The 71,669-nt window shown below is 34.6% G+C and overlaps 3 protein-coding genes across 5 annotated transcripts; 2 read left to right on the plus strand and 1 right to left on the minus strand.

Annotated features, from left to right (window-relative positions):
• Positions 1–8,995: 8,995 nt before the first annotated feature.
• On the plus strand, positions 8,996–21,795 carry LOC134846135 (sodium/glucose cotransporter 1-like). Its single transcript, XM_063863357.1, has 8 exons — positions 8,996–9,991; positions 10,504–10,659; positions 13,539–13,628; positions 15,526–15,681; positions 15,953–16,163; positions 16,455–16,614; positions 16,942–17,358; positions 21,111–21,795. The coding sequence occupies exons 1-8, from the start codon at positions 9,712–9,714 to the stop codon at positions 21,681–21,683; spliced, it is 2,043 nt and encodes a 680-aa protein (XP_063719427.1). The 5' UTR covers positions 8,996–9,711; the 3' UTR covers positions 21,684–21,795.
• Positions 21,796–28,254: 6,459 nt separating this feature from the next.
• LOC134846968 (mediator of RNA polymerase II transcription subunit 12-like) lies at positions 28,255–50,697 on the minus strand. 3 transcript variants are annotated; one of them, XM_063864430.1, is made up of 13 exons: positions 50,296–50,697; positions 38,996–39,221; positions 38,430–38,577; positions 37,940–38,030; positions 37,583–37,748; positions 37,220–37,403; positions 36,468–36,617; positions 35,682–35,714; positions 31,791–32,360; positions 30,407–31,567; positions 30,030–30,169; positions 29,647–29,821; positions 28,255–29,330 (listed from the first exon to the last, which is right to left on the minus strand). In XM_063864430.1, exons 1-13 carry the CDS (start codon positions 50,334–50,336, stop codon positions 28,432–28,434), a joined length of 3,984 nt encoding a protein of 1,327 aa, XP_063720500.1. In that variant the 5' UTR covers positions 50,337–50,697; the 3' UTR covers positions 28,255–28,431. The 3 variants fall into 3 exon arrangements, with proteins under 3 accessions (XP_063720500.1, XP_063720499.1, XP_063720501.1); XM_063864429.1 differs by having other exon boundaries at positions 30,030–30,172; XM_063864431.1 differs by lacking the exon at positions 35,682–35,714 and having other exon boundaries at positions 30,030–30,172.
• LOC134846969 (uncharacterized) lies at positions 39,638–58,463 on the plus strand. Its single transcript, XM_063864432.1, has 4 exons — positions 39,638–39,749; positions 54,707–55,173; positions 55,486–55,671; positions 56,578–58,463. The coding sequence occupies exons 1-4, from the start codon at positions 39,717–39,719 to the stop codon at positions 58,364–58,366; spliced, it is 2,475 nt and encodes an 824-aa protein (XP_063720502.1). The 5' UTR covers positions 39,638–39,716; the 3' UTR covers positions 58,367–58,463.
• Positions 58,464–71,669: the final 13,206 nt, after the last annotated feature.

The raw sequence follows: 71,669 nt of genomic DNA on the forward strand, positions 1-71,669 counted from the left end.
CTTTTGCTAGGTTTGGTTCACCTTTTTATTCACTTTTTGATTCACCCTTTGAATGATTCACATTTTGAATGATTTTTCTTTTGAATGATTCACATTTTTCTAGGGTAGATGAAGGTATTACCTTTTGGTTGTTCTTCTTTAATTACAGGTAATATAATTTCGTATTGTTCTTAAATATCAAGTAATCTATTTACCTTGTCGTGTAAGTGAATCGGTACTTTACTTGCTCTTTGCTTTTTGAAAACAGCGTCAGGTTTTAATAGAAGGTGTAGTGATAAACTAATTTTTCCCAACGTCAAATTTTGATGTTGCGTAGACTGTTGAATATTTTATCAGTTGTTTAGCAAATTTGTCAAATATACTTTGCGTTATTTGTGAATGTTGAAAATTAAACATTGTTAAAAATTTTTGTTGTTTTTTTTGTATAATTTGTTATATTAAATGTTGGTTTAAAATATGGTGTTTTTGCTTGTGAAGTAATCTGTTTTTCTTTTTTCATTACTTATTATATTATTTATGGATAATTCTTCGTCAAGAATTGTCTTTTTCGTTTTTGTATATTTATCTTTGATATAAATTTTACTATTTAAGATGTTTATTGTTGGCATATATTTAGTTATAAACGGTATGCCAATGATATTGTGTTTAATATCAGTAATATGAAATGTTTGTTTGAATGGCTCGTTCAAAATCTTGTTTTGTTCCATTGTTCTTGTGGGAACAAGGAATAGTTGGATTTTTCCATAATTTACTAATGTTGATCCTTGTGCTGTTGCTAATTTACTAGATGTTTCAAGAGGTGTTAAATTTGGATGCAGTGTTTTGATTTCATTCCATGTGGGAATAGTAATGATATTTGATTCTGCTCCTGAGTCGATTAAAAAATCAATTTCAAGATCTGGTGGTTGAAATTTTTTTACTTCTTGGGCTCTCTAAGAGAAATGGGATTTTCCAAATTTTTTCTCTCGGTTGTTCTTTTTTTATGTTTTGATAAATATGTTTTGTGTTTGAGCATTGTACTTCGTCTTTTTTATCAGGTTTTATTACAGTGTTAATTTCGTTTATTTCTTGTGTAGTTTGTGTATTATTATTAATGGGTCTAGTGTAATAATTATGAAGAAGTTTCAATTGATTTTCGTATATGTGTCAACAAAAAGGTTGTTCATATATGATAGGTGCATAGTCGTTTTTGACTGTTATCATATTTACTGAGATGGTTTTATCTGTATCACTTTCAGTATCTATTGATTCACAATTAATGTGGTTTAATTGTAATTCATTATTTTCTGTGTTATCAATACCTGGGGGGTCTGAAGTTGTTTCTTCATTTGTTTGTACTTGATTGATTTGTCTTTGATGCTATGGTGTGTTACTTCTGTATCGATGTTTGGAATCGGGGTAACGGTTATTATTCCTATGGGGTGACTGGGAATAGTTTCTGTATCTATTGTTGTAGCTCAAATTTCGTTTTTGTGAATTATTTCGTGATCTGTTATGATAGTTATCGTTTGATCTTTGATTATTTGATCTATTATATGAGTTGTTCCTTGATCTGTTGTTTGGATAGTTCTGATTTCGATTGTTGGAATAACTTCTATTCCTATTGTTTGAATAGTTTCTATTTCTGTTGTTTGATGAATTTCGTGATCTATTGTTGGAATAGTGTCTATTCCTTGGGTTGGAATGCGAACTGGATGCAGAAATAAATTCTGTTGTGTTTGAATTCGATCGTGAATAGTTATTTCCATTTTGGTTATTTTGGCTATTCGATCGACTATATCTATTTTGTGAGTGAATTTCGTGAACTTCTTTGTTCGGGCGATCTACCTCAATAACTAGAGTTATATGGTGATTGATTTCTTGAATAATTTGAGTTGCCTGGAAGTGGTTTTCCAGAGATATTTTTACTGTGTATATTCTTGTTTGGTAGGTTTTGATCTCTTCTCATATATTGATAGAATGACTTATTTGGTTCTTTGTGCTTTTGAGGTTTATTCTGATTGTCTTGTTGTTTTTGTCTACATTCGGCAATACTGTGTCCGTATCGTTGGCAATAATTACACCATTTCTTGAAAGATGGTTTACTCTTAAAGTTTGGGTTCTTTTCATAGATGTTTAATATTTCAGTGATTTTTTCAATCAGGTCTATAACTGATCATTGTATGTTATTTATATGTGTAGTATTTGTTTCGATCCGATTAACATACTGTAGTTTTAGATTTTCTGTTTCTTCAAGTCTCATTGTTATTTCTGCTTGTTCTAATTTATCTACTAATTTTCTAAAATCTAAATCTGGCTCTCGAATTGAGGAAGGATGAGATGCTCTCTTTTTATAGCTATTTTCCTTAATTGAGGTGTTAAGGTCATCATTAAAATTTCTGTCATTTTTGTATTTTTATAGTCATGTGTATTAAGTGAGTATGCTTTTCGAACAAGTGTTTTGATACGTACTGCTAATTGTTTAATTGTTTCAATTCGTAATCTGCGTATTTCGTTGCATAAAACTCTTTGATGTTGTTTGTTTCTTTCAGAGTCAAACATTTTTCAAAATTCCTGTGTGAATCTTTTCCAGTCTGATTTTATTTCTATGGGTAATACTGAAAACCATTTTTGAGCTGCGCCATCTAGTGTTGTTTGTATTAACGCTGTGCGTCTATGTATCCATTGTTTGTATTAACGCTGTGCGTCTATGATGTAGTGGCGTATTAGTTGGTTCAGGTCCTATATTTAAAATTAAATTTGCTGTTACTGCATTTAGGTAATCTTCTACAGAATATTCAGGACCTGTTTCTGTGAATACCATCAATGGTTTATTGGATATTATTGATGATCCAACCATGAGGTATGGATTCATTGTTATCTGTAGTGATTCTGCGGCATTTAGCATTTGTGAAAAATTTGAAAGTTGATTTTTTGTTACTTCGTGTTGCTGAAGGTAATATGGAAGCGGTATTTCATTTTGCATTTGAGTTGGTGAATAAGAATGCATTAACATTGGGTTTTGTGGTTGTATTGGTGGAAAAGATTGTGTGTTAAATGGGTTTTGTGTATGCTTTTGTTGTGGATTTTGTATATCTGTTGGATTTTATAGGTAAAATTTCATATTTTGGGATGGTTGAGATTATCGCGGTCTTTGTGTGCGATATTCTTGTGTATATGGTGCAAAAATGTCTGGTTGATGATAATCATCATCATCAGATGATAAGTAATTTGTGGAATAAGGTGTTTGTTGTTTCTTCCTATTTTGTTTTAAAAAAATGAGTAATTTTCACTATAATCCTGTGGAGGGTGAGGATTATCTTGGAAATTAACTGAATTGGTCGATGTATTTGGAAGATTCCAATAATGAGAACATACGTGATTTAGGTTTTGCATACTTTTTCGGGGGGGGGGGGGGGAGTTGATTTGTTTTTGACTGGTTTACATAATTATAGTTGTGTTCTGTAAAACTGTTTCTTGTGAACGTTTTTCGTGTTTTTGACGGTTTTGTCATTGTCCTTTGGTCTGATAGTCCCTATGTGAATATTTTGGAGCAACCGAAGGTTTAACGGTCGATTGTAAGGTTACTTGTGGTAGTGTTGTATTTTTATTTTTCGGTGTTGTGAGGTTTGGACGTATTGGTGAGATACTTTGTTGTGTGGTTGTTACTGTTGTTTGAACTATTTCTTCATTTATGAAGTGTGGTGGTGTTTGATTATCTTGTTGTGTAAGATTTCTAGTTCCATTGAGAGTTTCATGATGTATAACTGTTGACTTTTGGCTGTTGTTTTGTGTACCAGGTAAAAATGTATTATAATTTAAAGGTGTTGCATCAATTGTTAGTGGTATTATTTTTACAAAATCTTTGTGAAAAGGTATTGTACTTATTGCTTGACTTGAGATATCTGCTGGAAAAATTAAAAATGCTGGATGAGACCATTCAGGGTTCCAAACGCAATCTGATTGTTCTGCAATGACAGTGTCGTCATTGGTACTTTGGGGTCTAAAGGTTTTTCTTGCTTGTTCAATTAAGTCGATATTATGTGTAAAATAATCAATTGTAAACCATGCTAGTTTTTTTTGTAAATCATGTTTAAGGTTTGGTGAGACATCATTTTGGTAAAATTTTCACGGATTGCGTTTGAAAATGTTGAAAATGCGACGATTTCGATTCTTACTTTTGTATGTTTTGATGTTTGGACTGGTGATGTACTTTGAGCTTCTGTTCTTTCTAATAGATAAATAACTACATATTATTGCAAGAACTTTGTTGGTGAATATTGAGTTTGCTCTCTGTGAGTTTTGATATTGTATGCTTTTGATATATTCTGTGAATACTTTTGAAAATTCTAAATCAATATCGTCTGTTTGGATAATATATTTACCATGAAGTGTTCTTGGTGTACTGATTTCTATGGTGTAGATTCCGTATATTTGCGTTAGGCTACATACGTCTTTCAAATAACGTTCTATAATTTGTCTTTTGATTTTTATATCTGGGAATTCTGATTTGCATGGACTGATTCCTGGTTCAAACAAGTTTACGAGTAAATTTTTGCAAAATCGTGTTTGTCCTCTATCACAGAGTGAATTTATAACAAAGGGAAAAACTGCTTCTTCGTCTGGACTTTCGTCACTTTGAGTGTTGCTCATTTTTTCGTTTGATGAGTGTTAATATATAATTATCAAAATGTCTAATTGGTTGATTCCAATTGTATAGATGTACTGGTTTGTGTTTATATATCTTTTTTATTCTTCTGTTTCTTCTTTTTGATGAGTTTGAAGTTGTTTCTGAATCGGCAAAATTTAACTGATCATGGATTGGGCAATTTTTATTTACTGATTCTTTCAATTTGTATAGTGCGTCTAGACTACTGACTTCTGATTCGGAGAATGCATTTCTATTTTTGAAAATCTTTTCCGTGTTATCTGTCTTTGTTTCCTTATAATTTTTCTTTTTATTGTTTGTCGTTTTGTTCGAATGTATCCAACTGTTTGTGTATGCGGGGTCATTAAAAGATCATATTTTTGGTTGTCTATTTCACAGGTGTGTAATACAATTTGTTTATTTCCTAAATTTTTCAATGACATAAGGTTTAGGATGAGGGATGCAAGAAGTTATTAGTGATTTTAATTTTCCTAGACTGTTAGTCCTTACGATTTTTTTTGGTTAGCTTAACCTGGGTCTTTTTGTTCAGGGTTGGAGAGAAAAGTATATCGATTCCGAAGAATGATTTTTACTTTCTCGTGGCTAGTCTAAGTTCAGGTGTTAACTTACTTAATCTGACTTAGGGGTAGTGATTGCGTTCAAGGGTTGGAGAATAGTAAATCGATCCACAAGGTTCAGGTATAATTAGAACGCAAGTAGTTCGTTAGATACCATTTTAAACTTACTAAGTTTAAGATTTAACCTGGGTCAGGTAAGAGGAGGGTTCAAGTGAAGGATGATTAACCGAAGTTCTTCACTGTTTAGCCTAATTTGAATGGTTAGCGTGATTAAAAAATTTCTATTAGTCCTGGGTCTTTTGAAAAGGTTGGGTAGTGAATCGACGTTTGAGGTCGTTAGACACTTGATAAGTGGGTGGGGGAGAACAAAATTGTTTTGTTTTGATCCAAGGATAAGCCTTGATGATCAGAATTTAAAATTTTAAATAGATAGAAAATTGATTTAGAACCAAGGAAAGTTTTGATGATCTGGTTCAAGATTAAAATAGAATTAAGTTTAAAATAATTTAAACTTATTTGATAAAAGGTTTTAGTTTTTGATGACATTAGTTGATTTATGATTGCTGTTATGTTTAGGTGATGAAGCTGGAACAACAGGATGATTTATATATACTGACATATTTTTGTCATGCTACTAATTTTTATTTTTGTTTTCAATAAATGTTTTTTCAAATATGTTTTATATAAGACTGCAGAATTTAAGAAAACGATCTGAGATGTTTTTATCAATCGTTATTGTACAATAGTAATTTTATCTAGCGCCTGAAATAATCATTGAAGATTTCCTTCAAGGATTTTATGTTTGCAAATGAAAATCTAAATTCATTGCTTGTAGGATTCTAAATATAAAAGTTTGTGTTGGCTTTTGCCGTACGACCATGAAACTAAATGGTAATTTTCTACTTAATCATATGTCATCTCTTGTCCGAGGTCTTTTTCGAATACCGGGTAGTTCTCGTATTGTGCGGAATAGCGGCTCTGATCTATTGAGTCGTAGAGACATTTCAATTAAGTTATTGTCGTGTAACATTTTGAAAATGTTTTATCTATTTTCTAATCTATTTTTGGTTAATTCTAAGCTATTTCGTTTTTTAAGTTCTTTATTCGAGAGTTATGGTCGCACCAGATGAGTTATGGTTTATGGGTATAACTCATAGAGTAATTTCGGATAGGGTACACCGTCTGCTCGTCACGCTATCTTATTTTCGGCCGGATAGATTCGTGCAACTTCTTAGTCTAATACCGATCCTAATCTTACTCTTATATCTACTAGTCTCAAGGTGTTTAACTAATCTCTGCTAGGCTCAATAGATCTAGAGTATACTGACTTATTGCGACTGCTGAAGTTCTCTTGGAGAGGTAACTAATTTCTAAGTTAAATTCAAATCTCTCTGGTGCTGAAATTACAAGTAATTTCAGCACTTACAAATAAGTGGGTTGTTAGTTAGATGGTATATGATTGGTTAAAATTAAATATTTTATAGTGATAAAATATCTAATTTATCCAATAATAAAATGTAGTTTAGATCAGGTTCCAAATTGGAAAGAGTCCGAGGCTATTTTCCAATACACCCCACTTTTCAAATTTCTGATGCCTATAATTTTACGAGCAATTATGGCAAAACGCATATTGTTTCGATATAAAGTGTAAAAACAAATATGTTCCCAATTTTTAGTTTAATCACCATGCCAAGTTGGATTGGATTATGACAATTTAGAAATAATTTTGCGAAATTGAAACTCAAAGGTGGTTGAAGGGGAATGGAAAGGAGCCGAGTCCGATTTTAATTTGTGTGTCAGGTTTATTCGCATTAAGTGCGCGTTAAAACATAGTGGGGCGTCCAACAGTGCCGATGTCTAGGAGTGCCGAATTGAAAAGTGTTCAACAAAGCCAATAACGGATGGTTTTTGACACTGTTCAACAACAATTTTATTTTTGGCACTGCTTTACTGCTCTCAGAGGGGCGTTCAATAAAGCCGAAGTACAACAGTGCCGAAAAAAGTGTCATTCAACTGTGCCAAAAATGATCAATTTTTTGCACTGTTGAACACTTTTTTGTCACTGTCTTACTTCGGCACTGTTGTATCTCCCAATGAATGTGCACAACTCATTAGTGCACTTGAGTACTATTAACAAGCCCTAACAATAATTTATAACTTTTTTTTGAGTTTTTTTAAATTTGCCAACGAAGGAGCAAAGTAATTTAGAAAATGAATCTTACGTTGCGCTATGACTCGCCCTATGTGAGGATATATCATAATAATAAAAAACTGTTTCCAAGTAAAGTCATTACACGTACAGAATTACAAATCATTTAAAACGATTTCAATATCAATCAAATAGCTCTGATAAGGAGACAGTTTCTATTGCGCTTACAAAGAGTTTTTTTCTTTTTTGTTTATATTTCCTTGGTACAGCCCAATTTTGCAAACGGTACCGAAAATGTCAAAAAAATCTGCTCGATCTCTTTTTCTATTGCGCTCGACATCTAAAACTATATATATTTTTTCAAACTGAATCTCCTAATTTTGCTTTTTTTTCTTGACAAATCTGGACTGAAACGGTTGATGGGAAATCTGACATACGAAGAGTGTTCAATCTAATTTACTTTTTCTTGCCGGAGGAATCCTGGGATTTCCAAAACTTATAGGGTTCCCTCCGAAAATTTTAGTTTTGCTGCAAGCAAATGTCCTCAATTGTTTGTTGTGGGTTGCAAAACTCTGATGGAGGTCTTTTCAGAGCAAATTTTTTGGCTCAATTTCCAACTGAAATTAAAGGCCTGAAAACAAAATTAAATAAATATTTTAAATTTTTGAAAAAATTATTTTGTGCTCGACTTGTGTTTCGACTTTCATGACATATTTTTCGAGTTTATTGAAAAAAAATTGGGTATGTTTCGACTTGTACTCGACTTAAAACTGTTTCTTGATCACGGAACATCATTCGACTCAGGTAGTAGTGCGAAGACTTGAGTTTTCATACAAAATCAGATGCCTGGTTGAAACTTAGAAAAAATATATATGCAAGTGTACAAAATTATTGAAGTTTTTGATTGCTGCATCTGTGCTATCAATTCGAATTTGGCCAACTGTTGTCGTGTCTACCATGATTATTATCATATTAGTAATCAACTATACCCATGAACTCGATGTTATGTATGTCGAAAACATTTTGGCAAAATTTTACCAAAAACGAGAAATTTTGATTAAAATGCCGTAATTACTTTTTGAATAATATTTTCACATAAAAACCGGCAGAAATTGAGACATTGATCTCTTCGAAATCATCAGGTGGCATAGGTTGATTGTAATACGGATTAGTAGTTGCGAATACCCAACAATGATTCAGAGCGAATATTTGGAAAACTAGGGGGTTTCATAACGTATCATAACTTATGATCCTACTCATAGGGTCTCTGATCCTAATAAAAGTTTTTGTATTGAAAAAACATCGAATTTTGTAAAAAAAAACTTGTCCCTCGGCCCTAAGCACCCAGTTGTTGGCAATTTTACGGACATTCATTTCTGGGCGGACATGGATCGGTTGCTGTATGCCCTCACAAAAGCTGATAATAAAAAAGAATGAACACTTTAATTGCAAAATGATAATTAATATTATTAAGCAAGTGTAAATCGCACAACTTTTTTTGGTTATATGTTTATTTACAATATAATAAAATAATGGTTAGAGTTTTAACATCATATAAATTTAAATTGTTTCGATGTTGTTTTTCCATAGGTAGCCATAGAAGGATCTTCACAAAAAAAGTATTCAAGAAACATTGAAATATCGAACTTGGGTTGACCTATGATATTAATTCTGTTCCATAGAGTAATTTGATATTCATCAATATTTAGTACTGCTTTTTTGCTATAAATCTGATGTGCGTCTAGATTTTGATTCTGGCTCCACGTGAACAGACTCTGAATCAGCAGGACCTATACACTTTTTAGAGGATCTATTGTAAAATTCGCATTCATTATTGGATAAATAAATGCAAAACACTTCAGCACGCTCATTTTGCGGCCAACAATTTTTATTTTTTGTGCCACAAAATCGACTCTTCTATTGGTGGCAAACTTTAGAGCTCAAAAGTGAAGCTGAAACAGAAAACTATTCAATTGTGCAGTCACTTACGTTTTGTACCATATAGCTGGTCTTACGTTTTCTAAAACACCAATCACCATTAATTGCCAAAAGCAACATCGCGAAGTACTGAACAAATCATGAAAACATAGCTCAATTACTGTGAGTCATTAAATTCATTCAATTTGTCCTTTTATATGAAGTACCAGATCTTAAAAAACGTTATCAAAACTTTTTGTTTTGCAACTCCTTGAAAAAAAATCTGTACTGATTTTTCCTGGCAATTTTTTCTGAGCAGATCATTTAGCCAAAGATAATTATCCATGAAATAAAAAATCATCCGGCTAAAAACTGGCTCTTATTCTTCTTCCGATTACTTGAAAATTTGCAAATTAAGACATAATTTGTAATAAAGTAGCATGGCAGTGTTAAACATAGTAGACATAGTCGTGTTATGTCTCCACTTCGTAGTAATAATAGCGGTCGGTCTCTGGTCCGTCTTCCGACCGGGCAACAGGGGCAGCTCCAAGGGCTACTTTCTGGCGGGCAGGGACATGCCCTTTTGGGCTGTGGGGGGTTCCCTGTTCGCAAGTAATATTGGCAGTGAGCATTTCACTGGACTGGCTGGGAGTGGAGTAGTGTCCGGCATTGCGTATTCCAGCTATGAGATCAATGCAGTCTGGGTGCTGTTACTATTGGGTGAGCAAATTTACAACTTCACGTTTTTTTTTTCAACTTCATTAACACTTAAAATAAAAAAAACTACTAAAGGTAAAATTCCAGAACATCAAGGAGTGGATGTGGCGTCGTTCAATAATAAAAAAACTCCTTAGCTTGTTTTCTGCCAATTCTGTGTTTTTTACTCAATCAATTGATATTTTTGATCCTTTCGGTTAACATAACAATTTCAAAAAATTGACCAGTGATGATACTTACTTTTTAAAATTTATACACTTATTTGCCTGTTTTTGGGCGGCAGACTCCTCAAATTAAATCTAAATTGAAAATAAAAAACTATGATTTTGTAATTTTACCGGGGATTAATTAGCTAATATTGGCCTATTATGAACAAATTGAATAAAGGGGGACCTTCATTTAATCTCCCGATCTTCATTTAATTAAAAATATCCCCAACTTTCAGCTATTCGAATTTGTTAATTGGTTTCTTAGTGAGCAATTTAAAATAAAATGTGTCTCAAACTTGTTTACAGGGTGGGTGTTTCTGCCAGTGTACATGGCCTCTGGAGTGTACACTATGCCAGAGTACATGAAGAGACGCTTCGGAGGCAGGCGGATCCAACTGTTCCTGGCCACCATCTCCATGTTCGGATATGTGTTCACAAAGATATCCGTCAGTCTTGTTGCAGGTTGAAATATTCAAACATCATTAATAACTGATACTTAATAACCAGATGAACAAGTTGCTGTGCAAAAGTGCAGATTTGGTGAATCCTTTTTCAGAAAACATGTTGCTGAGAAATGAAATTTAAAAAACCTTGTGTTTGTTGGGAAACCATATCAAAAAGAAAATGCCTTTTATTTTTTGATTTTGTCTAGCCTTTTTTCCAATTTTTTTTGTGGACAAGTTTGAGGATTTAAATTTAGCGAACAGAAAACAATCAATATATCAACAACAACAATCAAATCGGTGAAGCACTTCTTCTGTCTAGTTCATCAATCTAGATTATAAATCAATCTGAGCAGCAAAAACGTTCCGACCAGGTTTTATAAACACTGTGAGATTTGCTTATTTACAATACAAGGTTTATTTTTCGAAAAATTCTTTTGCCATATCACGCTGGACAAACTATGAGCTCGTTTTGAGGTAATCAAAAAATTGTAGCGAAAAAAACAACCTTAGGCCACAGTTTCTTATTCGATAAGTGTTCGTAACAAAAAACCTATCGACAAAAATAGTTTTGATATGAGAAATATCAGCTTAACATCATTCCAGCTTAAAATTTTGTCGGGACATAACAAAATATGCATAAATCATTACGACATTCGAAAGTCTCGACCAAATTTCCATATGTTTCAACTTTTTCGACCAAATTTTGGCATATTTCGACATTCTCGACCAAATTTTGGTATGTTTCGACTTTCTTGACCTAAAAAAAGTAATCGCTCTGTTTTGACCCAGTTCAGATATGTTTGGACTCTCTCGACCAAAATTTGATATGTTTCGACTGTCTCGACCAACTTTTTTCAAAAATTTTATTTGTTCAAACCCGCATAGATGTGTTTTGTTTTTTGCGACCAAAAATGAGTATGTTTCGACTGTCTCCACTTTCTTGACAAACAAAAATATGTCCCGCTTTTTTGCCGGCTGTGGTTGCTCCAAAAAACTTCAAAATTTATTAGTAGTCTCTCAGTGAAAACACATCTGAAAACATACATTTTTATTTCAAATTTAATTTTTTTTAATTTATAGTTTTTAATATCAATCAAATAGCTCAGATAGTAAGACAATTTCTATTGCGCTTTTATCAAATTTTTCTGTTTTTGTTGTTAATATTACTTTGCTAAAATCCATTTGTGAAAACGGTACTAAAATGCCAAAAAAATCTGCTGTATTTATATTTCGATTGTGCTCGACGAATGTTTCGACAGTGCTCGACCTATGTTTCGACCTTCTGGATCAAAAAAGTTCATGTTTGGACTGTCCTCGACATATGTTTTGATTTTCTTGACTTTCTCGACTATCAAACGACACGAGTAACTTGACAGAAATGTAAAATATATGCCTTTCAGTTGATTTTTTAATAATGATAACTACCTGTAAAATGCAAAAAACTCTGTCGAACTTTTTTTTCAAGTTGAAACTCTGAACCTTGCTTTTATAATCTTTACAAATCTGGACTGAAACCTTTAATGTAAAAACTGATTTTTGAAGAACTTTTGGTAGAATTTACTTTTTCTGGCCGCAGGCATCCTTAGATTTCGAAAGCTTAAAGAGTCCCGCCAGGAACTTCTAGTTAAGCAAGTTTCGTCAAATGATTGTTTTCAGTTGCAGTTTTTTGACGCAAGTCCTTTCCGAGCAAATTTGTTGGCTCTTTTTTCAGTTTTAGTTGAATTAACTCTTGAAAAAAGTTAAGCCTTTGAAAAAAATAGGTTGTGCTCAACCTATGTTTCGACTGTGCTAGACCTATGTTTCGACTTCTTTGACCCATGTTTCGACTTTCTGGACTAAACTTGGGTATGTTTAAACTCTCTCGACGGAAATCGGGCATGTTTCGATTTTGTGTTCGACTTAAAACTGCTTCATGACCGCGGAATTTCAGTCGGAAAACTGCACTCGCTCGACTTTCTAAGTCGAAACAAGTCAAGCACCTCGACCCGTGTAGTATGGTGGTAGTTTTCATACAAATTCAAACAATTAGTGAAACTTAAAGATGCTACTGAAAAAATATGCTTAGTGAAAAAATATGCTAGTGTAAATAATATGGTACAACAAGCTGTTAGAATCAAATTGAAAGGGCTTCAATATGATATATCTTTTGTGACATTCCGATGATTGTTTGTGGTATCCGATATAGCGTGGGAAACTAGAGCAGAAGACAAAATTCCCCATCCCGATCTGATATGAATCTAAATTTTATTCAAAGAATGTTAACCATCTAAAATTACTACTGAGGCTCAAAAAACTTTAGACCATTTTGAATTTACAGAAAATCTGAAAAATATTTTTGGATAACATAAATTATAGACACTTTGAATGCAATTTTTAATCAAATTCAGCTACTTCGGGTCGAGTCTAACACAGTCGGAAACCTTTGTCTTTGGCCGCGTCTACTGTTGATACACATTTTGTTCGAAAACAGTCGATCACAGTCGGTTAAAACATATGTCGAACACCTCGACCCGGGAAGCAACGGACGTCCCACAGCTTTTGCCAGCTATTTGAAAGCTGTGAAAGTTATCTTATGACGTCGAAAACTTATGCCAACATGTGTTGACTCATATATTTATAATGCTGTAGTTAATTAGTTAAATAATCGATTAACTTTAAGGCTTCTGTCGTTCATTTTTGACGAGCATACAACAGAAAAAAATATATTTGATTAATTGAATCAATAATTGAGCAGTAGAAGTAGAAAAATGAAACAAAAATACAGAGACAACGTCGATATTATTGAGAAGATTCAAGACTAAGCTTACACCTTGAGCCTCTTGTTAATGTATATTAAATGGATTATTCTGAATATAGAAGGTGACTCGGTTTCCTGAATTGGTTTCTTTGTTTCAGGTGCCACCTTCATCCAACAGGTGTTCGGCTGGAATATTTATCTGTCCATTCTGGCACTTCTCGCTGTAACAGCGTTGTTCACCATAGCAGGTTAGCCGAAGTTGATTCACTTAAGTAATTAGCTGAAGTAATAACCAGCAGAAAATACGAGTCTTCACTACTAATCAAACAAAATTAAAAAAAAAACAAGAAATTTCTCTGAAATTAAGAGACGCCTCGAATCTGAATCAATCTGAATTTTCTCATTGTTCTTCTACTTCAGCTCTTTCAAAAATGTTAACGGCAATCGACTAGAAACATGGCTGGCCAAAGTTTTAATCAGGACTCGAAGGAGGTGCGATACCAGCATCTGCAAAATTTTCACTTTGGTTATTTTTTATACGTGTCAGATAGTCAAATTTTTAATAGGAGTTCGGATTTAGATCTGATTTTGAAGTGTTTTTTTTTCAGACCAGTTTCAAATTTTAAGACTGAAGTTTTTCAGACTAGTTTCGACCTTTTTGACAAAATATTTTTTTTCTACATCTGAAAGACATTGATGCCCTGAGGTCAAAGGTTAAAATAGAGCTCACCTGTGACCATTTTTTTTTCTAAAATTATGAGCTTTCAAAAGTGCCAACTTAGAATAAATAATGCAAAAAAAGTTACATTTTTTTTAATCATTCGTAGCAAATGGGGTAAATTAATCAGGCTCAGAAATCATTCCAAATTAAAATGAGGCGTTTAATTGATCCAAAAAATTTTATCGGAATTTCTAGCCAAAATTTCAGAAGACAGTAGCAAAGGACTGTCACTTGCAGGACAGTAGCAAAATTCAGAAGTTTGCAATTATTTGAACAGTCTTGTTTTCTTTTGACCGTTTTCAGAAGCGCATCCAGGATTTTCTTGATTTGTGGGATTTTAATTTTTTTATTTTTAGGTCGACCAAATTGATCGATCAAAAGATTAAGAGCTTCGAGAACACTAAAAAGACCCTAATTTGCGAAGTTTTTGAAAATATTGGTCAAAACTGCCCTTTTCACCATAAACTCGCGCTCTTTTTTGCGTGCGCTCCCTTTTAAAATTAGTATATATTGCCGCCAGAGGCGCCTCTAAAAACATTTAGGGTTTGTCGCCGAAAATCGATGTCACAAAATAATAATACAGGGGGAACCTTTGGTTGGTGAGGGGTTCGAATCGCTGAAGGGGGTGGGAAGGGCTATTGCTCTCCCGCCCATCCCCTAAATCTGTCCCTGACCGTTGCTGAGAAATTTGTGCTAATATTTGAAAACCATAAGACCATCAGAAAATTTACGAAATAACAATAATAAATGCAGTACAGCGTTGTCTTGAATTATCAGGATAAAACGAACAAAATCTGAAGTTTTAAACTCGTTTCTCTCAAATTGGGTTGAGATTACACTTAAAACTATGTGAACAAAAATCAAAAGTGGGTCATTTTGGCTTCATTCAATGTAGTTAAAATTCAGCTAAAACTACCAAATTAATTGATGAAAAATTTATATCAAAAGTAGGCTATTGCTCAACCAAACAAAACCCGAGATGATTGAAATCGATTTTAAGCAAATATTTTTGATTTCCATGTAGCAAAAATGACGTTTTTTGGCTAGGAAGCAAAAATTCGTTCTCTTATACAGATTTTTGGAGATTTCGCTTTTCTGTAACATTATTTGGCTAAGTAAGAGACTTTTATGATATAACTATCCCATCAACTATCTCAGATGTTTTAAACTAATTTTTGCTGAAATGAAAGGAGCCGAATTGCCCCATTTTTGTGGTAAAGTTTTGTTTCCGAGTTTTGTTTAAATCAGCAGTGTATGTCATTTCATTTCTTGATCCTTTAAGCAGAAGAAAAGCTTTATTAGTCGGGATTTTTTTTGGGGGAATAAAGGTGCTTATTGGCCGACAAAGACAATACCTACCAGCCATTACAATTGAGGAATATCATGTTGAGATCGGGAGTCATGTTTTTGTTTCTTGCTTTTAGGTGGTTTAGCAGCCGTGATCTACACCGATACTGCGCAGGCTGTCATCATGTTACTGGGGGCGCTGACTCTGATGGTGTTCTCCATCCTAGAGGTGGGAGGGTGGGAAGACCTCAAGATGAAGTATGCCAACTCCATACCAACTAACACAACATTAAGTAAGTCATTTGATTTGAAACTCTCAATGAGGTATATAGTGACTTATATGAAGTTTACAGTCAAAATTGGCCCTTTTTCAATCTCGTTCAACTGCATTGTTTTTTTTTAAATTACTTGTTTGTAAATTATAAAACTATGTTGAATAGTTTAAACATTTCTTTCTCGTATAATTTTGAGTGGTTCTAATTGAAATTTTTTGTATGATTCTGTTGTATGATTGCAATTTCTTAAATTATAGTTAAGCTTAATCGTGGTTGTTCATTTGTGTAGTAGGCTGTGGCTACCCGAGGGAGGATGCGTTCAAGCTGTTCCGCAGTCCAGTGGACGGAGACCTGCCCTGGCCTGGAGTGTTCACTGGCATGGTGGTGACCAGTATATGGTACTGGTGCACAGACCAAGTCATAGTCCAGAGAACCCTGGCTGCCCGGAGTTTAACCAGTGGCAAGTTGGGAGCCATACTAGCTGGATGGCTCAAACTCACGTCAGTTTCATCGCAAAGACTATTCTTACTTTTTGCGGTAGTTATCAAAAAATAATTATCAATAATTATCTTTTTTTTTTCATTTAGAGCCGTAAAATTGGTTCAGTTTTTTTCTTCCATTTTTGTTTTCTCGACTGGGCTATTTTGCAACGCTCTTAAATAAGAATTCTAAATTTTACGCATGTAGATCAACGGTATGTTTTGTTTTGTTTCTATTTAAAAATAAAAAAGAGAGCTGGTTAGGTTGGTGGGTTTGAAAGTGCTCAAACACTTCGAATACAAACTTTTCAGTCCTATGTTCCTGATAATCATCCCTGGCATGGTCAGTCGTATCCTGTACACTGAAGAAGTAGCCTGCAACACCGCTAAGAAATGTGAAGAGTTCTGTGGCAGCTCCTCTGGCTGCTCAAACACAGCATACGCCAGACTAGTAGTGGGACTTCTTCCACAGGTAACACACTTTTTAACCAATTTCGACAAAAGAACTGGATAAAAGAAAGCGTTCTCATTGATTTCGTTTTTCATAATTCTGATCAATAAAAACTTCGGCAAAAAAACTGCATTTAGATTTAAAGGACGCCCTTCCCTCAGGGATTCGACCCCCTGCCTACCCAAAGGGTCCCTCCTTTGGTAGTTTTTAAGAAATCCATTTTTGGCCGACCGACACTATATTTTGGTCGACCTAAAAAAATGTCGACCTAATTAGTATCTAACAGGTCGACCTAATTAGTATCTAACATCATAACAAACTGAAAATAAATAGTATTAATTATTGCAGGGAATTCGAGGTCTGATGTTAGCCGTTATGCTGTCTGCACTCATGAGCTCTCTCACCTCAGTGTTTAACAGCGCTTCAACTGTATTCACAATGGACTTCTACAAACTAGTCCGGAAGAACGCTCCCGAAGCCGAACTCATGATCGTCGGCAGGGTCTTCGTTGCGATTCTGATCGGAGTGTCTGTTCTCTGGGTTCCGATCGTTATGGAGTCGAACTCCGGCGTCCTAATGGACTATTTGCAGTCAGTTCAAAGTGCAATGGGGGCGCCTATTGCGGCTGTTTTTATCTGTGCTGTAGCTTCCAGAAGGACAACTGAGCCCGGAGCTTCGGCTGGATTGCTAGTCGGCATGATAATCGGAGTGGCCCATTTTGTTCTAACCAACGCTATTTGGAAGGCACCAGCATGCGGGGAACCTGTAAGCTAATTGAATGTTTGAATTCACCACATTCATAAAAGTTACACCGTTCACTTTCATTACGCGTGTATACGCTTTCAAACAGCGACGTGATCTATATATGCTTGGGTAATCACACTTAGTACGAGAAAAAAATACTTGATTGTGGTGTTCAGCCACATAATGTTTTTGAGGGTAAAAAAAACTAGACGCAGGCTGATTTAAACTATCCAGACAAAAAAAAATAAAACTTGAAATTTAAATCGCGTTTTTCTCGAATTGGGTTGAATTTAGACGAAAAAAAATGGAGACAGAACTTGCTCAAAATTTGATCACAAATAATATGGTTGCTCCAAAAATTGAACAAAAACTATAAATTCAATTGATGACAAAATTCATTGTAAATAATTGTGAGCTACAAGTATAAGTTAAATTAGGGCAAAGAAAGTTTTGATGAAATTAATTTAGTTTGATTAAGCGGGTGGGTTGTTGTCGTTTCTGTAACACGCGGCATTATCATATCCTTCTAAAAAGTGTTCTTATTTTTCTTAAAACTCTTCGAAAAAAAATTCTGCAGAATACAAAAAGTTTCTGCAGAATACGAAAAGTTTCTGCGGAATACAAAAAGTTTCTGCAGAATACAAAGTTTCTGCAGAATACAAAAAGTTTTCTCGACTGTTAAAAATGCATTCTAGTTTTTTCAAAGAAGCTGCATTTTTTATTGCACAAGATCAAGTTAGACCCTGAAACTCGATTTCTAACTTAATTTTTTTGTACCAAAATTATTGCTTTTTGATTGTTTCCGAGCCTATATTTGGTCGCAGCAGATGTTGAGAAAATGATAAAGTGAAATCGCCCACAGTAATTTTAGTTATTTACAACAGTTTTTAGGCCAGTTTTTTATCATTTATCATCCGGTGCAAATGTCTTTAATTTATCCTAATGCCTTAAAAAATTTAAAAATGTCCTTTTTTGTTTGGTATGAAAAATGAGTATGGAACATCCATTTGGTCACATTAAAATAACATTTGCAAAAGTTTTGGAATTTTTGTGAAAATCTTTCCCTTATTTTGTAATAAAAATCAATTTTCGCGCCTGATTTGAAAAAATTTTACAGCATGTTTTTCATACTTTAGTGAATATGATTGGTTGGTATTCTGATTGATTAATAGACTTTCAATCAACTTTTTAGGATTTAAAAAGCGTATAGCTACGGAATTACATTGCAAAATCTTTCCCTTCTTTTGTAATAAAAATCAATTTTCGCGCCTGATTTGAAAAAATTTTACAGCATGTTTTTCATACTTAGTGAATATGATTGGTTGGTAGTCTGATTGATTAATAGACTTTCAATCAACTTTTTAGTATTTAAAAAGCGTATAGCTACGGAATTACATGTTGCAATGTGGCGATCCGTATACTCCAATTCTCAAATCTTCAACTTAAAACTACCGGGCAATGGTGCTCGACTTGTGATTCGACCAAGATGGTTGAGCGATGTCCATTGTTGCCTTTTTGAGCTACGACTGTTTTCGATTTTTTCTACTTTACCCGACATTGTTCAACTTAGCTCGACTCGGAATGTCTTCACCGGACGTCGCTTGACTCTTATGAACATAACCGGACAATTTTCGACTATGTGCAAATTCAACGAGCTTGAACATACTCGACTGTCCTACTTTACCCCAGATTGTTGTTCCGTCCATTGAAAATGGAGAGGAACTTTGTAGTCGCGTGTGTTTCAGTGTTCTTTTTTTGTTCCGACCATTGAAAATGGGGAGTAACTTTGTATTCGGGGGTTTTATTTTTTTTTGTTTTCCACGCAAAATCAGTTACCACAAATAATAATCGGAATGAATCGAGTAATATATCATTTTAAAGCTTTTTCAGTTGTGTTTCGAACATCATTTACAAAATTCGGAAATTTTTTTCACAGTGTCCAGAATAACCGGTTTGAAATTTTTGATTTTTGATCTAATTTCGAGATAATAAGGTGGTTGTGTATGCTTACCAGAGCTTATTTAAGCCTAATTTAAGCCATGAAATCTTAGTTTTAGGTTTTGGGGTTTTTTAGCGCATTTTTGGAAAATCAAAAAACTTCTGCATAAAAGATTGAAACAATTTTTGAAATTCTGCATAAAAATTTGAAACAATTTCTGCATAAAAATTTGAAACAATTTTTGAAACAATTTTTGTTTTTTTTATGCAGATTTTTTCATCACAACATGCAAAAAAATACGACACCAAATTGAAAAAAAAAAACTTTTTTTTTTGTATTTTTAAGACTGTGGTTGGAACATTAGGTGCTACTTGCACATTAACCGGCTATCCATGTTTTTTTTGCATTCCACGCATATCAGGTACCACAAATAATCATCGGGCTGGGTTGAATGATATTTTTTGTCAGTGTCGAGAAAAACCGGCTTGAAGCTTTTGATTTTTTGTCTCAATTCGAGCGACTGAAGCAAGCGAGCAGGCTTACAATAAAAGCAGGCTTAAAATACGCCTAAAATAAGACCTTTAAACTTAGTTGTAAGCAAGTAAAATTAGTTTTCGGAGTTTATAATTTGATTTTGTAAACCAAAAAAATCAAAAAAATTCAAAAATTTTCTGCAAAAAATTTTGAAATTTTTTTTATTGTGTTTTTTTGTCAATTTTCTACAAAACCTTTTCTCAATTTGCCTATGTTACTATGAATGTCTTATACACCTAAATTATTTATTATTAGTAGAAAAAACTACACTTATTTGAAAGAGCTCGGAACACCAAGCAGAAAAAACTACACTAATTTGGAAAAAAAAAATTTTTAAATCGTAAATTTCTAAAGTCTATGGTCGGAATATTCTGTGCTACTTGCACTGTAACCGGCTATTCTTGTTTGACTTTGTGGACATTGTTCGACTCTATTCTACTTTACCGAGCCTTGTTTAATTTCACTGGATTGAGTTCCTCACTCATGTCATAATTTTGCTGCAAATTTTGGCATTCACAGAAAAGATTGTAGGTAAAAAATGCTATTTGATAATCAGAAAAGGCCTGGCCAACCATAACTGGCACATTTTTTCTCTTCTGCTTGGAAGAACACATCAATAATGTAAGTTGTATAACGCAGACTTGGTTCGCTGTGCTTAAAATAACCCAGAAATGAGCAGAAAAACATTAAAAATAATACATTTTTGTAGTAGTCCCATTGCAAAAAAACGAAAGTTTTTAAAGGATCTCTATGAATGATTCAGAGAGATATTAGTTAAATATTTTTTTTTGATATGAAACGGGAGGGGTGGATTTAGGGGGGGACGGACGGACTGGGATTCGACCTCCTGCCGACCCAAGGGTCCCCTTTTTTGAGATATCCATTTTTGACTGACTGACCCTAAAATTTTTTTAAGGCGCCTTTGGCGCCATTAAATACTAATTTTGATGGGGAGCGTGGGCTGAAAAAAAAACGCGATTTTTTTGGTTATAGTTTTCCAAAAAGTGCCTCAAAACGCATTTTTTGGCATGTTTTTTGAAAATTTGGCCAAAACAAGGTCTTTTTAGTGCTTTGGCAGAGCTCGGAAAATCAGTTTCGTCTACATAAATATCAGTTTAGTCAAGTCCCCCCCCTCGAAAAAATCCTAGATCCGTCTCCTCTGTGAGACGACGGTACTATAAACAGAGGTTAAGCTGATACGTCTGTACTAACTTAATTATAAAGTGTAATAATTGATTGAATAGATATTAGTTGAGCCTTTAAAAATATTGCCAGTTTTTGATTCTTATTTTCCTTGCAGGACACGAGGCCGTCTTACATCAAACCCTTCCACTATCTCTACTTTGCAGCATTCAGTTTCATAGTATGTCTGGGAGTAACAGTAGTAGTCTCACTCTTAACCGACCCCATTCCCTCCAGATACCTGTACCGACTCACGTTCGCAACTCGCTTCTCCATCTGTCAGCGAGTGGACCTCGGCGAACCCGAAGATGAAGATTTAGAAACCGAAGAAGAACTCACGGCGCCCATAAGGACTATAGGTGGGGGGCTGTATCGCCATGACGTGTTAATGGAGACCGAGTTCGGTGTGAACCCTGTCTCGGGAAAAGGCCAGCGAGGTACCGCATCGCAAAGGTCAAGTTGGCTCTATCTAAGCGAAGACGAACAAAACAGCAAGAAGTGTTCAAACGTTGTGAAAAGATTCTGCGGGTTGACGACAGAAGGAGAAGAACGAGAGGCGAGACTCGAGAAGAAACGAATCCGCGAACTCGGATATGACGTCACCGAGTCGTTTCATTGGGCTCGATTTACCGATGCAAACGCGATTGTAATTGTCGGAGTTACTTTCGTAATTTGCGCACTATTTTTGTAAAGTTGGATTATCTTTGCTGTATTTATATTTTAACCCTTCTGACCCGAGGCTTAATTCATCTGATTTGTAATTGGCATCAATAATGTGAACTCATTTTTAATAAAATAATTAAGCACCTAAATTTTCTTTATAATCTTCTTATAAAATAGCATTAAAATTATTTTGAAACGTGTTAGGAAAAAACAGAGACATTTGAAGCCCGGCTGCAACAATTATAGTTAAGGCGTTCGCTTCTTATGAAACGAGACTGCTCGTATATGCGCGAAGCCCTGAATATTCCGACTACCTTTTAAGGTCTATGGAGCAGTAATAACATGAAAAAATCAAATGTAATAAAGAAAAAAGATTTTTTTATTTGAGGTATTTTATAAAATTCATCACCCCACAAACCATATGAAGCACAAAGTAATAGACTTCGCTCATAGTAAACAAATCAATTATGACAAATAAGCTTCTTTCAACCAATATCGAACGTATTCTAAGACGGATTACTTCTCCGCTTACTCGTTAATAGCGCGAAACATATAGCGCGTTAATTGTCTGAAAGTGGCCAAAACGGCAATTTTTAAACCCCCATAACTAAAAAATCACGGGTGAAATATCTTTTCAGTTTTAACCTCAGGACAAAAAAACTTTTTTAATGATATTAAAAAATTCCCTCATAAATGGCTAGTTAAAAAGTCGGCACAAAACTGCTCGTTTCGGGGCAAAGCCCTGAATGATCCGTCTGCACTTTAAGATCTATGGAGTGGTACTAACATGAAAAAATTAAAAGTTTTAAAATAAGATGATTTTTTTTAATTGAGATTTTTTGTAAAAATGATCACCCCACCCACCATGTAAAGTACAAAATCAAAGGTTTCGCTCCGAGTTGCTTAACCAATTTGGAATAACTTTTAATACGGGATAAATCTCCGCTTGCGCGTTAATGGAGCGAAATACATCGCGCGTTAATTTTCCAAAATTGGTGAAAGTGGCAATATTTAAACCCCCGTAATTTTACAAAAAATGATCACAGGTAAAAAAATCGTTTCAATGATAAACTCAGGACAAAAATACGTTTTAAATGATAAAAGAAATTTTTGTTAAAAACGGCTAGTTAAAAAGTCGAAATTTGTCTGAAGAAAAAACCATCCGAGCACGAATATTCCGTCACTTTTGTTTCAAAAATCGGAAGAAGACTGCTCGAAATAAGACGAAGCTCTAAATCTGATTGCAATTTATGTTCTATGGAGAGATAATTACATGAAAAAAAATAAAATTCAAAAACTAAAATTTTTTAAAACAGTTTAAGTTTTTTTTTTGTGAAAACCATCCTTCACGCGCCATATGAAGTACAAAGTAATATTTTTTGCTCCTAGTTACATATCAATTAAGACAAACAAGCTTCCTTCAACCAATTTGAAAAGTCTTCTTAATTAACAAGTCGAAAACTGACTGAATAAAAAAACCACCCCAATCATAAACACTCCTCTTTTTCTTCAAAAGTCGGAACAACAAGAATATTATCAGCCAAAACAAAGAACTAAAAAATTGAGTAAATTATGAAACGTTTTGAAGAAGTTAGAAGCAATCATTGTCATATTGAAAGTAAGATTGTATGTTTTGAGAACCCAGTGACCAACTTGATCTGAGTGAATAAATTTTTTTTTGGTCTTTTTTTCTTCAGGAAAAGTTTCGATTTTTCAACCAGCCATTTTTGCCCTAATTTTTTATATCATTCAAAGGATATTGTTGTCTTGAGCTCAAATTTGAAAGAAATGTTTCACCTGTGATTATTTTTTGTAGAGTTTTTGCGCTATTGACGCGTAAGAGGATATTTATTTCGGCTTAGAAATCGTTTCAAATTGGACGAAGAAAGCTTACTTGGCATTAATGATTTGTTACTAGCAGCTAAATCTATCACTTTGTACTTTATAAGGCGTGTGGGGTGATGACTTTCACAAAAACTTTCAATTTGAAATTTTTTCCTTTTTACGTTTTTATGTTTAATTGTTTCGTGTTATTACTGCTCTATTGACTTTAAAACGAACAGTCAAGACTTCGCCCTGATACGAGCAGTCTTGTTGTTTTCCACGCAGATTCAGAAACAACCAAAAATCATAGGAATGGCTCGAATGCTATATCAGGTTAAAACACTTCCAGTCGTAATTAGGCTGAAGTTCGATTTAGTCAAAATTTGAGCGCGTAAATCGAGCGAGTACGTGTTTAGCGTAATTTGGATAGAGAAAAGAGCGAGTCAAGGCTATAAGAAAACTTTTCTGTTGTGAAGCGAGCGAAAGAGCAAGTATGTGTTCAGTTGAGTGCAAAAAAATAAGTTTCACCGCAGAAAAATTGGTTACAAGTTTTCATAAATTTAAAATAATAAACTTTTCTCTAATCAAAAGTTTTATCCGATTTTTGTTTGTTGTTTTGGTCAATTTTTATGAAATTCACTAATGTTCTGCGTTCATATAGGTCTCGCATCCCATCGAAAGTTTTTTTTGAAAGTTTTTTTGAATGTGGTTGTAACATTTTTAATTTTTTGGACAGCGACCGGCTATCTTTTCATTTCTCTTCATTTTTAAACAAAATTTAGAGTTTTTATGACTGACACGACAAGAAATTGATATAAACATTTTGTTCCAGACTAGTGTCTACATTAATATGCTCTTACTTGTTCAGGTTTTATGAAAAAATAAAAAATAAAAATTTTACAAAGGATTGTTAAAAGCTTTCAAACTTTTTGATCAATTGTGCTTTCATTTTTTTTCGCATGATTAAATTCTTTTTTCAATCATTATGGTCGAAAAATGTGCATTTTCTTCCAACCAGCCCCTGTATAGTCCAAACTGTTTTGACTCCATCAGAGATATTTCAAGGTTCAATGTGCTATCATATTAAAACTCTTTCGTTACATCCCTGATTTAGAAACAAGTGCCTGATTTGAAAAAAAGTTATGTCAGTGCCGGGAAAAAATGATCTGATTTTTAAAAAGTTTTCTGACTGATTGAGAAAAAATTTACAATTGAGAGAACGAAAGGCTGTAATTTAACTCTATTACAATTTTTCCAAACTTTTTTTTGCTTTTCGTATTCTGCAGTTCTTAACCAAAATCAATCGCCGTATTTTGTCAATTTTGAATTAATTTGCCTTGATCAATGTTCTGTGTCTTGCTCGACAACAAATTTACATCTTTTGTAAATTTATAATAAACAAAGCTTGGAAGCTCTCAGAACGATTAAAAAGAATTATGCTAAAAAAGAGGCCCTGGTAAAAATGTGTCTAATTATTTTCACTTTTTTTTTCAAATTTTTTTTAAATAAAAACTTTAATGATGAATATCTAACGGTATGCTTTTGAATTTTCTTCTCTTGGGAAATGAAAAATTAAATGAATGGGGTTGTTTGGGACTGTCTTTGAGTTTAATATCAGACAAGTACACAAAAATAGGTGTTGCTTTCCATTGCTGCTTCGAAAACAAATGTTCTTTAGTACGAATTCTTTCAAACTTTCTTGCTGTCGGAATTGATATAAAAATTGAAGCAATTTTTCTTTACAAAAAATTTATAGTAGTGGAAGAGTATTATCATTTCTTTGGAGTGACAAGAAATTACACAGAAAGCAAATTGGACCTTATTAAAAAACGGAAAGGGGACGATTTACATATTGCTAAAAGTAACTTGCATTTTGGAAAATTTATTTGCATATTGCTAAAATTAAAGTTTCACAAACACTAAACGAGTAAATAATTTCATTGCATATCAAAAAATATAAGCTAAAAGTTTTATGAAGCGTTAATCTTATCATCGAACTTCCTAAGATCCAATTCTTTGTTGAAATTGTAAAAAGTATTTAGCCGTAAAGACGATTAATGGTTAAGCCTTTGCTTTTTCGAAATGTTTGAGAGTTCAATATTATGCGAAGGAACAAAAACTATTGGATTGTCACCTTAAGTTGAAAAATTAAGTGTCATAATTAGATCATTACCTTTTTTATTTTTTAGTTTTCTGTACACATAACTTTGGATACAAGAAATTGAGGCCCAGACAAAAAACTAGAAATTCTGCGAGCATGGCAAAGAAACTAAAACAGTAAATCATATTTTTAACAGCGTCAATTCTAATGAAAATCAATCCAATTTGAAACCGGAACTTTATTACTTTCGTTTTCATATCTTTTTTTTAACAGTTGTCATTTTCATTACGAGGCCAGTTGTCATATTCATTACTGTGTATTTTGTGAATTGTAAGCGGATTCCGCAATAAGGACGCTCCCTTTGTTCTTCTTTTGTTCTTTCATTTTCTTTGATCGTTCCGACAAAATTTTAACATGTTTAAAGACTTGTCTCTGAAATTCAGGAGCATAGAGACACACAGTTTGGCCTATCGTAATGTTGTTTACATTTTCTTACACTGATAACAAGTATTGCATATCCTTTAGCCCTAAAACTGAAAAGAGAACTGAGTGTGACTAAGTGCAAAACTAATTTAAAAGTTTTATTTTTCGAAATATAACAGTTTGATTTTTGTTATTTCAAAATTTGTCCAAAGATACAATGGATACTTCTGGTAAACTTTCAAGGTGATTTCCCCGCAAGTCATAGTGTGACGTTCAGGTGAGTTGAGGTGAGTTGAGGTATTAATTTAGGTGGCTTAAGGTAGTTTTACCTTCATATCTAAGGTAAGTTATTCAGGTAATTTTTGTGGTGACTTGAGGTAAGATTTAAAGTAGTTCCCCCACAAACTTTAAGCTAGACTTGAAGTGAGTTAAGGTAGTAGTTGCGGTGGTTAAGGTGAGCACTTTTTGCCCTAACTGTTGAGATAATTTAAGGTACATTTTAGGGTGAATTTACCTCACCTTTTTTTAGAGGTGAGCGAAATATTCTGCGACAGATTTGACAAAAATGTCCCTGTTTTGACTGACTGGACCCAATGAGACACAGTTTTGGCTTAACTGAGAGAAGAGCAAAATTAATCAACTGTGTTTGAGTCAAGGAAGCTCTGTTTTGCCAAAATGGTCCAAAGTGGCTATATTTTGAGCAATATGATCGAACAAAAATCTGCTCCAAAGTTTTTGATATATAAAAAATTAGGCTTCAATCAAATTAGGCTGTTTCTGACTGCAGAAATTTATGTGACTTCTCAAGCAGCTATCTTTAGGGCTGTGTTTGGCTTAAGCAACTTATATTTTGACTTTCTCGACTCAAAGTGGTTATATTTCGACGGACTCAACCCAGGCAAAATGTGTCCATTCATGTTTGATTTAATCAGGCTATGTTGCGACCAACTCAACCCAAAAAGCTTATTTCGACCAATTTTTTTCAGAGAATTTATCTATAATTGAGCAAACTTGAAGTTTTGTAAAATTTTAAATGTTTCTTTTTGTTCATTTTGATCTGGCATCAGTAGTTTTCTTTGAAAATGATACTTATTACGGGTTTGAATGTAAAAAGAAACATGCAGATGCACTGAAACTAATTTAAAAGTATTTGGGATCTAGGAAAAAATTTGGGGTGAGCAGCGTATTTAACTTTTTTTTAAATGAAAAATCACAAACTTCCGTTTCTAATCTATTAAAGCAGAATACTGAAATAATGGGAAAAAAGCAGAACTGGGAGTGAAGTACCGCACTAGCCGGATTTTGCAATATGTCTCACTGATGCTATTATACACTCTACCTGTATGGCCACGACTTGTCCTTAATGCTTGTTGCTAATTTAGAGCATTATGACCAAAAACAATTTAGTTTTTATTAGATAAAACAAATGTAATCTGTCAAGAAAAGACACTCGACAATTTTTAACGATTTTGTTACTATAACTTTGACGAAAATTTTTCTAACTAAATACAAAAAGTTCTTACAAAAGGTTCTGAGTGAAAAATGAATCATTATCACAATTAAAAAGTTTGCAAAATGCAGAATATCTTTGAAATACTTCCACAAATTCAGTGGGTTTCTTAATTGTGAAACTACATGGTTATTGTGTTGTCAGACAAAACACAAATTTATATTGCGAGTCTGTAGTATGATAACTTTTATTCAGACAATTTTCATGAATAAGAAAAATGAGCGATGAGTTTTGGATACTTAATGCAAACATTTCAATAACACGCAGGTCAAATAAGACCGATTATTCGCGAGAGCCTTCGAAGGCTTACTATAAAACTAACGTTCGAAAGTTCGACAATTTGGTTGCATCACTAATAAGTTTATGTCAACCCAGGTAGTTTGTGTTAACCCCTCAAAACAAACTCTTTTCAAAAGACCCGGACTCGAAACTCTATTTTTTGACACCGTGCGAAATTGAGGGGTCTAAACAGATCAAATTTGACATTTTTTTTCTTAAAATGTACTTTCTCGTACTTGCTATACTTGAAAATGTCAAAAAAGTATACATGATAAATACACGATGTATATTTACGCCACCAAAACTGTTATAATATCCCGGTGGCGTACTAAGGCAACAAAAAAAAGATTCTGACCTTCTTGATCATTTCTAGAGAAGAATATTCGAACGACATAATTTAATCACAAAAAGCCTTTGGAGCAAATATGTGCAAATTTTATGCGCTTGCCGATTTAAAAGAAATTAAGAATAAAATTTTGAAATTAATCGTTGAAATAGTATAGGTTATTTGCAGCATTGTCACATTATGAGAAGCACTGTTATTTATTTAGAAGTTTTTTGATTCAAGTTTATTTTCGCCCTGCTGAATTATTATCTTAGTGTTAAAAACTTGAATCGTTCTTTGTTGTCAAGAAAGGTTCAGAGATTCATCCCGTAGTAGTTCTGGTTGTTTCCCATTTGCATTTGCATTGGTTGATTCTGATACTGCATTCCCATTGGTTGATTTTGATGTTGCATTCCCATTGGTTGGTTCTGAAGTTGCATTCCCATTGGTTGATTTTGGGCCTGCGTTCCCATTGGTTGATTTATAGGCTGCTGCATTCTCATTGGCTGATTCTGATACTGCATTCCCATTGGCTGATTCATAGGCTGCTGCATCCTCATTGGCTGATTTTGATTTTGCATTCCCATTGGTTGGTGTTGATTCTGCATTCCCATTGGCTGATTTTGATTCTGCATTCCCATTGGTTGATTTTGATTCTGCATTCTCATTGGCTGATTTTGATTCTGCATTGCCATTGGCTGGTTTTGATTCTGCGCTCCCATTGGTTGATTTTGATTCTGCATACTCAATGGCTGATTCTGAATCTGCATTCCCATTGGTTGGCCCTGCTGTTGTAGTCCCATTGGTTCATTTTGTCCATAACTTGGCGTGGGTTGCTGTTTCGGGGGTGAGCCGTATGGGGGGTTGAGCCCTTGCTGCAAAGGTTTTTGTTGTTGCTGCGGTTGTGCTTGACTTGGATGCCCATATTGGGTCGGCGCTTGTGACACGTAATTATTCTGCGGCACTGGCTGTTGGTTTTGGTAACCGGGCTGCTGGCCGAACCCCCCTTGTTGCGGGATCATTTGAGGCTGACTAATTTGCTGTTGCTGAGGGTATTGCTGTTGCATGGGTGTCTGGTTGTACTGTTGGTTATCAACATACTGGTTCTGGTCCCCGTAGCCTCCTGACTGTCCTCCCATTTGAGGCTGGCCCATAGCAGTGTTGACAGGAGCGGCGTTGAATTGACCTGGAGGGTTGAACGGCTTGTTTTGCCCTGGATAACAAAAACAAATCTATTTTTTTTATCAGTGATACATTTGCATGTCAACTTGAAGCCTCAAGTTTCGTTCATAAAATTTCCAGTCAAAAAGCTGCTCCTTTTTTATTCACTTATCTCACATTGTATTTATCAATATATATTTTTCGGTTTCGCAACGTTTTCTTAAGAATCTTGCATTTTTTCTTGGCCATTTTGCTTACTTTGTCGGTATCTAAAGGAGCCTCTAATTCAATCTTCGCTTCAACTCAGTGCAATACAGTGCAATGCAATGCAATGCAATGCAATGTAATGCACTTCAATGCAATTGTACCTGGAGGTGGTTGGACAGTGATGCGTGCCTGACTGATGTCGGAGCCGGCATTGTTGCCGATTCTACATTCGTACAGTCCCGAGTCACTCACTCTGGCCCCGGAGATGACCACCTTCCTCTTGTTGCCAGACCCATCTATCTTCACCCGGTTCGTGGGCTTCAGCTGCGTCGAGTTCTGAAAAAAAAATAAAGCAACTGGTTTAGAACGGAAGTTATATCAAAAAGAATAAATGATCATTCAATTAACAAAATTTCATTGAATTTAAAAAATTACTAAAAACAGGTAAAACATTTGTTTTCAGATATATAATTTGAATGAACTTTTGTTTGATTGATTTAAGAAAGATTCAAACTGTTTCAGTCTTACAAAAAAGTTTACTTGCCATAAAGAAGGATATTTTGGGCGATGGGTTCCCGGCCACCTCCACGTCCAGAATCAGGAACTCCCCCACTTTCAAAGTCATATCTTTCAGACCCCGCACAAAGGAGGGTGTCATTGTAGCATTCGAACCATTCTTGCTCCCTGCTGCAAATAAAACTTCTCATAGCATGGTGAAGATACAAAACTGAATTATAATTGCTATACGAAAAGGCGTTCAATTAGCTACGTAGTACCACTGTTGACCATATTTACTATACACTCACGACCGAAAGAATAAACAAGTTCTTAATTTTTTCTTAGTATCTTTATATTTCTCTTTAGAACAAAAAATTTGTGTCAATTGCCATTCTAAGACCCTGTTCAATTTTGAAAACAAGCCTTGCTGTGGCTGTCCTGGATATCCTGGTGCCGATGAATTAGGCGCAACAGGACCGGGTGTTGCCTGCTGGAACCCTGGTTGACCGGGGACCGCTGTCTGTGCGCTGGGGTGCATACCAGCATTCGGCGGAGTATGATAAGGTCCAGATTGCTGAGGACCATTGGAGGCGTAACCCGGATGTTGATAATTCCCTTGGGGGTTCATCCCGGGATTATTGGGGGCAGCGGGTAGATTTTGCTGTAGGGGTTGTGACGGCAGACTGGCTTGGCTCTTAAACTGAACCGGAGCTGGTTCCGGAACTTGATGTTTATCAGGGTTACTTTGGTTAGTTTGGGGAGGCATGTATCCAGGGTAACCAGGTTGCGGACCTTGATATCCTTGTTGTGGGTTATTCTGGTAGTTTTGCTGATTACTAGGGTTATTTGGCTGGCTTCCAGGATAACCTTGTTGATTGCCCGGCATCCTAGTTTGATTACTTGGTAAGGATCTGTTTTGGGTTTGACTATTAGGCCCGTAGCTCGTTTGGTTTTTCGGCTGCTGTGATTGAGGTTGTTGACCATATTGGGGCTGCTTAGTATTTGAATTCGGTTGTGGTGGCTGGCTATAGTTTGCGTTCTGTGGCATGCCTGGTCCACCTTGTTGGTTATTTTGAGAAGGCATTGGCATGCTTGCAAAGTTTTGGTTCATTTGGTTGACAGGTTCATTAATAGTTCCATTTGCTTGAGGTTGTGAGTAAGTCGGGTCGTAATTTGGACCCGGAGCTTGGCTTGAAACTTGACCAGGAAATTGTTGTGGGCGTTGACTGGGCCTTTGACCAGGAACTTGACCGGGAATTTGACCAGGAGCTTGTCCGGACATTTGACCAGGATTTCGACCGGGCATTTGACCAAGAGCTTGTCCGGGCATTTGACCAGGAGCTTGTCCGGGCATTTGTCTAGGAGCCTGACCGGGAACTTGACCAGGAGCCTGACCGGGAATTTGACCACGAGCCTGACCGGGCATTTGACCAGGAGCTTGACCGGGTATTTGACCAGGAGCTTGGCCGGAAGTTTCAAATGCTGCGGGGTTTTGAGGAGGCATTTTGGCCCCGGGCGGTGGCAGATGAGAAGCAAAGTTGGGCGCTTGTGGTGGTTTTGCGGGCTGAGCGGTGCCACCTCTACCTAAAAAAATCAATTTTGTATTATCTTTTTATTTTCAATTAGATTCAAAGAATTTATGGCGCTTTTTTGCTCTCCAAAGTTTTTGTTGAGGAATTTACTCAACAAAAACGAATTTATTGAGTTCTTCTACTCTCTATTGCAAAGTTTTTGTTGAGGAATTTGCATCCAATTTTTCTTAAATACAAACAAGATACATAATTTACAAAATAAATTCAAATCTTACGTTGAACAGTTAGCCTCGCGTGCAAAGACTCATCTCCAAACTTGTTCTTCAATGCACACATATATCTGCCCGAGAAACTGGTCGTTGCCTTTTTCACAGTCAGAGTCAAGATGCCATTTTGGGCCGTAACCTGGAATCCCGGGGTGTTCTGTCGGATTTCCATGTTTTCTTTGAACCATCGCGCACTCATGGGTTCACTGCCAGTCACCTGGCACTGAAACGACGATGAGTCACCCTCGAAGCAACTTAAGTCTGAGAAGGGTTGCAGGAACTGCGGCTTGGTTCCGTCAGGCACCGGAGGTCCAGCACTTGAAGACCGGTTCCCGCGAGATCCTTCGTGAGACAACCCTTGTTGCGGTACAACATTACCCGACTGGTCGAACTGACCCTGCTGGGGATCGAAACCCGGTTGTCCTTGTCCTTGAATTGGCATACCGGTGCTGGGGTCGATCGGGGTTATTTCGGCGTAGTCTGGCATCATCGATACCTGTTGGCCAGTGTTTGTCGGATCCAATTTTCGCACTTCGCGCATTCGTGAAGCGTACTCGGGTACTTCCTCTCGGTTTTTCACTGAAAAATGCTCAAATTGTTCTCGATAAACGAGAAGCATTAACTTTTTGTACAGAAGTGGGAAAACAGTGACGAAGTCAAACAGAATGAGACATTTTGATTAACATCGATCTCAAAGCAATAATTACAGGGACGGATTTAGGGGGGGGGGGGGGGGGCTTACGCCTTTTTTTCTTCTCTCAGGGACTTGACCCCCTGCCGACCCAAAGGATTTGACCTATCTCCCTTTGTACTATTTTGAGATATCCATTTTTGGTGACGGATCCTAAAATTTTTCTAAAGTTGCGTTTGGCGCCAATATATACTAATTTTGAGGGGGGAGCGCGCGCCGAAAAAACGCGATTTTTTGGTAAAATTTTCCCAAAAAGTGCCTAAAAACGCTTTTTTGGCCTGTTTTTTCAAAATTTTGCCTGCGGCGCAGAAATTTTGGCCAAAACAGGGTCTATGTAGTGCTTTAAAAACAAAGGTCGACAAAATTTTTTTTGAAAATCCGCCCCCCCCCCCCCCCTCAAGAAAATCCTAGATCCGCCCCTGAATAATCATGAAGTACAATTCGATTTGGTGACCTCTGGTATTGCTTGGAGCGATATTCACCAATAGGTACACCCTTTAAATTTTCATTTAAATCGTGGTTATAAAGTGATATACTAAAAATGTGTGCAAGAGATTTGAAAAAAGTGGAATGGAAACCAAAATCGCATGAATAGCTGATAAGAGGACGTCAATAAAATTCCAAGGCATGTGACAGCAAAGCGGTGATGGATCATGAATTATTCCAATGGGAGAGGGTTCATTAAAGTTTTTCTGAAGTTTTTTCTTTTTTTTTTTAATGCTCAATGGCATTATTAAATACATATCCCAGAACAATCAAAACGTTTTAAGAAGTTTTCTTCTCCAGCCATTTCTGGCGCGTGATTGCCCTCAATTTTCCGTCAAGTTTTGCCAAAAAACTAGCTCATCAGAACTATTCCAACAGCCAATTATGGTAGTCAAAACTAGTACCACAGGTCCAATTTTATTTGTACTATGAAGGGATCTAAACGAAGGGACTTGACTGTATTATGAAGAGTTCTACGGGAGCTCATTGATGGGCGATGTAAGTTTGGCCCTCGGCATAAAATCGAGAGTCGCAACAAACTAGCCCATTGCTATTCAACGGGTCAGGGCTATCTAATCACGGTACTTTTTCAAGAAAACATTGCAATTTTTAAAAAAAAAAAATTATCTTAGATTTTGTTTCGTGAGAGATGATAGTGTTTGGGGGAAGAGGGATGTTTTATGTTATTGATATGCCTGTTAATGAATTTAACTTTCTTAACTTATTTAGGCTATGAAGATTTTATTTTCTGATAATGTAAAATGGTTATTGAAGTTTCATGTAGCGCTTCTCTGGCACTTAGAAATTGCGAAATTCCAAAAAAATATGTATAAAAAGATCCAAAAAAATGAATTGTTTTTGTTCCGACCATTTGAAAAATGGGTATGAACTTTGTTTTTGAATATCTTTCGAATCACGGTTAAAAGGCCTTTATTATGATATATCACTCAACCCAGTCCGATGATTATTTAAGGTAACTGATTTTGCATGAAAAAAAAAAAACTAAAACACGCACGAATACAAAGTTCATACCCATTTTCAATGGTCGGAGCAACAATGGTCGAAACCCAACTTCAACTGGAAGCTCCGGTACAGATTTTAGTGGTCAAAAATTTTAATATTTTGTTTTGATATCACGCTTTGAAAACTTTTAAAGCCTCTAACGACTTTTTTTCATCGCTTTCAAATCATTCAAAATAACCTAACAGTTCATTGAACGTTCGGTTCCTGTAATGATAGCTTTATATCCCTTTTGTATTTTGTTCATAATTTTTAAAATTATAGTTTTTTTTTGCTACAACTACCTTCACAGTGTTGAGAAAAAAGCGGTTTGAAACTTTTGATTTTTGATTTCGAGCTAATTAGTAAGGTAGTTAGTAATTGCAATAGTTTATTTAGGCTTAATTTGAGCTATGAAAACTTAGCTTACTCAAGTAAAATAGTTTTTGGAGTTTTTTAGCGCAGTTTTGGGAATCAAAATTTGAAAATTCAAAAAATTTTCGTAAAAAAGTTTGAAAAAAAAAGTGAATTTTTTTTCAATTTTTTTTCTCGTTTTTCTAGGCAATATTCTTCAAAAAATGTTTTTCAATTGACCTATTTTAGTATGACTCTCAAATATGCTTAATTTCTTTTATTTCATTTAGATTTTTTTATCACAACATGCAGAAAAAAACGACACCATTTTGAAAAAACATTTTTGTATTTTGTAAGATTGTGGTCGGAACATTCTAAGCTACTTGCACAGTGAACGGCTATCCTTTTTTTTGCCTTTTGTTTTCCACGCAAAATCAAGTGTGAAAAAGATTCAACGGTCTGGGTTGAGTGATTTATCATATTAAAGCACTTTCAGACATGATTTGAACCACATTTGAAAAAATCCAAAAGTTTTCCCAGACAACCGTTTTGAAAATTTTGGTTTTTCGTCTTAATTTGAACAAATAAAGCAAGCGAGCTGGCTTACAACAGCTGAATTATGCCTAATTGAAGACCTTAAAAATTTTCATTTTAAGCAAAAACAAACTAGTTTTTGGAGTTTTTAGCTTCATTTTGGGAACCAAAAACTTCAAAAATTCAAAATTTTTCTTTAAAAATTTTGAATTTTTTTTTTCAATTTTTTTAAAAGTTTTTCTAGTCATTTTTCTACAAACATTTTTTGTCCAATCTCCCATATTAATATGACTGTCTTATATGCATAAATTCGATTTTTACGTCAGGTCCTGTTATCACACCAAGCAGAAATAACTATACTAATTTGGAAAAAAAAACTTTCTAAACCATAGTTTTCTAAAGACTATGGTGGGAACATTCTGTGCTACTTGCACAGTAACCGGCTCTCCTTGTTTACAATTTAAAAAGCTTTGTTGTTAACTTTTGAAAAGCCATAAAATTTTAACCAATTAAGGCCATTGCTACTGTTTTAAGCTTTTTTAGCCCTCTCCCCACAAATCCGCTATTCTTTTTGAGTCATTCAAGTAGTCTCGTTTTTCGAAACGTCGCGTCTGCGTTTTCCGGACCTTCTGGAAAGGAATGAGCACGTTTTTAGCAGCTAGATCGAGTTCTTCTAACTGAAAGGCTTGAAAGCAAGTTTGAAATTCAACAAAATAGATGATACAGAAATAATGACGAGGGTGACAAGAAACAAATCAAGCGTATCATCAAATGAAAATGCTATAAGGACACTCGGGATTATCAGTGACGAGGGATACGAACGTCATACTACTCACGTGATAAGATTGCTTTCAGTTTTTCAAAGGGATCTAAAATGGCATAGTTACATATTGAATATCAAATTCTGGTTTGAAGCTAAGGTTACTTCAGGTCGTCAAAGAAAATGTAACAAAAATATTTAAATAACAAAATTGAACATAATATTTGCAGGTCTTAACTTGAGGGTCAACAGCGGTACATTATAAACAGGTCAAAAGTTATGTGTCGAACCCGTAGCTTGGGGGGGGGGGCGACAGGACGAAAAAACTCGGAAGATTATGAAAACGAATCAGTTCATTTGGCAGGCAGACTTTTAATTTTGCGATTTATTTTTCTTATTTTTTACACTATGGTTGGAACATTCTGTGCTACTTGCACAGTAACTGCGGCTATCCTTGTTTCGAGTTGTTTTTTGTTGCCAATTGTCGCATGACGGTGAGTTTATTACCCTTTGTAAACAAATTTGGTGAATAGAGATTTGCAAAAAGTTTGGACAGACAGAATTGATTAAAGGAACAACTTAACCGTTTTGGCAAGTTTTTGCATGCAATTTTGCTGATTCAGACAAAACCTGGAGACACAAATTCGGTCTGAAAAGTTAGTTACTGCCTGCTAAGTTTTTCTAAGTTTTTTTCTTGCTCTTTTAAATTAAATTTGTCTGTCCGAACTTTATTTAGTCTGTTCGTGATACTAATTACACAACCTTGTAAGCCCAATGGTAACAGCTTAAAATTGGTCTATCTATTAAAGCTGGAACAGCAGAAGACAGCATTGACAGCATAGCGAGTTCGTTGTATACTCACAGTCGATTGGTTTGTCGTCTAAGTGGTTGAGTCGGTGGTCGTCCGGTCTCTGGACTCTGGCTTTCCGGAATGCCTCCTTCAGCTCAGGAGTCTCCTCTTCAGTACTCGCTCGACCACTCTTCATCTTCTTCACCTCAGTGTCAGTGAAGGCTTCAAATAAACAGAAAAATAGTATAATAAGAAATAGTATAAAATCATAGAATTTCGAAATTTCGGGAGCAGTGGTGAAGTGGTTCCGTCTCCGCCTCTCAATCGAAAGGTCGGATGATCGAGGCTCACCATGAGCCGTTCTGGTTGCTTGAAGGTGAAGCAACATTACACAACCCAGAAAATAACCAAAAAAATTGCAGGTAGTTCTTAAACAGGGGGCACAACAGGATGTACAGCTCTTGTGTTGGTCGTCCTTTCCCCCGTGGATAAGTGGTCTTAATCGTTTTCAATATCAAAACGAAATAGGTTCAATTAAAATTGAGGTGAGGTTGGATTTAAACGCAAGCCCAAAATGCCGTTTTTGATCTCTTTTTGATAAATTTGACAAAAAATGCGTTTTGAGATTAGTATATATTGGCTTCAACTTCACGTGTAGGCAACTTTTGCAAAAATCGAATTTTCAAATTAAACTCCTCCCATTTTGGTTGGCGATGAGGGTTAAGTTCCTTTTGGATCTTTTTTAAACCTCGGAAGTTAATTCAATTGGTCGTTTTTTTTGTTTTCAAATTAACTTTTTGTTCAATTCGTTCGACCTCACTTACACCTCTGCACGTGTCTAAGGTTGGATGTGGCGTTGGGCTTCTCCCGCACAATCAGTTGGGTGTCGTGGCGTACCTCCCCATGCACATTGCGTGCTATGACAGTGATGTTTCCGCCATCGTAGAAGCGAGTTCTGGGGAACTCGAGATGATGGATTCCGTCAAACCAAACATTCACACGACGCGACTAGAACACAAATGTCTGTCCATTTTGCACCTTTAATCGTAAGCAATTCAGACCGATCGAAATTTTTTCAGTTCGAATATTTTTAATTTTATGAAAACCAGTTAAACGCTTATTTGATTTTATTATTATTTAGGTTGTAAGCAAGCAATTTTATGTTGTTGGATTGTTAGTCAAGCTACCTCCATGAGTATTTCGTCGTTCTTGTACCAGTGTAGTTTGGGGGTGGGATTGCCGTGGACTCTGCAGATGAACTTGGCCCCCTGTCCTTCCACCACGTCCACCACATCGGGCGCCTGCACTATTATAGGACGCTCCTGGTCCTCGTCATTGTCGTCAATGTCTTTCCTGAAGACAATCAAAACAAAATCAAGCAAAAAATTTAAAAAAAACTTAAATTTAGATGTACGATTTAAGACAATTTATCTACGAGGGAAACGATCGCTAAATCTTTGCCACTTTCGCTTCTGTGTCTGCTTACAAATAACACTGGTTCGCAAAACAGAATATTTTGACAGACAGGGTAGCTCTATACTTACATGCCCTTGAGAGTTTCGAAGTAGTACATCTCCTGATATCCCGCCTGCATGTCTTCCGGCAACTGGGATTCATTGTCAAGTTCAGTAGTTCCTGAAGATTCGCAAACTTTAAAGCATGTACTTGTGAGCCCATTGGTCTTTTTACACTCAAATAGTTTGCCGTGGAAACAATTTATTTAAAATAAACAGAACCTTGAGAGGTGAGGGGATCCCGTTTTTCACTTATGTTCCAGAAATTTTGTTTTCCTTTTTCTGAACCGACCAAATTGATTGTTAAGGCAAATGTTACAAACAAGCCAATTAACCTATCGCATCAAAAGTCGAAGTTTTTGATCAATCAAGATGCTCAAGTTCAAAGATTTTGTCCAACAATCCAGCTTCATTTTACCTTTTAAAAATTATTCAGTCAAAACTGCAAGGGAAAATTATTCAAAAAGGTAAGGCACTCGTTCTAATTAATTCTGTTTATTGGAACTGAGAGTCTCCTTACTCATGACACTGATAGAACACCCAATGGAGTCCACACCACAGCTGTTCGTGGCCTTGCAAGTGTACACTCCGGCATCTCGAGGCCATACATCTATGAACTCCAGCACGCAGAACCCGAACTCATTCAGCGCCAGTTTGATCCGAGAACCCTTGAAACACAATACCCTCGTATTTTTTCATAATTTGAAAAGGCCAAAGTAATCGACCCTTATCTTGTTTGGAAGCCACATCCATTAGCCAAAACAAAGACATATTTTACGCAGCAAAACTTCAAAAACAAAACTGGCTTAATCTGAATTAGCTTTTGAGGCGCTATCTTTTTTTTGAAATCACGACCATTTTATAAACTCAAGGCCCGTTCGTGGTTGTCCGGTTTGTGTAGAGTGATTTTTCTCAATTTTTTTCATCAATTAGAGAAGAAACCAAATTAAAGACACTCTTTTCACAAAAACTAGTTTGTCGCTTGATACCGCTTGTTGTTAACAGGAAAACAAAAAAAAGTGTTTGATACCGTTTTGTTTTCCTGTTTTTAATCTATAACAAAGTTCATTTCACAAGAGTATCAACCTGGAGTATCTCCACTCCGTCCTTGAACCATTCTATGACCATAGTGGGGTCATTCTGGGGTGTGACCGTGCACTCCAGCACAGCTTTGCTGCCCTCCACCAGCTGCAAATTCTTCAGTGGTTTGCAGAACTTGGGAGGGATGCGTGGCTTGTAGCTCTCCATGATTTCATCGTCCGAGCAGGAGTCGTGTCGCACATAACTCGGTTCCTCGGCAGCCGGACCGATTCTGGAACCAAAAGACTACTTTACTTTTTGTTTTAAGAGAGTTGAAAAAAATGAACAACTGACTCAAAACTAATTTTTTCATGACAAATACAAAAAAAACATGAACTGATTTTCATAAAAAGACAACAACTTAACAAAAGGTTTGAAATTTCGTAAATTTATCCGTCTCAAAAAATTTTTCCTTTGGTTACAGGTCTATTGAAAAAGCACTGGTTTTGTATGAGTTCAAAAAACAAGCATCAAAGATGCAAGTTAGGCAAAAATTCTATAAAGGATTTCTCGCTGAAAAAGATTACATGATCCGGCGCTCAAAGCGATATTTCTTTTTGTTGGAATTTTTTGCGCAGGTGTAACCATACTGTCAGGTCAGCAGTAACCAATTATTTGGCCATCAGTTTATAAAACACTTAAGATTATAAGCGTGACTACAGCAGTCAAAATATACTAGTTGGACTACTGAAATTATTCAATCTTACCGTTTATTTTCTTTTTAACAATGGGGGAATTATTGCTACACATTTTGCACCAGGTGAGTATGTTTCGAGGAAACAATTCAATAACTTATTAAAACTTATAAGTTTATAGCTAAAGACGTCCGCTCATGCCTACTATTTTTCAAAATTTAACCTTGAGCCTAAACTCATAATTACTAGATTTTTTGTTGCAAGATTTGTGAAATGGTATATGGCCCGGGCTGAGGTGCTTCATATGTGACTCGACTTTAGTTTGACAGTAGTTTTCATTCGACAGTCTCAGTTAGGTCGAAAATATGTTATCGCTCCACGTTATCATTAGTCGAACACCTCAGCCTTGGAACCCGTCAACTTAAAAAAGAAACGCTTGAAAACAACAAAAAAACTTAAATGTGAATACAGTTCTTGTGGATTTTTCTAAATAGTTTCAAATGACGTCTAAATGCATAGTGAAGCAAAAAAACTTGCCGCAAAAAGTTTTAATACTGCACATGAGTAATAAAAGCATTGAGGTCAAAAACTACTGCATGAAGTTTCGAGTGCAATCGCAACACAATTTATGTTTTTTGTTCTGGCAATCTTGTTGATTTGCATTAAAACAAAAAAATGACGCGTTTGCTTCGACACTTTACACAACGTAATTTTGGAAAAACTCATTTTTGGCAGGTTAAAAATGAGTTTTTCTAAAATAAGGTTGTGTAAATTGTAAAAGTATACTCGTCATTTTTGTTTTAATGCAAATCAACAAGATTGCCTGAACGAAAAACATACATTGTGTTGCGATTGCACTCAAATGCATATTATGTAATTTTTTGGTAAGCAAAAAGAATTAATAGATACTTGAGAAAAATTGTTTAGCAAACGCCCACACAATGCCAAGTAACTTGATCACGCAAAATGAAGTTTTTTTTTGTTCTAATATCAGAATTTGCTACGTATTTCTACCATTGAAACTGGTGAGCAATTTTGTATTCGGGTGTATTTTAGTTTTTTTATTCGTTTTTATTTTGTGTTTTGGCCTTTTTGTTCCAATCATTGAAAGTGGGGAGGTGAATTTGTGTTCGCGTGTATTTTACTTTTTTGTTTTATTTTATTTTCCACGGAAAATCAGGTTACACAAATAATGATTGGACTGGGTTGAGTGATATATCATATTAAAGTCCCTTCAGCCGGAACGTCAATAAAAACTTTCTAAAAAAAATTCCCAGTTTTGAGGAAAACCGGTTTAAAATTTTTTGTCAAGTTTCGACCAAACACAATGATAATAATTTGTTATATTGGCCATATAGGCTTAAAATTTCTTTCAGATGAAAACTAGTTTCGAAAAGTTCATTTGCCACTTCAATTTTTTGAAAGAATTGTGCAAAAAAATGGAATTTCATTTGTTTGTTTTTTGTTCTTTTTTTTTGAAGAACGCTGTTGTCGGTTATGGCTAGCTTTCTTATTTTTTATACGCGTGTGTATACTTTTCTTATCACATCACGAACAAATTGTGGCACTACTTTGAAGAAATTAGTATGGTGATAAATTTTTGTAAGTTTTTTAATTTTGCTTGAAACATTCTGTGCTACTTGAACAGCAAACGGCTCTCCTTCTGTTTCAGTTTAATCGGTTATCTTTTAGTTTTTTATTTTCCACTCAAATTCAGGTCTACAAATAAATATCAGAAAGATCAACTTTCGTATCATTTAAAGGCGTATTTTCGTATCAGTCGTTATTCGAACCTAAGTAATTTTTTAAAAAGTTCCCTAAGAGTATAAAATGTTGTTTAAAAAATTAACTTTTGGTCTAATTGAGAGCGAATAAAGCAAGCCACCAGGTCTAGAATAAAAATATATGACGTAAAAATATATTATTACTTCGGAACAACTGATCTTGAAGTTTGTTTTAGCGTTTTCTTGAAAACCAAAAAAATCGTACGAAAATCATTTAAAAAAATAAGAAATATTTTTTATAAAATACTTTCGGTTTTTTAAGTTTTTTGTTTGACTATTTTTTTTGTGAACTTTTTTTTGTCAAAAATGGGTTTTGACTCCAACTATCAAATGTACTCATTCGCTAGCTTTCGTTCAGATCTGCTCATTGCTGAAAAATAAAAAACTATCACAATTTGCAATACATTTGTATGTCTGTGGATGATTTTTTTTATTTTTGTGGTCCAAACTTTTCGCGCTAGCTGCACAGCAACAGTTAAATTTTATTTGACTTCACTTTGAATCATTTTTCAGCCAAAATAAAAGATTGCGTATGCCAGTTAATAATCAAATTCATGCTCGTCAAATTGCGACTAGAAAAAAAACTTTTGAATTGTTTTGAGCAGGAATTTGTTTTGAGTTTTTGATCTTTTTAATAAAAAATCTTTTTGAAGTTTTTATAAAATACTTTCGGTTTTGTAAGTTTAAGTTTTTTGTTTGACTACTTTTTTTATGAACTTTTTTTTTGTCAAAAATGGGTTTTTACTCCTCCTATCAAATGTACTCATTCGCTAGCTTTCGTTCAGATCTGCTCATTGCTGAAAAATAAAAAATTATCACAATTTGCAATATATTTGTATGTCTGTGGATGATTTTTTTTATTTTTGTGGTCCAAATTTTTCACGCTAGCTGCACAGCAACAGTTAAATTTTATTTGACTTCACTTTGAATCATTTTTCAGCCAAAATAAAAGATTGCGTATGCCAGTTAATAATCAAATTCATGCTCGTCAAATTGCGACTAAAAAAAAAACTTTTGAATTGTTTTGAGCAGGAATTTGTTTTGAGTTTTTGATCTTTTTAATAAAAAATCTTTTTGAAGTTTTTATAAAATACTTTCGGTTTTGTAAGTTTAAGTTTTTTGTTTGACTACTTTTTTTATGAACTTTTTTTTGTCAAAAATGGGTTTTTACTCCTCCTATCAAATGTACTCATTCGCTAGCTTTCGTTCAGATCTGCTCATTGCTGAAAAATAAAAAACTATCACAATTTGCAATACATTTGTATGTCTGTGGATTATTTTTTTATTTTTGTGGTCCAAACTTTTCGCGCTAGCTGCACAGCAACAGTTAAATTTTATTTGACTTCACTTTGAATCATTTTTCAGCCAAAATAAAAGATTGCGTATGCCAGTTAATAATCAAATTCATGCTCGTCAAATTGCGACTAGAAAAAAAACTTTTGAATTGTTTTGAGCAGGAATTTGTTTTGAGTTTTTGATCTTTTTAATAAAAAATCTTTTTGAAGTTTTTATAAAATACTTTCGGTTTTGTAAGTTTAAGTTTTTTGTTTGACTACTTTTTTTATGAACTTTTTTTTGTCAAAAATGGGTTTTTACTCCTCCTATCAAATGTACTCATTCGCTAGCTTTCGTTCAGATCTGCTCATTGCTGAAAAATAAAAAACTATCACAATTTGCAATACATTTGTATGTCTGTGGATTATTTTTTTATTTTTGTGGTCCAAACTTTTCGCGCTAGCTGCACAGCAACAGTTAAATTTTATTTGACTTCACTTTGAATCATTTTTCAGCCAAAATAAAAGATTGCGTATGCCAGTTAATAATCAAATTCATGCTCGTCAAATTGCGACTAGAAAAAAAACTTTTGAATTGTTTTGAGCAGGAATTTGTTTTGAGTTTTTGATCTTTTTAATAAAAAATCTTTTTGAAGTTTTTATAAAATACTTTCGGTTTTGTAAGCTTAAGTTTTTTGTTTGACTACTTTTTTTATGAACTTTTTTTGTCAAAAATGGGTTTTTACTCCTCCTATCAAATGTACTCATTCGCTAGCTTTCGTTCAGATCTGCTCATTGCTGAAAAATAAAAAATTATCACAATTTGCAATATATTTGTATGTCTGTGGATGATTTTTTTTATTTTTGTGGTCCAAACTTTTCGCGCTAGCTGCACAGCAACAGTTAAATTTTATTTGACTTCACTTTGAATCATTTTTCAGCCAAAATAAAAGATTGCGTATGCCAGTTAATAATCAAATTCATGCTCGTCAAATTGCGACTAGAAAAAAAACTTTTGAATTGTTTTGAGCAGGAATTTGTTTTGAGTTTTTGATCTTTTTAATAAAAAATCTTTTTGAAGTTTTTATAAAATACTTTCGGTTTTGTAAGTTTAAGTTTTTTGTTTGACTACTTTTTTTATGAACTTTTTTTGTCAAAAATGGGTTTTTACTCCTCCTATCAAATGTACTCATTCGCTAGCTTTCGTTCAGATCTGCTCATTGCTGAAAAATAAAAAACTATCACAATTTGCAATACATTTGTATGTCTGTGGATGATTTTTTTTATTTTTGTGGTCCAAACTTTTCGCGCTAGCTGCACAGCAACAGTTAAATTTTATTTGACTTCACTTTGAATCATTTTTCAGCCAAAATAAAAGATTGCGTATGCCAGTTAATAATCAAACTCATGCTCGTCAAATTGCGACTAGAAAAAAAACTTTTGAATTGTTTTGAGCAGGAATTTGTTTTGAGTTTTTGATCTTTTTAATAAAAAATCGTTTTGAAGTTTTTATAAAATACTTTCGGTTTTGTAAGTTTAAGTTTTTTGTTTGACTACTTTTTTTATGAACTTTTTTTTGTCAAAAATGGGTTTTTACTCCTCCTATCAAATAAACTCATTCGCTAGCTTTCGTTCAGATCTGCTCATTGCTGAAAAATAAAAAATTATCACAATTTGCAATATATTTGTATGTCTGTGGATGATTTTTTTTATTTTTGTGGTCCAAACTTTTCACGCTAGCTGCACAGCAACAGTTAAATTTTATTTGACTTCACTTTGAATCATTTTTCAGCCAAAATAAAAGATTGCGTATGCCAGTTAATAATCAAATTCATGCTCGTCAAATTGCGACTAGAAAAAAAACTTTTGAATTGTTTTGAGCAGGAATTTGTTTTGAGTTTTTGATCTTTTTAATAAAAAGTCGTTTTGAAGTTTTTATAAAATACTTTCGGTTTTGTAAGTTTAAGTTTTTTGTTTGACTACTTTTTTATGAACTTTTTTTGTCAAAAATGGGTTTTTACTCCTCCTATCAAATGTACTCATTCGCTAGCTTTCGTTCAGATCTGCTCATTGCTGAAAAATAAAAAACTATCACAATTTGCAATACATTTGTATGTCTGTGGATTATTTTTTTATTTTTGTGGTCCAAACTTTTCGCGCTAGCTGCACAGCAACAGTTAAATTTTATTTGACTTCACTTTGAATCATTTTTCAGCCAAAATAAAAGATTGCGTATGCCAGTTAATAATCAAATTCATGCTCGTCAAATTGCGACTAGAAAAAAAAACTTTTGAATTGTTTTGAGCAGGAATTTGTTTTGAGTTTTTGATCTTTTTAATAAAAAATCTTTTTGAAGTTTTTATAAAATACTTTCGGTTTTGTAAGCTTAAGTTTTTTGTTTGACTACTTTTTTTATGAACTTTTTTTGTCAAAAATGGGTTTTTACTCCTCCTATCAAATGTACTCATTCGCTAGCTTTCGTTCAGATCTGCTCATTGCTGAAAAATAAAAAATTATCACAATTTGCAATATATTTGTATGTCTGGGGATGATTTTTTTAATTTTTGTGGTCCAAACTTTTCGCGCTAGCTGCACAGCAACAGTTAAATTTTATTTGACTTCACTTTGAATCATTTTTCAGCCAAAATAAAAGATTGCGTATGCCAGTTAATAATCAAATTCATGCTCGTCAAATTGCGACTAGAAAAAAAACTTTTGAATTGTTTTGAGCAGGAATTTGTTTTGAGTTTTTGATCTTTTTAATAAAAAATCTTTTTGAAGTTTTTATAAAATACTTTCGGTTTTGTAAGTTTAAGTTTTTTGTTTGACTACTTTTTTTATGAACTTTTTTTGTCAAAAATGGGTTTTTACTCCTCCTATCAAATGTACTCATTCGCTAGCTTTCGTTCAGATCTGCTCATTGCTGAAAAATAAAAAACTATCACAATTTGCAATACATTTGTATGTCTGTGGATGATTTTTTTAATTTTTGTGGTCCAAACTTTTCGCGCTAGCTGCACAGCAACAGTTAAATTTTATTTGACTTCACTTTGAATCATTTTTCAGCCAAAATAAAAGATTGCGTATGCCAGTTAATAATCAAACTCATGCTCGTCAAATTGCGACTAGAAAAAAAACTTTTGAATTGTTTTGAGCAGGAATTTGTTTTGAGTTTTTGATCTTTTTAATAAAAAATCGTTTTGAAGTTTTTATAAAATACTTTCGGTTTTGTAAGTTTAAGTTTTTTGTTTGACTACTTTTTTTATGAACTTTTTTTTGTCAAAAATGGGTTTTTACTCCTCCTATCAAATAAACTCATTCGCTAGCTTTCGTTCAGATCTGCTCATTGCTGAAAAATAAAAAATTATCACAATTTGCAATATATTTGTATGTCTGTGGATGATTTTTTTTATTTTTGTGGTCCAAACTTTTCACGCTAGCTGCACAGCAACAGTTAAATTTTATTTGACTTCACTTTGAATCAATTTTCAGCCAAAATAAAAGATTGCGTATGCCAGTTAATAATCAAATTCATGCTCGTCAAATTGCGACTAGAAAAAAAACTTTTGAATTGTTTTGAGCAGGAATTTGTTTTGAGTTTTTGATCTTTTTAATAAAAAATCTTTTTGAAGTTTTTATAAAATACTTTCGGTTTTGTAAGTTTAAGTTTTTTGTTTGACTACTTTTTTTATGAACTTTTTTTTGTCAAAAATGGGTTTTTACTCCTCCTATCAAATGTACTCATTCGCTAGCTTTCGTTCAGATCTGCTCATTGCTGAAAAATAAAAAACTATCACAATTTGCAATACATTTTTATGTCTGTGGATGATTTTTTTTATTTTTGTGGTCCAAACTTTTCGCGCTAGCTGCACAGCAACAGTTAAATTTTATTTGACTTCACTTTGAATCATTTTTCAGCCAAAATAAAAGATTGCGTATGCCAGTTAATAATCAAATTCATGCTCGTCAAATTGCGACTAGAAAAAAAATTTTTGAAAGGTTTTGAGCAGGAATTTGTTTTGAGTTTTTGATCTTTTTAATAAAAAATCTTTTTGAAGTTTTTATAAAAAACTTTCGGTTTTGTAAGTTTAAGTTTTTTGTTTGACTACTTTTTTATGAACTTTTTTTTGTCAAAAATGGGTTTTTACTCCTCCTATCAAATGTACTCATTCGCTAGCTTTCGTTCAGATCTGCTCATTGCTGAAAAATAAAAAATTATCACAATTTGCAATATATTTGTATGTCTGTGGATGATTTTTTTTATTTTTGTGGTCCAAACTTTTCGCGCTAGCTGCACAGCAACAGTTAAATTTTATTTGACTTCACTTTGAATCATTTTTCAGCCAAAATAAAAGATTGCGTATGCCAGTTAATAATCAAATTCATGCTCGTCAAATTGCGACTAGAAAAAAAACTTTTGAATTGTTTTGAGCAGGAATTTGTTTTTAGTTTTTGATCTTTTTAATAAAAAATCTTTTTGAAGTTTTTATAAAATACTTTCGGTTTTGTAAGTTTAAGTTTTTTGTTTGACTACTTTTTTTATGAACTTTTTTTTGTCAAAAATGGGTTTTTACTCCTCCTATCAAATGTACTCATTCGCTAGCTTTCGTTCAGATCTGCTCATTGCTGAAAAATAAAAAACTATCACAATTTGCAATACATTTGTATGTCTGTGGATGATTTTTTTTATTTTTGTGGTCCAAAATTTTCGCGCTAGCTGCACAGCAACAGTTAAATTTTATTTGACTTCACTTTGAATCATTTTTCAGCCAAAATAAAAGATTGCGTATGCCAGTTAATAATCAAATTCATGCTCGTCAAATTGCGACTAGAAAAAAAATTTTTGAAAGGTTTTGAGCAGGAATTTGTTTTGAGTTTTTGATCTTTTTAATAAAAAATCTTTTTGAAGTTTTTATAAAATACTTTCGGTTTTGTAAGTTTAAGTTTTTTGTTTGACTACTTTTTTATGAACTTTTTTTTGTCAAAAATGGGTTTTTACTCCTCCTATCAAATGTACTCATTCGCTAGCTTTCGTTCAGATCTGCTCATTGCTGAAAAATAAAAAATTATCACAATTTGCAATATATTTGTATGTCTGTGGATGATTTTTTTTATTTTTGTGGTCCAAACTTTTCGCGCTAGCTGCACAGCAACAGTTAAATTTTATTTGACTTCACTTTGAATCATTTTTCAGCCAAAATAAAAGATTGCGTATGCCAGTTAATAATCAAATTCATGCTCGTCAAATTGCGACTAGAAAAAAAACTTTTGAATTGTTTTGAGCAGGAATTTGTTTTGAGTTTTTGATCTTTTTAATAAAAAATCTTTTTGAAGTTTTTATAAAATACTTTCGGTTTTGTAAGTTTAAGTTTTTTGTTTGACTACTTTTTTTATGAACTTTTTTTTGTCAAAAATGGGTTTTTACTCCTCCTATCAAATGTACTCATTCGCTAGCTTTCGTTCAGATCTGCTCATTGCTGAAAAATAAAAACCTATCACAATTTGCAATACATTTGTATGTCTGTGGATGTTTTGTTTTTATTTTTGTGGTCCAAACTTTTCGCGCTAGCTGGACAGCAACAGTTAAATTTTATTTGACTTCACTTTGAATCATTTTTCAGCCAAAATAAAAGATTGCGTATGCCAGTTAATAATCAAACTCATGCTCGTCAAATTGCGACTAGAAAAAAAACTTTTGAATTGTTTTGAGCAGGAATTTGTTTTGAGTTTTTGATCTTTTTAATAAAAAATCTTTTTGAAGTTTTTATAAAATACTTTCGGTTTTGTAAGTTTAAGTTTTTTGTTTGACTACTTTTTTTATGAACTTTTTTTGTCAAAAATGGGTTTTTACTCCTCCTATCAAATGTACTCATTCGCTAGCTTTCGTTCAGATCTGCTCATTGCTGAAAAATAAAAAATTATCACAATTTGCAATATATTTGTATGTCTGTGGATGATTTTTTTTATTTTTGTGGTCCAAACTTTTCACGCTAGCTGCACAGCAACAGTTAAATTTTATTTGACTTCACTTTGAATCAATTTTCAGCCGAATCAAAAGATTGTGTATGCCAGTCAATAATCAATTAGTAAAATTTTCGTGAAACTTTTTGACCCAAATTGGCCTAGTTAGTCCGAATTACGTCACAAAAGTATCTCAGCTATTTTTTATAATTATTGTCAATTCAATATACTATCATCTCTCCTACTTTTTGAAAATTTGAAAATTAAATCAGCCAAAATTGAAAAACTTGCTAGAAAAAAATGGCTCTAAGTTTGAAACTCAATTGTTCCTACGCTACCAAAAAATAAAACGAACCAACTTATAAAAGAAAACGTTTAGTTTCGAAACCTATTACCGAATTGAATTGAAAACAAGCAGATGAACCCAAGTTTATAAATAAGTTTTGACGTATCATAATCTGAGATTCAGTTTTTCATAAAAATGCTCATCATGCTCGTCAAAAAAAAAAACGTTTGAATTGTTTTGAGCAGGAATTTGTTTTGAGTTTTTGATCTTTTTATTAAGAAAATGGTATTGAAAAGTTTCATAATTTTACACGATTTAAAATCGAGTTTCACGTTTTATTTTTCTATAATACGTCTGCTCGTTAGCTTTACTCGCTCAAAATTACAAAAACTCAAATTTTTCCAACGGATTCATTTCAACCCTGCGACCCTTTTTTGAACGTTTTCCCAAGACGCTCAAATCAAGAATGAAAAGATTTGTTTTGATAAATCACTCTCTTCATTATGGTGATTGTTCGCGGTATACATTTTTGGTTGAAAAAAGCCTGCTCGCTCACCTTATTCGCTCGAAATTAGACCAAAACTCAAATGGGTTTTCTCGACACAGAAAAAACTCAAATCAAATGGGTTTTTCTCGACACAGAGAATACTTCTTGAAAGTTGTTTAATTCCGTTTAAATCACGACTGAAAGGGATTCAATATGATATATCACTCAGCCCATTCCGAATATTCTTTGTGGCACCAGATTTTGCGTGGAAAACCAAAAAAAAAAGAAAAAAAATTAAAACACCCGAATACAAAGTTCCTCCCCAATTTCGATCGTCGGTGCAACAATGTTACGCTTTTTGTGGACAGGGAAGCCTACTCTAAGTTGATATTTAAAAACTTAGCAGGAATAAAATCTAGCCCAAATTCAACTGGGAGTTTAGGTACAAATTTCAGTGGTCAAAAATCCTAATATTTTGTGGCTTTGTTTTGATATCACGCTTTGAAAACTTTTAAAGCCTCTAATGACCTTTTTTCATCGCTTTCAAATCATTCAAAATAACCTAACAGTTCATTGAACGTTCGGTTCATGTAATGATAGCTTTATATCCCTTTTGTATTTTGTTCATAATTTTTAAAATTTATAGTTTTTTTGCTACAACTACCTCGAGCAAAACTTTTAAAAACTTTTCCAGCAAATAACGTTTTACTAGAGAAAGTAATTTTTAATTTGTGAGAACGGAAAGCAAAAAAGTAACAAAATCGAAATGTATTCATATTTATTAATTGAAATTTAATGATTCGTTTGTCTTTTAAAAACATCACAAACTCACTGATAGTAAATTTGGGGAAAAATCTATTCCGAGTAATTAAACATTACCTTCTGGCAAGTTCTTCATCATCCAGTCGTCTGATGGGCATTTTAAATTTGCAATTTAAAAACAATCTTCAAGCTATTTGAAAAATTGTTGGACGAAGTCCCCTGATTTGGTTATAAATCACTTGTATTCTGAAAACGTGCCAAAATAAGAACAGGGCTGCTCCCAAATAAATAATTGATCAAATTGACAGGCCCAGGTAAGAATACAAAAGAGCAAAATAAAGGAGAAAAGAGTAACCTTCAAAACAAGCCAAGTTTTCAAGAAGGTAACAATTGTGCTTGGTAAAACACTCGGTATAAATTTCTTCAAGTTACTTTCTCAGTAAGAGTTATTTTTGCACGTCTCGCAATTTTCTAAGGACAGAGCAAACCTTCCTGGCAAACTTCTGGGCGTGTGAGGGTATTGCTCTGAAATTCTAGAATGATTTCAGCTATGAACGGAATCTCTAGCAACAGTTCAATTCCCCTTAGTTTAATTCCCCGCAATATTTTAAGAAAATCCGCTTGGAAAAGCAAAGGTCGCTGGCATGTATTTGAATTATACCAATTCCAAGTTTCTCAAACATTTCCATGGTTTGCGTGGCTACTGTCGTTATCAGTGTTCCAACCAGTTTGAATATCAAAAACGCTATGAAATATAGCTTAAGTTTTCACGCGATCGAGATTTTGCAGAACATAAATTTAAGGGCCCATTAAGTTCCATTTCATTTTCTATAGCCGTTTGGAACAAGGCGCTCAAATTACCCGGTCCGGGAATATGTTCAGCCATGGTCAAAAACAGGAAAATCTAAGCAGAGTTGCAAAACAGTTGTCTTTAAAATTTATTGTTAGTAAGAGGATCCATCGAAAGTGCATATACCCTAAATTTCACGACTTGCCACGTTCATGGCCTTTTCATCTGAGCTGCTTGCTTTTGGCTTTTAATTCTGAAACAGTCTGAGACAAATACTGTCACTTTCATATCTGGATTTTGTACAAAACCTAACATGGCAACATTCTAATCATATGTCAAAAAAGCAGGTAAAATTTTGACTCGTTCGGTCCCCGTCGCGAAATGAACTTAGGCTTCAATAACGACAAGAAAAGCTGCAAGGGGTCAAATGCTCTTATTTGAACTTTTGCATCAATGTTTTTATGTGACGTGGAAAACTGGTCTGAAACAGATGAAGTTATTTTTTGCAGATGAAGTTACCAGACGGGAGGATGAGACAATGAGTTCTTTATCATAAATATGCAGCAAATTTAATGTTTTTTTTTCCGCGAACTCAATCTCTTTTCTCTGCCTCAAGAAAAGTAAAAGTTTGTTTTTAGCGGAAATGAAAAACAATATTTTTAATTTTATAAAGAAAAAATTTGATATTTTTGATTGCTTTTCCTAAATTCATTATAGCCGGTTTTTTTTTACTGCAGATTTCAAGTCTTTGAAGGCCAAAACTACGCCACAGCGTCAACTACAGTATTTTCAAGTTCACCCAAATGAAAAAAAAACCTTGTATTTGTGGGAGTCGCCTTGCATTTCAATGTTCCTTGCCATTCATTGCTTCTGGCTTTTTCGTGAAGTCATATCCTTCCATAAAAACTGTTTTGCAATAAATGTTAATCCCCCCATGTAATTTGGCTTATTGTATATGATAAAAAGATTCGATTATTGTGTTCATTTTTATTTGAGTTAATGAACTGGAGATGAAACCTGCTAATTGTTTTAAATGCTACTTTTTTGATAGAAATTTTGTCGACAAAGGGCTCGGAATTTTAACCGAGATAAATTATGATTCTGAATGGTAGATCTCAAATGAATTAATAAGAACAAATAAAAAATAGTTTTCAAGAAGAGAACAGAGTTGATTTTGATTTGCAAAAATCATATGAAGAAACCATCCTAGATGAGCATTAAAAAGCCAGTTAGCAGCCTACTGAGCGTTCCCGCATCCAGTTTCAAGCGTTAATAATCGATTATATTACAATTTTAGTACCAGTCTCACTAAAATTGAGAAAAAATTAATTTTAATTAATTAATAATCGATTATAATCTCTCTTTTTAAAATTAAACTATAATTAATTATAATCCAATATAATTGATTATAATCAATTATTTATTCGTCTGTTTTTCGATACGATTATATTTAATTATAATTGAGTATAATCTATTATTTTTACTCATACTTATAGTTCATTAGTTTTGCGCAAAAATCCATTATAATCGATTATAATTGATTATAATCCCTTTTGTTTGTCCATTTCGTCTTCTAAGTTGCACCTAAATTGCTTATATTTTATGCTTTTTGTAGACGTTGGTTCCTATGAAAAATGAGAAAAATATTGGTAAAGTTTCTCAGCCAATTCAAATTTATAAGGTTTTTCTTATAATTTATAAGAATCTAATAAATTTATAATTTTTTCATTTCTTCCCCATCAAAGTTGTTTTGTGATAAATATTTTCAGCTTTTTAACCACCAAAACATCAGCAAATTGATTTAGTTTCATGAGTGAACGGAAGATTTATTTGTCTTCTACCGCGGGAAACTTTCCACAAATATGAAAGGATCTCTATGAAACTTTTATTTCGTGGTGAAACTTTGTGTTCAGATGAACCAAAGTGTTCAAGAGATCTCTCTTTTAGTGATTTTCGTATTGACACAAATATAAAAGCCCATAAAATATAAATAGATTATAGTTTTCGTTTTGAATTGATAAAATTTTGGCAAAATAAGAGAACATAATCGATTATAATCGATTATAATTGATATCAAGGGGTTTTTGTAAGAACTCTAATCATTTATAATCGATTATAAGAGATCATAATCTCTTGGAAAATATCACGATTTTAATCAATTATAAAATCTCGTTTCGGAACACCTAGTTTTGGTAATTATAATCAACTTAAATTGTCAAAAAATCATCATAATAATCCGTAATAATCGATTACTTACGCCTTAACTTGGATGCGGGTTGTCTTTAATTTACACTTTCAAACAGGCCCCTAATAGCTAGTGTGGTAAACGATAAAACGTAACTGTAGGGTAAACTAGCATAAGATTAATTGGCAGAGGGTAAATTTGTATATAGGTTGAAAACGGTATAGGGTGAATTGGCACAGGTTTATTGGAGCAGGGTAAATTGTCTTCAGCATATTATAGCTTGCACAAACTCCTAGTAATTTTATAAATCACTTTGAGAAACTTTTTGTTCAGCTCCTTGGAAAATTTGTCTAAAGCTCAGAAAATGTCATGCTTTGGCTTCTCCATTAACACTTAATAAAGCTAACTATGTGTTAACTTTGTGTCTGAAGTCAGTGTTAAATGGCTACTCATCAAAACAGCTTTTTTTCTGTTTTGCTCTGGGTAGCGAAATTCAGTGTGATCTACATTTTTTTATGCTGCAATTTTCTTGCTGCAACCTATATATACTATCTTACAATACATAAAATGAAGATCTTGGCATTTTTTTTTAAAAAAAATCTTAAGCGCACTCCATTTTTTAGTTCGAAGTTTTGGTACTTTTTGTCTAAATATCCTACCTTTAACAAACCGAACTTGTATGAAAACGTCATTAGTTAATAGGGAAAATAAATTGAGCAATGAGATTTTTTGCACAAAAAACTTTAAATAATCTACTGGCTGATAAAAGTACAGAAATGGGAGAAAAATTGTTTCGTTTTGTTTCCAAATTAAGACATGAACGTCTGTTTTCTTCACATTCTTGACTTTTTTCCTGCCACTAATGAAAAGAAAAGCCTAAAATTTTGACAGATCGGTGCTGAAACTATTTTAAAAGTTCTGGCTGGATCGAAATTGATCTTTTAAAAAAGTTTCGAAAATGTTTTGTTATGATTTTTGTTTTCGACTTTGAAATAGTTTTTGCCATAGTAACTGTGAGTTTTTTTTCTGTGCTATCTAAACAATGAAGGACTCCTCTTATTATTTTTTTTGCCTCTGCACTATAGTTTCGTGTTATCGTCAGTTTTTTGCTCAATAGCTTCAAATTTCATTGGCGGATACATTTTGACGAAAAACGAGAAAGAGGCATTTGCCAAAAAAAGATATAAATAAAATACATGAACTTTTCTCCCCTCCTTTGGCAATTTCAACGGCTGACTGCCTAAAAAGTCCTCCTTTTGGTACCATTTTTGGACATCCATTTTCAGTGACTTTTCAGTTTTTTCTAAGAACATCTTCAGCGACAAAGCATGCCTTAATTGAGGAGAATCGCGCGCCGAAAGAGGTCAAAGCATTGTTTTTTGTACTTAAATGGTTATTTAAGCAGCATTTTAATCAGCGAAATCTCAGCACATAAACGGTCCATTTATTGTTTTTTTTTTATTGAAACCAACACAGCCACAACAGTTTTCAAACATCACCTGAGATGAATTCGAGACTCATTAATATCTGTAATACCTCTGTGTGAGTTTTAGATTGATACAAACAGTGGCCAAAGTTACTTCAAAAATTCACCTTTGAAAAGAAAATCAACTGCAGATAAAACACAGAGAAGCAAATCAGCTTCAGCATGTATAGAACGAAAAGCAACACAACAACAGTTCTTTGTACTTTCTAAACTCTGCGCAGTTAATACACTACACGACAGTAAAAAGCCGAACGAAGTTGTTCGAAGATCCCAATCAATGGCATCGGCCGAAGTGCCCCCGACGCCGAATCAGTCTTCTGCGGTCGGGGCCGATCTGGACTACCACCGAATCAAAACTCCGAAGTTGACAGGGCGACTGCACAACACGAGTTGGAGTCACTCGCAGTCGTACGGGGAGAATGAAATAAATCTTCCTGATTGGTTGAGCGACCGAGAACGAACGACAGTTGTACGAAGTGTGCCGAAGCTTAAACTGCATGAAGAAGAGTTCGCACAGAGCCCGCGAACAGTAGCGTACGTAAATTGTCTGTTACAGAATCACAACAAAATATGTCGAAATTCGTCGAAAATCCCTACAACATCAGTAAAAAAAAACTTGAAGTAGGATTTTCAATTGAAAACATTTGATGTTTTCTCTTTTGTTGATTCTTTTTTTCAATTCGTTAAAAAAAGCACTAAAGAGAGACCGTTTAAATGGCGAGGGGGTCGAGTCCTTGAAAAAATGCATACCCCCTAAATTAGCCCCTGTTATCCATAATTCTTGGAATTTTGAACGGTTTTCTATAACTTTCTCTGTCTGTTTTTAATAATTTTGATTTTCAAAAGATACACCCACCAGCAGAACCTGACTCAGTACGAGCAGCATCAGCAGCAGCAGCTGCAGCCCCAGTTCCGACTAGTCTACCCCAGACACATGCTCTCCTCCCTGCGGAAGGTCACTGGGCTGAACAACTTCATAGTGCAGCCCAATGCAGTCGCACCCACTCCCGAGGAAAGATTCAACATCACCAGGTATACCAGTAGCGTACCGAGGGGAAGGGGGGGCGACTAACTCCCTCCCTCCCTCCTCAATTCTGGTTGCCGAACTTTCCCTAAGGGTCCCCCATTGGTATATTTGTACGACATCCAATTTTTGCTAACCAATCTCAAAATGCTTCGGCGCCAATATGAATAATTTTGAGTGGTGAGTGGTCAAAATTTTCCAAAAAGTACCTAAAAACGCCTTTTTTAACCTGTTTTTAAAGAATGTGCCAGCGGGGCAGAAAATTTTTGACAAAATAGGGTCAGTATAGTGTTTTCAGAGAGCTCGAAAATGAAATTGTTCGAGATAAAAAAAAAAGGTCGGCAAAATTTCCAAAATTTTTCGAAAAACCGCCCCCAAAAAAATTTCTGCACACGCCACAGAGTTAAACTATACTACTATACTCTGTTTCAATTGGGGGGATCACCTGCCACACCGGGGAAGGGCGGGGGTTAATTTATTGACAGGCAATCAAAATCCGCAATGATTGTAATACAAACATTTGAAAACTTTATTCTATTGTCAATAAGTCAATAAGTAAAAGAGTAAAACCTTTGCTCAGCATAAATTCGAGATTTTTGTGAGAGATTGCTGATATGCTTCAAAATTGTTTTAGTTAAGACCGTTTATCCACGGGGGAAAGGACCAACACAAGAGCTGTACAGCTCATCACGGCGAACCGCTGTTGTGCCCCTGTTTAAGAACTACATACTATTTTTTTTTGGTTATTTTTCTGGGCTGGGTAAAGTTGCTTAACCCTCAAGCAACGAGCACGGATCATGGTGTTTCAGCCAAGTTCTACGTGAAGTCGTTTCTCATCCGTTCAAAAATACCAAACCTTTTTTTCAAGTTTTATGCATAGGTGGGAGCATTAACCTTAACTTTTGCCTTTTTAGGGAACTAATTGTCAAATCAAGTGCGCCCAAAATTGACTCGGGCTATGCTGCACACGTTTCTCACAGGCCTGAATTCGCAGAAAAACAATTCCACCAGACCATAAACGGCGCCTACGTCCCTACTGGGGATCCTGTTAGAGACCGGGAGAGACAACGCCCCCCGAAAACAGAAGAAAGTGGATACAACCTACAGAGATCCCAGACAGTGCCTGATGATCTTCTTCTATCCGATTTCGAAGACTTGGATCTCGAGGAGCTGCAGAATGACATAATCTTCACCAAAGATTACTTCGAGGCGCTTGACAGTCCGATGCGACAAAGCCTACTCAGACTAAAAGAAAGAAAGACGAAAGAAAGGTATGCTTTCAAAGAGAAGAATGTACAGCGTGTAAAAACAAGAGAGTACTTACAAAAACAGCTTACAAGAACTAATTACATTTCAAGCTCGCTTGGAGTCTTGATGGCTTCCGGCGACCAGTCAGTTTTCGAACGAGATCTGACTTGGAAAACGGCCAGAAAAATTGAGATTCTTAGAAACAAAAGTCGAAGTACACCACTGGTTCCATATGGTATACTCTACCCTAGAATTGGAGGAATAACCCGATTCCAGGGTAGACCAACTAAGGGTGAAATATCCCTGATTGAAAAGAGAGTAGGAAATATGAGCAAAACCTTTTTGGATAACAAGGAAAATATCAAGGCTTGGAAAGCTTCGGATGAGCCGATTTCGACAGCAATTCCAAACGAGGACGACGAAAGTCGAAATTTGAGTTCGTTGGATGTTTTGAGTCCCGAGGAACGCCGACAATACGCCGAGGATGAAGCAAAAGTTAGTCGCATAAGACATTCTTTCGAAAAACTTCCAAATATAGATAAAAAGACAGCTGAAATAATGGCACGACAGATAACGGAAGACGAACGAAGAGAGTTCGGATATAATCCGAATCAATTTGACAACATAAGTTTGAACGGTGAGAATAGAATTGAACCAAGAAGAGGCAAAGCTCCGACAGGCACGTTATTTAAGTCAAACTTAGTACAACGAAACAAACCAAAAGAACCGACTAGTAGTTCGGATCAATTCGGTTTGGGCAAAACTGCAGCACCGCCGAAAGATCCAAATGCTCGAAAACTGGCTCGGAAGCCACCCAAAACTCGACCAGCGTTCCCGGCGAAGCAAAAGTTAGCAAAATTCAACATGGATGCTCCGCCGGCGACGCCGAGCGAGTCAAAACGAGAGCCGAAAGATGATTCAGCCGACTCGAACAAAGTGTTCATTACGCAGCCGAGAGAAATCAGTAATGTAGAAGGAACTGAGCCCGGGCCTGATGACAAAGCACGAGCTATTTCGTCAAGTGGTCGAAAGTCTGTTTCTTTTGATGACGAAGTAGAGACGAAATCAATTGACGAGAATGAAGGTGTTTCAGCCGACGAGCCGAAAGCGTCCCTAGCCGAAAATCAGAATATATCCGATGAATTGGGTTCTACCTCAACTGAGACTAAAGACACAAATGAAAATGAGAAAGTTTCTCCGTCTAGCGAAAAAGAAGCCAGCTTAGCTGAAACCGATACAAGCACAACTGCTGCGGAATCAGCTCAAAGTGAGTCTAATTTTCCTAATAAGGATATAAACGACACATCGGAACCGACGCTAAATGAGTCTGATGTTCAAAAAGACGACGGTAAAATAATTGAAGCTGACAAAGAAGTTCAGGCTGAAAAAGTTCAGGCTGAAGAAACGGATGATGAAAACTATTTGAAAACTATCACAGAATCGAACCATGAATGATTAATTTTTGTATAAAATACATTTTAAGTTGTGATACTTCCCAGTTTTTGCGTCTATGAAAGTTTTTGTTTGTTTAAAATTACTACTGTAGAGGTGTTAAGAGCTTTTTTAAACTGACTTTGCAATCTAGTTTTGCATTTGATGGCAGAACCAACACCCGGGTTGAGGTGGTCGATTTTTTTATCGATCGCATGGGTTGAACGATGTCATCGAACCAGTTTATATAGGTCGATAAAAACCCAAGGTCGGCCAAATTCGATACACAAGTCAAACAAATCCGAACTCAGAACAAATCCGAACTCAACTTTAATCAGCTCCCCGAACTGTTAAAATGAAAAAAGAAAAAAACTTGAATTGATTTGTTTAAAAACCGTAAACGTGATAATGGCATCCGCTAAAGTGATTCGGATGGAGATGTTTTTCCCAACCAAATTCAGTTGCTCGCAGAAAAGACTTACAGGGTCGAAAGATATATCATTCTAAGCTCTTTTGCCTATTGTTTTAGATGAAAAGAAATGATCCAATAAAACTTGGCAAAAAGTTGTTCGGAACACTTTTGAATTTCAGACATTTCAGGCCTAATCTCCATTTTCTTTTTTTCGTCATTTCGCAAATTTGAACAAGGATTTACTGTGCAAGGCTACTGTGCAAAGAGCACAGAATGTTCCGACCACAATTTTAAAAAAAACAACCAAGTGTTTTCAAATTATTGTTTTTTTTTTGGCAAGGAGCGATAAAATGAGCTGAACAAAAAAAACTGGGGCCTAGATATATTCGACAGCCATACTAAAATAAGCAAATTGAAAAACAGTTTTTGTAGAAAAATTATTAGAAAACGAAAAAAAAATCAAACAAAAACTTTCGAAAAAACTGAATTTTTTTGACTTTTTTAAAAAGTTGATTCCAAAAACGCGCTAAAATATTCAAAGCAAACTATCATTACCCAAGTAAAATTAAGTTCTTAGCCTTTAAATTAGGCTATTGTAACCTTTTATGCAAAAAATCAATTGAAATAAAACTGCTCGCTCGCTTCAGTCGCTGCATTGAAGAACTTTATAGAGTTTTTTTAATGTGGTTCGAATCACGACTGTATGGGCTTTAATATGATGTATCACTCAACCCAGTCCAATGATTATTTGTGGTACTTGGAAAACAAAAAGAAATAACTAAAACACATCCGAATACAAGTCCTCCCCATTTTTTAAATGATCGGAACAAAAACCGAAAAACCAAAAAAAAACATATATAATGCAAAATTTTTGGCAAAAATAGTGATTAGTTTTTTAGATGGACTAAATTTCAAGGTGGTGAAATGATTTAAAAAACTGAGTTACCAAGGGAAGTTTTATTTCAAACAATTTTTTAATAAATGTAGTCCGAAAAGGATGCTGCATCAGCTTGCCATTAACTTTGACTGATGTAATTTCATAATTTCAACTATTATGTTTCCTTACAAAGCTCTAAATCAGAAGCTCAAAATCAGGAACTCAAAGCCAGTAGCTCTAAAATAGAAGCGTAAAATTGGTTGCTCAGAGTCAGTAGCTCAAAACTCATTAGCTCAAAATCAATAGCTCGGAATCAAAAATTCAAAACCAGAAGCTCAAAATTGATAGTTCAAAAAATTAGCACCTGAAACGCAGTAGCTCAAAATCGTAGCTCAAAATCAGTAGCTCAAACAGAGTAGCTCAAAATTAATTGCAGAAAAGCGGCAGCTCAAATCACCAGCTAAAAATTAGAAGCTCAAAATTGAAGTTCGGAGTCAGCAGCACAAACTTAGTAGCAAAAAGTCATTAGCTCAAAATTGGTAGCTCAAAATCAGTAGCTCAGAATCATAGCTGAAAATCAACCCTCAAAAATGTTAGCACAAATCTTTAGCTCAAAGTCATAAGCTCAGAATCAGAAATGCAAAATCAAAAGCTCAAAACTAGCAGCTAAAATTTGCCCTTCAAAATCAGTAACTCAAATTGGTAGCTCAAAATCAATAGATCAAAATCAGTAGCTCAAAATTATCAGCAGAAAATTGACTGCTCGAAGTCACCAGCTCAAAAGTATGAGCTTAAAATCTTTAGCTAAAAAACAGAAATTCAATTTCAAAAGCTCAAGTTTGGTAGCTCAAATTCCTAAAACCAAAATCAGTAGCTCAAAACTGGTAGCTAAAAATCAGTAGATCAAAATCAGTAGCTCAAAATCCTTAGCTTAAAATCTTTAGCTCAAAATCAAAAACTCAAATTCAAAAGCAGAAATTTGGTGAATTAAAAATCAGCAGCACAAAATCAGTAGCTCAAAATCAATAGCTTAAAATCAGTAGCTCAAAATCCTTAGCTCAATTTCAAAAGCCCAAAATCAGTAGCACAAAATCACTAACTCAAAATGAGTAGCTCAAACTAGGTAGCTCAAAATCATTAGCATAAAATCATTAGCTCAAAATCAATAGCTTGGGTTCCGAAATTCAAAATCAGAAGCTCAAAATCGGTAATTCAAAATTAGCATCTCAAAAATAGTAGCTCAAATTCCTAGCTCAAAATCAGTAGCTCAAAATCAGTGGCTCAGAATCATTAGCAGAAAAGTGGCAGCTCAAAATCACCAGCTCAAAAACAATAGCTTAAAATCTTTAGCTCAAAATCATAAATTCAATATCAAAAGCAGAAACTTGATAGCTTAAAATTACAGCCCCAACTCAGTAGCTCAAAACCTTTAGCTCAAAAATGCTCAAAACCAGAAAATTAAAATCAAAACATGAAAATTGGTAGCTTAAAATCAGCAACTCAAAATCAGTTGCTCAAATTTGGTAGCTCAAAATCAGTAGATCAAAATCAGTAGCTCAAAATCGTTAGCACAAAATTGGCTGCCCAAAATCACCAGCTCAAAAACATTAGCTTAAAACCTTTAGCTCAAAACCAAAAACTAAAATCAAAACCTGAAACTTGGTAGCTCAAAATCAGTAGATCAAAATCAGTGGCTCAAAATCTTTAGCTCATTGTCATGAGCCCTAAGGTTTTAGCTCAAAACTGGTAGCTGAAAATCATTAGCACAAAATCATTAATTCAAAATTAGTAGCTCAAAATTAGTAGAACAAAATCATTAGCTTAAAATCAGTAGCTTGGGTTCCCAAATCGAAAATCAGAAGCTCAAAGTCGGTAATTCAAAATTAGTAACTCAAAATCCGTAGCTCAAATTCGCAGCTCAAAATCAATGGCTCAAAATCACCAGCTCGAAAGCATTAGCTCAAATGGATTAGCTCAAAATTAATCAAAATCAGAAAATTATAATCAAAAACTGCAATTTGATAGCTCAAAATCACCTGCTCAAAAGCAGAAGCTCAAAATTGGTAGCTCAGAGTCAGTAGCACAAACTCAGAAGCACAATAACATTAGCTCAAAATTGGTAGCTCAAAATCATTAGCTCAAACTCATTACCTCAGCTTCAGAAGCTCAGAATCAGAAATGCAAAATCAGAAGCTGAAAAGAAGTAGCTAAAAATTAGCACTTGAAAATCAGTGACTCAAATTGGAAGCTCAAAATCAGTAGCTCAAAATCTTCAGCACATAATCGACTGCCCAAAACCACCAGCTCAAAAACATTATCTTAAAATCTTTAGCTCAAAATCAGAAACTCAATATCAAAAGCAGAAACTTGGTAGCTCAAAATCAGCAGCCCAAATTCAGCAGCGTAAAGATAGTAGCTCAAAATCAGTAGCTCAAAATCCTTAGCTCAAACTCATTAGCTTAAAATTAAAAGCTCAAAATCAGAAATTCAAAATCGAAAGCTGAAACTTGGTAGCTGAAAATCACTAGCCCAAAATTAGTTGCTGAAAATTGGTAGCTCAAATAAGTAGCACAAAATCATTAACTCAATCAAACCAAAAGTTAAAACTTTGTAGCTCAAAATCACCAGCTTAAAAGCAGAAGATCCAAATCGGTAGCTCAAAATCATTAGCTCAAATTCAGTAGCTCAGAACCAGAATTTCAAATTCAGGAGCTAAAAATTAGTAGCTTAAAGTCACCGGCTGCCCAAAATCACCAGCTCAAAAGTATGAGCTGAAAATTTCTAGCTCAAAAGCAGAAATTCAATTTCAATAGCTGAAATTTGGTATTTCAAAATCAGCAGCCCAAAACCAAATGCCCAAAAATGGTAGCTCAAAATCAGTAAATCAAAATCAGTAGCTCAAAATCATTAGCACAAAATCGGCTGCCCAAAATCACTAGCTCAAAAGTTTGAGCTTAAAATTTTTAGCTCAAAAACGGAAATTCAAAAGCATTAGTTCAAAAGTTTTAGCTCGAAATTGTTTAAAACTAGAAATGTATAATCAAAAGCTGAAACTTGGCAGCTCAAAATCAGTAGCTCAAAATCAATAGCTCAGAATAAAACATTTTAAATCAAAAGTTGAAACTTGGCAGCTCGAAATCAGCAGCCCAAAATCAGTAGCTCAAAATCATTAGCAGAAACTCGGCAGCTTAAAGTCAGCAGCTCAAAAGCAGATATTGAAAAGCAGATGCAAGGTATTCAGTTCTTGCAAGGTATTCAAAAAAACAAAAAGAGAAGAGAACTGTGTACTGTGTATGGATTCTTCTGCTGCCGTACTTGCAAAAGCTTTATTTACTTGCAAAATTTTATTTGAAATCTACCAAAAGTTCAATTTTAGAAATTTTCAATTTTTTCAATCAAAATGATTCAAATACACAAAACAAATTATACAAAAAGAGACATGATTTTGTTAGTTTTTCAACACTGAAAAAGTAGTTTTATCGCGTTTTTTGCTTCAATTTTTTTAAAAAAAACAATGCAATCAAAATTTAATTAAAACCAAAATCTAACTCAAATTTTTAAATTTTCAATATATGGGCTATAAAAACTGTAATTTCGACTACAAAAGCAGAGTTTTTTTGTTGATATAACCGTAACAAAACGTGCTCAGAAACCTTCTTAGGGGATAATTGGTCACCTACCGCACTTCCACCCCGCTCCGCCTTGGCCGCTTTCCACGGCACTCTACCGCAGAAAAAAAAATTTGGCAAAAAATTCTGATCTGACATAAAGAAAAACTCAACAATTGAACTTGAATTTCAAAATAAGCTTGAAAAAAATTGTTCAAATTTACATCAAATCTAAAACAGAGACTCAATTTGTTTCCCGGCTATTATTCTACATGGCACCGGAATAACATTTACAAATAATAGTAGTCAATTAACCGTAGAGTTGAGTCAATAATAACAAAAATCCAAAAATTCAAGTTAATCTCCATATAGTCTATAAAATTCTACCTCCATATAGTCTAAGAAAATACTTCCTTAAATTAATATGGTGCACTTTTTCTCCGAATTTCTCAATCAAAAATTTACCCCGAAAATGGTCATTTTGGTTGTTTAATTAATCAAAAATTATTCTAAATCTACTCTGTTAGCTGATCAGAAAGTTATAAAAGATCAAGAAGGAGCTTCCTACACAGCCCAACAAAGTTCTAGAGGGTTTAAATCTCCAGAAATTAGTGCAAAAGGTTTAAAATTTATTTTTTCAGCAATAGTTTTGTGTTCAAAGATTTCTGACCACCAAGGTTACTTGGTAAAAATGTTTAATGTTTGTTTGTCTGAAACATTCTAAGCTGCTTTTGCTGTTTATTTTTTTGTTGTCAATAAAAACATACCTTTTTTCGTTAATTTGGTCGAAAAACTGCAAAAAAAAACCATACCGTGGAATTTGTGATAGAAAATTTAGCCAACTTTTTCTTTGCGCGGATGCAAATCTGTAAAATTGAAACACTTTTCAGTGTTTTGAGCAAAACTATATGTGATAGTCGTAAAATTTAGACAAAAAATGTGCAAAAAAAACAAAAAAAAATCACATTTATTGACTATCAAGCTAAATTAATTTCTCTTAAACGGGTTTTTGCGTTTACAGGACAAATTTTGAAGATTTATGCACTCACTTTTGTTTTTTTTACTTCTCAGTCTCCAAAAAAAGTAAATAAAAAAGTACTGTTTCCGGCCAAAAATTGACTTTTTTCTCTATCCCTGCTACTGATAATCCTTGAAAAAATCAGAAAAAAATTCCCAAACGAAGTCTAAACATATTCTAAGCCAAGTCTGAAAATAGTCCCATACAAAGTTGACCACAGTCGCGAAATTTACTCGATTGTCTTTTAAGATCTGCAACTGCAGGGTTGCTGAATACTAAATGACTCTTTTTAATTGTCACTAAATCAGATATTTTTATCTGAACCACTTAATTGTGAAATTCAATAATTGATAACGATTGCAAAATTTTTTGCAATAAAAGCACTGAAATTTTATTTGTTAATTGCACACGGGTAATAAATTCCTTAGATGACTCCTTTGGATCTGCTGACCTTTTGGAAAAGGCTTTTCCGTCCACATATTGATCATACTGTGCCTTTCAATGAGCAGGTTTGTTATTTTCCTCGGTTGAAAGTATTATCACACCTGAAACAGTTTTTATTCCTTTGCTCCCTGTGTAATTGTTGTTCTTCTTATAAATGTTGTTTTGTTAATGTTGTTGGTTTTTGTTGTTACTGTTGTTGTTTTTGATGTTATTGTTGCTGGTTGATTAGACGGAGCTGGTTTTTTTTACCCGGGAACGTACTTTACTCTGTATCCCATCTGCGTTCTCTGTAGGTTAAGACTTTCGGGCTTTGTATATTGCATGATGAATCTGACTGGTTCCTGTTTTAAGTAGAACCTGTGAATTGCAAGAAAGAGTACTTTCTGTTGATTGCGAGTTTCCTAGGCTGTGCTTTTTCATCTCCTAGTTGTTTTCGATACATTTCTCTCTTCTTTTTGCGTAGTTTTACGCATAACTTCTAGTTTTAGTTTCGGTTGAAAGCTTTTCTTTTTTTTTTCTAGTTCAACTCTTGGGAGGTGTCCCTTTCTCTGACTCATTAGTCCTGCTTGTCACTGCACTCTGCTCTTGATGCTGGGTTGACCATTTCACGTGAAATTATTCTAGGATTTCGTTTTTCCTTGAAACTCTGCATATGAAGTTCTTTCCTTTGTTGAGTTCAGATACTTATTTTTGCTTCTATGTCCCCGTGATTTTAAACAGTGCTCCTTTTGCCGCTTTTTTGCTTGTTCATTTTGTCATTTCTCTGGTTTTTCTTGTTTTTGACATTACTTTGACATTACTTTGACATTTTTTTGTACATTACTTTCTCCCTTGTACATGGTATTTTTTTTCTGGTTTTTGCTCTTGCGGGTCAAAAAGTTTTGTCCATTACGGAAAGCGTTTTTTCTAACTATTTGAAAAGAGTAGCGTATACCGTGGAACTTGTGATAAAAAACTCGTCCAACTTCAATTTTGCGCGGATGAAATCCTCTAAGTTTGAAACATTTTTTCGATGTTATGAGGCAAAAAGTGTGAGTTTGTCGTAAAATTTGGACAAGAAATGTGCAAATGGGTTGGATTATTCCTTAAAAATTTTTAAGGTTTCGGCAGTTAATTTTTAGCCTCCAAAAAACGTATAAAAAAAGTTTCCGGCGAAGAATTTACTTTTTCCCTCTCCCTGTTAATGATAACCCTCCAAAAAGTTTGAACAGTTGAAAAAGTTTAAACACATTCCAAGATTAGTCTGGACATAGACTGTACAAATTTGAACACAGTCGCCAAATATACTTGATTGTTTTTTGAGATCTGCAACTGCAGGGTTGCTAAACACTGAATGACTTTTTTTATTGTCAGTAACTCTAAGCTAAAAAATCACATTCATTGACTACCAAGCAGAATTCTTTTCTCTTATACGGGTTTTTGTATTTACAGGACAAATTTTGAAGATTTATGCACTTTCTTTTGTTTTTTTTTAAACATTTTAGCCTCCAAAAAATATAAAAAAAAGTGCTGTTTCCGGCCAAAAATTGACCTATTTTTCCTTTCCCTGCAACTGATAATCCTTGAAAAAAAAACAGGAAAAATCGAAAACGAGGTCTAAACATATTCTTAGCCAAGTTTGAATATAGTACCCCACAAAGTTGAACACAGTCGCGAAATAGACTTGATTGTCTTTTAAGATCTGCAACTGCCGGGTTGCTGAATACTAAATGACTCTTTTTAATTGTCACTAAATCATATGACTTTAACTAAAACACTTAATTGTGAAATCCAATGTTTGATTAGGATTAAAAAATTAGATACAACAAAAGCTGTTAAATTATAATTTGTTAATTGCACATGAGTGATAATCCACTTTGGAGCTAACAATAAGTTTCTGATCACCAAGGTTACTTGGTAATTACATATAAAGTTTGTTTGTCTGTAAAGTTTGTCTGTATGCTACCAAACGCTCCTTTACGATAGACTTTGATTGCATATGCTTATAAAAACAAGGATAGTCGGCTACTGTGCAAGTAGCACAAAATGTTCCGAAATTTGTTTTCAAAAAATATAACAGTAGTATTGTAATCCGCCGTGTGTCCTTAGGGGGGGGGTCTTTTCGACGGTAGGGGTCTTTGGGGTCCTACCAAAAGTAGGGTCCAAAAGGACCCATCTTTTTTAAAGACCCCAAAGTATCCTCCCCAAAATAAAAAGACCCCTCTCTTAGGACACCCGACAGACAAAAAACTTTGGTATTTATTTTCGCGCGGTGGTTAAATTTAATCCATTCCAAACTTTCCCACCACTCAATAAGTATGGGTATATCCGGCTGCGGTTTTCTCGCTTATTTTTGTCTAAAAGCTAATCCTTTTCGTTCATATAAATATGAGTTTACATAAAACACCATTCATATTTCCTTTTAAAAATTTTTGGTAATTATTGTTCGTTTCTTTTTCTTATTTTATTTTCAAACTTATTTCCAACTCTCCCTTATTTTCGACTTATACCATTTTGATTCTTTTAGCCTTACTATTAGCTTACTTTGGGAAACTAAATACGCAATCCTTCGCTCCTGCTTCAAGAGTAAGTTGCAATTACCAGTCTCTTTTGCGCCGGTCTATTTAACTCAAAACAATGTTTGCTGAATAATTTATATTTACAAATGTACAGCCGTAATTCCAAGTAAAAAGGCAATTTAGCCGACATTTTTAAGAGAAAAGTTTTTATTGATCAATTTTATCAAGTTTTTTCTTTTTTTTCTGACTAAAACTAACAGACGCTTCTGTTAGAATGAATGGGTTATTGATAGGCTGAGGGTCTCTTGATTTGCTAGCTGCGCTTTCTTCTTGAAGCTCTTCCTCCGTATAGCTTTCTTGAAGAAAGCTCCAATCTGGGACCCGGAATTCCGGTGATTGCCAGCTTTTGCTGTTTTCGCTGCTATAAGTCGGGGTATTTGTCAACTGTGAGTTTGCCCACTCGCTTTGTTCCGCAATGGCCTCGAAGAACACATTTTCTTCTGTAGACTTGTGTCCAAAAGGCAATGTAGCTATCCCGTCGAATAGTAAGAACCGCTTACTATCGAAGGGTGAAAGGGCAATTCGGTTCTGCGCTATGGTTATGTTGGTATGGACTTTCGACTTTATTGAGTAGTTGTATATACGAAGGGTTTTTCCACTCAGTAATGTTTTCCTGAACCTCTGGTGTGTAAGTTGCTGTTGGGAGTGTTGCACTATTCCTATTGCACTCCTCTTGCTAGTTGAATCTAAATGAAGAACAAAGATTAGCCCCTAAACATATTTTTAGCTCTGTAAGCCCATAAAAACTCGCAAGCCAGGTTCTAATGTTAATATCGAAAACGGTTCCCAAATCTGAATATTTTGAAGACTCAATATCTAATAACATTCCAATTTTTTCAATTCCAAAAAGTTTAAATATCTTAATTCATTCCAAATCATAAAAATTCCAAATCGTGTCATTATCAAAAAATCATTCCATATCAAAATTTTAAATTTGTTCACGTCAAAAGTTACAAAAGTGCGTTTGTGGTGAGTATTTGCTCAAAACATTTTAAATGATGAATGGTTCTTCATTTTAAGTTATAAAATGAAGAATCAGAGCCTTTCAGGGCTAGTTATGTCTATTCAAATTGACAGGGATCAACAAAAGTTATTAATTTGGTCCCAACAAGATCCAAAACACCAATGGATGGAACCCTTAATGTAAAGAAATGGATGGGACTCGGAGAGGTGCTTTTTTCAATACTAACCTGCATATTTCAACGAGTAGAGCTTTGGTTTCAACGCGATGAATTCTTCAATGATTTTTACCGCCGCCTCGTCCTTAAATTTCAATACAACCTTCTTATTCACATTGCTGAATAAGAAGTGATCGCTTGGGTAGTTGGAAAAATCGAAACTATCGCTCAGTTTTTGCAGATCTGCGTATACGTCTTCGGTTTTTATCGCATAGATAAACGAATTTGTGTCAGCACCTTACTCGTCGATTATCTGGAAGCTTTTCATCGTGCTCAAAGCTGTTTTTTGAAGCAATTCTCTTTCGTTTCTACTAATTTCTAGTTTTTTGCGTCCTCGTTTTGGTTCCATAGTTTTTCCGAATGGTGAATTTACGATGAGCATGTAAAAGTTCTCTTCAAATTTGTTGCGCGCTGACATTCTCAATTGAGTGTTTAAATCCACAAAGGGCTCCATCTATTTACCTTGATGAAATTTTAAGACCTTAATCAATTTGGTAACTCTTAAGCCTAGTTCTATGTAGAGTTTTAATGTAAGGTAGTGCAGAACGTACCCTTCCTTTGGATCTAATGTTTGAACCAGTTTTGGTACCTTTGGTAGCGACGTGACCCCCATCTCCCCTAACATCTGTATTTGCTCGTTACTTAATTTATTCATGCCGATAACTTCACGTGAGGGGGCTAGCGGGTAGTCTGCAAAGTAATCTTGAAGTTCCTCAGGTATACTGAGATCCACTTCCAAAATGTATCCCCACTCAGAGTTATTGTCGGTTTGCAAAATATATTCGAGACTTTCCTCAACTATTGAGAAATCTTTGATGGGAAGGGGGGAGTGTTTCATAATACCCCCGTATAAATTGTTAGCGTCTATATTCAACAGATAGCTAGAGGGCTCTTCAGGGTTGTAGTCTTCGAGGTATTTGTTGTTGGCTTTAAAAAAACGGGGTGCATATATCGATGACATCCCTCCCCGAATCATTTTTTGAACCATGTTCAAATGCTCCCTTTCAGTAAGTAACTTGAGGTCTGCATTGCAGACTTTTAAGAATGCATCGCCCGAGAGGCTACTAGCCGTGAAGTAGCATGCACAAACTAATCCGTACGTTTCGTAACAAACTTCACGAAAGGCTTCGAATACTGAAGCGAGTAGTAGTACGTCTGTTGCTAGGTATACATCATGGTACTCGCCTAGTGATCTGCATTTCATTTCGGCGAAAACTTTAATGGCATGGTTGTACTGATTTTTCGAAACACTTATTTCCCCTCCCTGTAAAATGTTGCTCCACATTTTTCTTGGTGGCAGTCGAGTTTCTCGAAATTATTCAAAACTACTAAAGTATGAATACGGGTCGAAATCTTTTTGTTTTAGCAATGCTATCTGTTCTGCCGAGTAACCAAGTTCTTCAAAGTAATTTTCCAGAAGGAAAAATTTTCCTTCCGGCAAGTATTCGACGAGTTTTGAAAGGGGGGACAGCATGAAATTATAGGAGTCTATGAAACGTAGATTTTCATACACTTTTTTGAGTTTTCCGTTTTTATCGGTGTATGATTTGATATAGACCGACATAGTGAGTGATATATACTTCTCCTCTGTGGAAGGGATCACTGAGTAAGTGTTTTCGGGGTTACTGTTTGAGAGCGCTTTTATAATGAGATGCAGATCATAGTTTGACAAGTTATGCGCTATTACGGGTATATAGTTCGCCGTTTTTCGACTGATGTTGCATTCGTTATGCGCCCACCCCAAGAACTTGTTGCTATAGTGACAGTGATCAAGTACAACTTGGTCATTGTCAGCAAATTCTGTTTCACATATCCAACAAGTGTGCGCTTCTTCACGCGTGCAACTTGGTGTGCCATTGAACGTGTAATACTTGCGTTTTTCGAGGTATATTTGTTTCGCCAACGATTCGAGCGAGGCGATCAATTCCTTCATTACATTTTCTCCTCTCTTCAGTTCAAACTTCAAAACTTCGCGCTTCCCAAATTCAACAACGGCCAGAGCGTAACCGCATGGTTGATGAATCTCTAGTGTTTGGGTCTTAAATTTTTTGGGGTCGGGTTGCGGTCCGTATACGGGTAGTAGTAGCGATTCGAGGTCAAAGTAAATAACTCTCGGTACATTCCAGCTGGAAGTTAAATTTTTGAAACGATGAGTGTCTTTTCCCGGTTTTGGCATAGTGATTATCACTCCCTTGTCTTGGTAGCACATTTCCTGGTGTCTTTGTAGTGTATCGATGCATTTGGTTTCGGTCTCGGTGTAGTTTTCCACGCACATATTCCACCACCCTCATCAAATCAGTGATCAGCACATAGTGATGAGTTTGTCCGTTGCTGAGTAGTAGTAGGTCAACACATAGATCACTTGAGTATTTGCTGGACACTCTCAAAAGTAGCAATTCACCTTCTTTGTACCTAATGAAAACAAAAAATTGAGTGCTCGGCTTTCTGGATGAACGTAATGTGTTATAAATGATTAAACAAATGTTTTGTCAAAAAAATCAATGCTCACCGGAATACATTGACTTGACGGTTGTTAAGTTGTTCAAATTGGTCAATATCGTATAGTCTCATTGGCATCTCGTACCAGCCTTTAATTTTTACAACATCTTTTTGGGAGAGCTTGTAATTTTTCAGTTTGTTTCGATATTGGTAGCTTTGGGCAGCAGGATAAAGAGCAGTTGTGGTCTCTGAATATTGATCATGGTACGCGGCTACAAAGCAGTATAGAAAGCACTTCTGATTGTTTCTCGTTTTAATGTTGGTGAATCTCTGTTTCGCCGGTTTCAATGAATCATGAAGGTCAATGTATGAGCCAGCACGGATCGGAGAAAATGCTGCAAAATTTACAGCCAGCTTTTCGATGCGCTCCACAATCCAACCGCTACCATGAGAAGTGAACGTGTTGATGATATTGACCATATGTTCAATCAATTCCAAATATGTCTCCTTCTCGATTCCATTGAAGAAGACATTGATCATCTTAGAATTCAGATATAACATTGTCTTCTCGTGGCGTAATTCCCCGTCACCAGTTTTGTTTGTATCGCTCGAGAACTTTATCATACTCACGTCCACATGCAGTTGAAATTTACAGGGTCCTTCCTGCACTCTTTCGTCTATCAACGCATCAATTTCCTCTTTGTTTCGCATGATTACATTCATCAGATCTAATTCATCCTCCCTAACGCTCAACTCGTATCGTCTTAACTTTCCCCTAAACGCAGATTCAGTT

Source organism: Symsagittifera roscoffensis, chromosome 5 (genome assembly GCF_963678635.1).
Source record: "Symsagittifera roscoffensis chromosome 5, txSymRosc1.1, whole genome shotgun sequence".
Lineage (NCBI taxonomy): Eukaryota > Metazoa > Xenacoelomorpha > Acoela > Convolutidae > Symsagittifera > Symsagittifera roscoffensis.

Coding starts and splice junctions, on each gene's coding strand:
- LOC134846135 (XM_063863357.1), top strand. CDS start 9,712: ATGGCAGTGTTAAACATAGTAGACATAGTCGTGTTATGTCTCCACTTC. Junction 13,629..15,525: donor AGCGTTGTTCACCATAGCAG/GTTAGCCGAAGT, acceptor TCTTGCTTTTAG/GTGGTTTAGCAGCCGTGATC. Junction 16,615..16,941: donor TAGTGGGACTTCTTCCACAG/GTAACACACTTT, acceptor TAATTATTGCAG/GGAATTCGAGGTCTGATGTT.
- LOC134846969 (XM_063864432.1), top strand. CDS start 39,717: ATGGGGGAATTATTGCTACACATTTTGCACCAG. Junction 39,750..54,706: donor TGCTACACATTTTGCACCAG/GTGAGTATGTTT, acceptor TGTGAGTTTTAG/ATTGATACAAACAGTGGCCA. Junction 55,672..56,577: donor GAAAGATTCAACATCACCAG/GTATACCAGTAG, acceptor TTGCCTTTTTAG/GGAACTAATTGTCAAATCAA.
- LOC134846968 (XM_063864429.1), bottom strand. CDS start 50,336: ATGCCCATCAGACGACTGGATGATGAAGAACTTGCCAGAAG. Junction 38,031..38,429: donor GTGTTCTATCAGTGTCATGA/GTAAGGAGACTC, acceptor GCGAATCTTCAG/GAACTACTGAACTTGACAAT. Junction 37,749..37,939: donor TTCGAAACTCTCAAGGGCAT/GTAAGTATAGAG, acceptor GATTGTCTTCAG/GAAAGACATTGACGACAATG.